Consider the following 60,948-nt stretch of genomic DNA (forward strand, 5'->3'; position numbering starts at 1 on the left):
TGGAAGCAGAAGAAAGCCGGGGTGCCAGATGAGCTTAATGGCTGGATGACAGCCTGGGGCACCCTTGCCACCTCTGGGCTCACCCGTCCTGGGTCCTGGCCACTGCAGTTGTGGGAAAGTGAAAAGTGAAAGTGTTAGTTCCTAAGTCGTGCCCGACTCTTTCCCACCCCATGGACTGTAGCCCACCAGGCTTCTCTGTCTGTGGGATTCTCCAGGCAGCAACTTTGGAGTGGGTTGCCATTCCCTTCTCCAGGGGATCTTCCCGACCCAGGGATCAAACCCGCGCTGCAGGCAGATTCTTTACTGTCTGAGCCACCAGGGAAGCAGTTTGTGGAATGTGACACCAATTCTCCTGCACGGCCTGAGACCTGGCACCAAGCTGGGTCCCTTGGACCTGCCTTTTTTGAGAAGGAACTTTCCCCTTGTCTTGGCATCTTCCTTCGGGCAGAAGACAATGCAGTTACCTCGCTTAAATGCAATCACAACCTTATCTGCTCCTCTGAGGTTTCACCCAGGTCTCCTTAATTGGATTTGGGATATTCACAGACAGACAGTCTCCTAGGTAATTTCTACAGAGGGCTAATATCCTCTCCTAAACTGAGTTTCTTCCTAATTGAATTCTCAGAAGGCGATGTTAACTTTAAGGTACTTGGCTGTCCGGCCCAAGTCCCGCCCACGTGCGGCAGTATCACAGGACACAGGCGGAAAGTTTATACCCAAACAGTCCCTACCTCTAAACGATGTACAAGCCTGTCGGGGAAAACAATGCAAACGCATGTGAATAATCCAGTGCTGAGTGTGTGGTTGTGTGGGTCCTACGAGGGAGCCACTTCAAAGGAGAGATAGCCCAGGGTGGCCTGGAGGAGGCTGGGAAGGCTTCGGGGAAGAAGCAGAAGCTGAGGCATCTTGGGAGTCTCTGTGGACAGCTGGCTTTCGTAAGAAAAGCAGGGGAGGTGGAACATTCCAGAGGCAAGAAATGGGTGGGAAGAATGGAAATCAGATGGTCTAGATGGAAAGGAGACAGATGTGGCCGGTTCAGATCCCAGCCCCCGAGACAAACGCCTTCCCGGCTCCCTCTCTCATTCCCATTGCTCTGGGTCCTCTTCCCCATCCTTGAGCTGGGCTTGCTGAGAGTGTCAGGGAGGCTGGGGGCGGGGGAGGGCCCTGGCTGAGGCCTATCTCCTCCCCCCCACCAACATACACAAACGCACGCGTGTCCAGACGCAGCAGAACTAACGGTCTGCCAGACAGGAAAGCCCTGTCAGAGGGCAGGGAACCTCCACCCCAGGCCCCGAGGGACAGCCCTGGGCCGTCCACCTGCTGCACAGCTCACCACCTGATTCAGCCCGGAAACCAGCCCCCGCCCCTCCCCCACCCCCTGGTGCTAGACACAACACGACCTCTTCGCCTCACCTACCAGCCCCTTGGGATTCTCAGAAGTGGTAACAGGGAGTTCCCGAGTCAGGGGCTTTCCATCTAGCTCCCACCTCCACCCCCATTTCCCTGAGTAAGCTACCAGCACAGGGAAGATGGAGGCCATTTCTGGAAAGAGGGAAGACTGGAGGAGAAAACCCCTCGGAGCCCCGCTCTGTTGGTTCAGCTTTATGTCCAGACATTGACACACCCAGAACAGAATGGTTTCTAAAGCAGGAACTCAGAGGAACTTCCCTAGTGGCCCAGTGGTTAAGAATCCCCCTTCCAATGCAGGAAATGCAGGTTTGATCCCTGGGTGAGGAACTAAGATCCCACATGCCTCAGGAGCAACTAAGCTCATGCTCCGAAAGAGAAGCCAGTGTGCCACAATGAAGAAGTCAGAAAAAAAAAAATTTTAAAAATGGGAGCTCAGGATGAGAAGGGATGCCACCTAATTTTCTGGTGTCCCCTCTGAAGGAGCTAGACCCTGAAACAAGACAACGGCTCCTCTGCTTCCCCAGACTGCCTGGTCCTTAGACAGAGTTGGCCCATGTGGAGCTGAGGACTCAGGACGAGGGCGAGGTCTCTGCCTGCAGGGCCCCCAAGGCTCCTGCCAACCCTGGCATGCCCGAGGCTGTCTGGGTCTGGGGCCAGCCTCGCAGAGTGGTGAGCTGGCAGGCCGGGCTGCATCCTGGGGAAGAGGGAATGGGCCCCAGGGAGCCAGTTGTCAGTCTGGGCTGTGAATAACGGAGGCCTCATCAGCACCCTGGAGCCTAGGGGCAGAAGCTCCCAGCATAGGGACTGACTAAGAGAGCAGGTCTGGGCAGGTGGGTGGGCAGGGATCAATCAGTGAGGCTGTCAGGCTACACACACACACACACACACACACACACATTCGTGCACACTTGAGCAAATCTCCCGCCCTCCTGTTTGGGGTCCTTCTGCCCAAATGACTCTCTGCTTCTCAAGGCTGTCACACTCCCCTACACCCCTCGGCTGGACTTCTCCTCACCTGCCCCAGGCCTTGGCTGTCTGCCTGGTTTCATGTGTCACTCAAGAGGCATTTGGCCCAAACTTCTTTGGAACCCCTTATCTTTAGAAATGCCCGTCTTTCTCTAGAACAGGGCCCTGAGTCCCTCCAGGGATAAGCCATATCTCCAGCTCCAGCACTTTTATATTCTCCCCGCGAGCAGAAAACACGACGAAAGCATCTCTCCAAGAATGCCAGCAGAGGACAATTATGAAAGTAGCCTTCATTCTTTACATTCGAAGCACCTTCTGGCTCCTCCAGCCCTGAACTAGCTTCCCATCTCCTCTCTCACTTCTCCACCCAGCTCAGAGTCGAACAGGAAGTGCAAGGTAGCAGAAAACCAGCTCAAACTGCTCATGGAGCAACTGGGTCAAAGTTCAGCACACCTGGCCTCCTCCCCAGCCCACCGCCAGAGGCTGCAGCTCCCTGTCACCAGGTGACCCAGCCTCCAGGCCTTGGGGAACACTGACCAGCTGTCAGGTAGACTCAATCGAGTGGAATAAAAGGAGTCTCTGCCTCCAACAACCACCCCAGGGCATCAGGTGCCTAACATTTCAGGTCCCTGGCTCATCAAGTTTAAAGGTCACAGTCTCAATTTCAAAGCATCCAAAGAGCTGGAAAAACAAAACAAAGTCCATTATTCCAGGATTCCAGTCCAAGATTCCAACAGTCAAGGTTGAGTCTGGATCTCAGGACTTTTCAGAAGCTCCTGGCTGGCCCTAAGGTGAAATAGGGAGTGAGAACTGCTGGATCAAGGCACAGAATGTCATAATTCGAAAGTGAGTGTGACTCAGAAGGGTTTAAAATGGTGAATCCTTAAGACCTGAGTGGGAATCAGTTCCTTGCTTGGTAGCAGATCTGAGGGGAAAAAGGGGATGAGACCAGGATCGGAAGAGTTCTAAAGGAAAGAGTCAAGGGTGATGAGTTGGGATTGACATATATACACTGTTGATACTGTGTATAAAAGAGATATACTGTGTATAAAAGAGATAAGAGACCCTACTGTATAGCACAGGGAATTCTACTCAGTGCTTTGTGGTGACCTAAATGGGAAGGAAATCCAAAAAAAAAAAGGGATATATGTATATGTGTGGCAGATTCACTTTGCTCTACAGCAGAAACTAACATAACTGTAAAGCAACTGGACTCCAATAAAATTTTGAATATAAATAACCACCCCCCCTTCCCTGGTGGCTCAGACGGTAAAGCGTCTGCCTACAACGCGGGAGGCCCGGGTTCAATCCCTGGGTTGGGAAGATCCCCTGGAGAAGGAAATGGCAATCCACTTCAGTATTCTTGCCTGGAAAATCCCATGGACAGAGGAGCCTGGTAGGCTACAGTTCATGGGGTCGCAAAGAGTCAGACATGACTGAGCGACTTCACTTTCACTTCACTAACCACCCCCCCCTCAAAAAAAAGTGTTAAGGGCAATGGGAAGGTGGCTGTGTGATGCACAGTGAGGGAAGAGCCTGGTCTCATTCTGGGTTGGGAGGTTTGGGGGACAGGCATGCAGAGGGAATGCTAGGGGGACATGTGAGGCACTGAAAAATAGGATGGCGGCTAGTTAAGAGTTGAAGGCTCTGGAGCCATCTCCTCTCTTTAGCTGAGTGACTTCAAGCAAGAAATTCAACTCATCTTTGTGTCAGTTTCTTCATCTGTAGGATGCAGACAGCGTCATTGCCCGACTCTGAGCTGTAGGAGAATGAACTAAGATCATGAGAGTCAGACAGAGCCTGGTGTGGGACTTCCCTGGTGGTCCGGGGGTTAAGACTGTGAGCTTCCAATGCAGAAGGCATAGGCTTGATCCCTGGTGGGGGAACTAAGAACCCACATGCTGCATGGTATGACCAAAACAAAAACCAGAGCCTGGCAGACAGCAACCACTCAGCATACCTTAGCCTGTAGTTTGGGGAAGAGAGCATCTCCTAAAACCCTAACAAAGAGGCACACAGACCCCGGTGCTTTAGAAAGGAATTAATTTGCAGATCAGAAGCTGCCTCAACACACTAACAAGGCAATCACAAACCCAGGCTGCTGGGCACGAGTCTTCAAAGGCTCTGTATCTATCCTTCATCCAGGCTTGCCCACATGGGACTCTGGGATGCTAGGGGCCCTGCAGTCCTGTTGGGTTGCTCCTTTCTGTCCTTTCCAGATGTAGGCTTCTTCTCCAGCTCTGGGATTTGCCACATTCTTGCTCTTTCTAAATGTCAGTCAGGTCCGGGTCCTGAAATAGGAAGGAACTTGCCCCTCTGGTATCATATACAGTTGACGTTTCAGGAAGGGGGACCACTTCGAGGGCCCAAGGGGGGCTCTTGTCTAACACTCGGAAATGAATTGTCCAAGGAGACACATGTGTTGACAAAGCAAGAAACTTCACTGGGAAGGGGCACGTGCGTGGAGAGCAGGACGGTCAGGGAACCCAGGAGAACTGGTCTGCCATGTGGCTCAGTCTTGGGTTTTATGGTGATGCGATTAGTTTCCAGGCTGTCTCTGGCCAACCATTCTGACTCAAGGTTCTTCCTGGTGGCGCATGTATCACCCAACCAAGATGGATTCCACTGAAGAGGATTCTGGGAGGTGAAGGACACATGGCATCTCCTTTTGACCTTTCCCGATCTCTTCCAGTTGGTAGTGGCTGGTTAATTCCATGTTCCTCACCAGGACCTCCTGTCGTAAAATAACTCACACAGATGGTTACTATGGTGTCTGGCCAGGGTGGGTGGTTTCAATCAGCGTACTTCCCCTAACAGTGGGGAACTCAGGGCTGGCCTCCACCCTGACCTGGCTGTGACCTCGTCCATCCCCAGTGAAGCTCCTGCAGGTTCCAGCTTCTGCAAATCCTGCCTTAGAATCTAGAATTGTCTTACTTGATTTCCAGCAGCCACCTGGCCATGCGGGGGCTGTGGCTGTCCCTATATAGGTGGGCTTCTTTACCAGATGCTCCTTTGGTTCTTCTGGGATCCTCCTGACCTTGGCAGGAGACCCTGTATCCCCACCCTGGGAGCTCATCTGCCTAAAGCCAGAAAAAGAAACGGACCATTTCTCCCAGTTGCTCCAAAGCAGGAGCCAGACCTCTGGCCTTCTACTCCAGTGCCCACACCTGGAAGACAATTCACACTGGGTTTTCCCCAGAGTTATTTACCTGATTTGGGCAGGAAAGCCCAGTCCCTTTCCTTGCCCCCTTGGCCCTGGAAGGTGACTCCGTCCCCTGTGCATTGTTTTCTTTCCGGTGGAATTTCTGCTCTTGAGGACTCAGTGTTTTGCGTCCCTCCTGCCGCCGCCATTCCTCACATCCTGGTTTCCTCCTGTCCAGACAGCTCTGGCTACCGGCCAGGACCTTGGCCATTCATGGAGAGGACAGCGGCCGAGGATGCAAAGGGTGGAGGCAGGAAGTGGGAAGCTCTTTGGTCAGAGCCTCAGGCCTCTTCTGTGGGGCCTGCGGTGTGTATCCCATGGGTGGTGCGTCCACTGTGGGTGGCGTCTCCCCCATGAGTGGTGCGTCCACTGTGGGTGGCGTCTCCCCCATGGGCAGTGTGTCTACGGTGGGTGGCCAGTCCATGGGAGGACAAGCCCTCCCCACTATAGTGGGCAGTGAAGCCCAAGGAGCAAGCCTGGAGTGTCCACACAGATGGGGACAGACCCTACAACCTTGGACTTCTCACTCCCAATTTAGTTCCTCCCTGGATTGAGTACAAGACTCCCCTGGCTCCAAGAAAGGCAGGGAGCCCAGACAGTCAGGCTAAGCTGAGGCTAATCTCCAGGGTGGTCTCAGGATAGGCCTGAGGGGTGAGGGTGCGGGGGATGGGGGGCAGGCAGTTGCCCAACTTGTGCCAACTCCTCTGCCCATGGCACTTCCTGTGGGGTTGTGCAAGGTGGGGAGGTGGGGAAGTTGTGTGTAAGGGGGATGCCTCACACCTCCCCTCTCCTGCCCTAGGCCCACAGGCCAGTTCCAGGAAAGAGCCCAGGTCTGATTCCTGAATGTTAAATGCAGCCCAGGTCAACCTGGCCTTCCAGCCACGAAGCAGAAGGGGCCCCAGAGCCTTTGTCAGGTCTGGGCCACCTCATATCTGCCACCTCAGCCCCCCTCACTCCAGAAGCCCAGCCCCTCCCCCCAGGCAGAGCTGCAATGTGAATAACAGTTACTCGCTAGCCTGCATCAGCCTTTACTCACAGGGCCCTGTTAATTCCTGACACAGATGGGAGTTGGGGGCATAGCAAGCATACCTCCCCACCCCCCACACAACCCCCCGACTGCAAGGGACTCAGGAGGAAGCCGTGTTACAATTCTGGGTCCTGGTAACAGGAGAGACAGCAAGCATTGCCAGCTCTGAGCATCTGCTTTAGATCGAATTTCTTAACTCAGTAAAGATGCCTTTTTGGAGCATCTGCGGGAAGCCTGGTCCTACCCTGCCAGCACCAGACACGGGCCTTCCTTGTCCCAGAGCCCCGGTCCCACCTGCTGAGTTTCAGGGCTTCTTCCCTAAAGACCTGATTAGCTAATCTCTTCTATCACAGAGGTCCTGATCTCTACCCCCAGGAAATCAAGGGGCTCAAGAGAAGATACACACACATTTTTTAAAGTTAGCTGAAGCCTACTGATTGCTTTCTTCCTAAGGATAGATACAGTTGCCCTTTTAATTCACACCATCTTTTGAAACTCTAATAAGATAGTTATGAAAGTGGATCATTTCCCTTTTTTGCAGAGGAGAAAAGTAAGATTCTGGAGAGTAAAAGAAGTTGCCCAGCCAGCCTAGATGGGAGGGGAGTTTGAGGGGGAGAATGGATACATGTGTGTGTACGGCTGAGTCCCTCTGCTGTCCAACTATCACAACATTGTTAATCGGCTATAGACCCAATACAGGGGCTTCCCGGGTGACAAAAGTGGTAAAGAACTCGCCTGCCGATGCAGGAGATGTAAGAGACGTGGCGTCGATCCCTGCGTCAGGAAAATCCCCTGGAGGAGGGCATGGCAACCCACTCCAGTATTCTTGCTGGAGAATCCCATGGACAGAGGAGCCTGAATGGCTACAGTCCATAGGGTCACAAAGAGTCAGACACAACTGAAGCGACTTAGCAAGCACACCCCAATACAAAATAAAAAGTTTAAAAGACCAAAAAAAAAAAAATAGAAGTTGCCCAGAGTCTCCTGCTTTTCCTCAGGCCACGTCTGCCTCTCTCTATAGAAAGCATCTTGTTCAGACCCATGTTATCTGTCTAGGGAGACCGAGGCATTCTGGAGGGAAAATGATTTGCTCACGACCACACAGACAGTTAGAGCCTGACTGTCTGGTCACAGTGACGACCACTGGAGAATCCTGAGAGCAAACACTTGTGGCTCATAAGAGTCTGATTGAATACAGTGGTCTCTGCAGGGCATGGGTTTCAAGGGCCCTGTGTTAGCTGTTCAGTCATGCCCGGCTCTTTGCAACCCCGTGGACTGCAGCCCACCAGGCTCCTCTATGGGATTTTCCAGGCAAGAATACTGTAGTGGGTAGTCATTTCCTTCTCCAGGAGATCCTCCAGTCTCAGGGATTGAGCCCAGGTCTCCTGCACCGCAGGCAGGTTCTTTACCCACTGAGCTACTAGGGAAGCTCAAGGGCCCTACAGATACCCAAATCCGCAGTTACGCTGCTGCTAAGTCACTTCAATCATGTCTGACTCTTTGTGACCCTATGGACTGTAGCCCCCCACCCAGGGATCAAATCCAGGTCTCCTGCATTGTGGGCAGATTCTTTACCATCTGAGCCACCAAGGAAGCCCAAGAACATTGGAGAAGGTGGCCTATTCCTTCTCCAGGGGATCTTCCTGACCCAGGAACCAGATCCAGTTCTCCTGCATTGTAGGCGGATTCTTCACCAGCTGAGCTACCCGGAAGACCTCAGTCTTGCTAGACCATCATATAAAATGGTGTAGCCTCTTGATGAGGGTGAAGGAGGAGAGTGAAAGAGCCAGCTTAAGACTAAATATTAAAAAAAAAAAAAAAAAAAACTAAGATCATGGCATCTGGCCCCAGTACTGCGTGGCAAACAGAAGGGGAAAAGATGGAAGATTTCCTTTTCTTAGGCTCCAAGATCACTGCAGGTGGTGACTGCAGCCATGAAATCAGAAGACAATTGCGTCTTGGCAGGAAAGCGATGGCAAACATAGACAGTGTGTTGAAAAACAGAGACATTACTCTGCCGACAAAGGTCCGTATAGTCAAGGCTGTGGTCTTCCTGGTGGTCACGTATGGTTGTGAGAGCTGGGCCATAGAGAAGGCAGAACGCCAAAGAGTTGATGCCTTCAAACTGGAGAAGACTCCTGAAAGTCCCTTGGATAGCAAGGATATCAAACCAATCTTAAGGAAAACAATCCTGAATATTTGCTGGAAGGACTGATGCTGAAGCTGAAGCTCCAGCACTGTGGTCATCTGATGCGAACAGACAACTCATTGGAAAAGTCCTTGATGCTGGGAAAGATTGAGGGCAGAAGGAGAAGAGGGCGTCAGAGGATGAGACGGCTGGACGGCATCACCGATACAATGAACATTAACTTGGGCAGATTCCGGGAGATGAAAGGGACAGGAAGGCCTGGCATGCAGCAGTCCACGGGACGCGACTGGGTGACTGAACGACAACAGCAACCTCCTGCTCTGCCCTTTGTACACGCAGGTAAGGCATCTGCAAATCTTGCATCTGGGGATTCAGTCACCTGTGATGTGATTGGTTGGTTGCATCCGGAAATGCAGAACCTACAGATAGGAGCCCTGATTGTGCTCAGCAGGAGGGGAAGGGGAATCGTCCAGTGACAGATCTCCTTGGGACTCCTTTCCCAATCAGGACAGGCTCTCTGAAGTCAAGAGGAGGCAGCAACCAAGATCCAGGAGAGAAAAAGCAGGACTCCTGAGGAAGATGTGAAGGACAGGAGCAGTGGCTACGAGGAGCTTGGGGCTCTGGAGAAGGGAGTGGGTTCAGGAAACAGGGGCTCACAAAGTGAGGGGTGGGCAGAGGCGGGAAGCGTTTCTAGGTGGCCTCCAGCCTGCAAGGGGGTAGAAAGTGTTGCTTAGGACTGTGATGCCTTGCAAGCTCTTTGAAGGCAGCTCTGAATATCACATCAAACATGTCCCAGAAGAGACCCAGAGAAGCTCCTGAATGAAGCTGAGCTGGTGGAGGGGAAGGCAGTTGTCCTCTGACCCCCACCCCCACCCCACCCCACCCCTGACCACGCTAAGGTCCTTCTGTTCCCCTTCCTCCACACTCTGTGCCACTCCCCGCCGGCCCTAGCCAAACGACCCAGAAGGGCATGGGAAGGGTTCTGGGCTCTAACTGATCCAAACAAGCCAACAGCCCCACTGCCTTCCTGCTCGCCAAGCCAGCTGAGGCCACGCCGGGTGACTCAGATAAAGAGACACGTAGAGAGGCCTGCTTTCATATGGTGAGGGAGTAAGAATGGTCAGCGAGTTGGGACGTCCCTGGCTCCCCAATAGCAAATTCCATCTGTGTAGCATCACTGGGCTGCTTCATTCCTGGGACCTCCGTCACCCACAGGTTCCCCACTGACCCAGGGTCACTGTCTCTCTGGGCATCTGCCTGGCTCAGTAAACTGGTTGTGTCCAGAGCCAGGATGCAGATTCCAGCAGGAGCATCTACTTCAAGAACCTTTTGGGGGAGGCTACAGAAAGAGCAGACCTAGAAGAGCACGAAAGCCCATGAAGAGAGTATGACGGAGAGAGGATGCCCCAGCAGAAAGGGTTGCTGCCCGGAGATGAAGACGGGTGGAGAGGGGATGGGAACACTGTCACCCCTTCCCGTCCTGGGCTCTGTGGCCTGCCCCCCTCTGACCCGCCCCAACCGTGCTGCCCTCTGCTTCTCCCTCACAACCAGCATCAGTCCCTCTTCCTCCAGGAAGCCCTCCCTTCACATTCAGAGCTACACCCTGATAGCCCGAGTCTTACCGCTTTGTATACAGATGGTCTGACAGATGGTTCTAATTTAATCATTGCATATATGTTAATCTGTCCCAGGACGTGGGTCTGTGCCTTTGGGGGAGAAGAATCCTGTGTTTCTCTGAATCAAATCATGGAGTGTTGATTGTCAATAACTGGGCATTTCGGGGAAGACTCACCTAGCAGGCAGGGTAAAATGAAACAGGATGTATCCAGAGAAAGTGCTAAGGAGAGGCTCAGCAATGCGGGGAATGCGGAATGAGTTCTGGTAAAGAGGAAAGAAGTGGATGTGAATTAGACCTCAGCGTACGTGGAGAAAGAAGTGGGAGGAGGTTGGGATCAGGCTAGGGTGGCCCCTGGTGGGGGTGGGGTCTCCCAGGCCTGAGCTACCTCATTCTGACTGCCACTGGTGAGCTCTGCTGGGACACCTACCACAGAAATCACCCACACCATCTGCCCCAGACTTCCTTCTGTGACTACACTGGGTCCCATTTACTCTCTCTGCTTCTTTCTCCCAAGAGAACACGTGCTTTCTTGCCCTGGGGGCCAGGAAGGGTCTCTGGGGCTCGCTGAACACATTGTAAGAGGCCCTTCCAAGAGACCACTGCCCCCCAGTGACCTTCCCCCAGACAAACGAGGATAAATGAGGCATGGCGATGGCCACAGCAAAGTGAAGGGCAAGCACAGAAACGCGAGGGAATTCCTGTAAAAGTGGTTCAGTTATCATGGGGTGTCAGAGAGGAATCAACAAGACACAGGGGATGTGGGTGGCAGAGAAGGGGCCAAAGAACCAAAACTAGAAGAGTAGGCCAAACTCAGCCTAGCTTTTACCAGCTGATAAAACAAGCCCGCCTCCTTCCTGGTATGCTGGAGTGTTTAAGACTTGGGTCACGTATCCGTTGGGTCCACATGTGACCCTGCAGCCCAGGGAGGAAAATCTTCCCAGGATCTAAAGACTGGGAAAGGGGGCTTCCCCTGACAGCCTAGTGGTTTAGAATCTGCCTGCCAATGCAGGGGACACAGGTTCGATCCCTGGTCCGAGAACTAAGGTCTCAGATGTTACAAGCCCGTGCACCACAGCTACTGAAGCCTGCGCTCTACAGCCCATGCTCCACAACAAGAAAAGCCTCCACAATGAGAAGCCTGCGCACCCCAACCAGAGAGTACCCCTACTTTGTCACAAGTAGAGCAAAAGAAGCCCGCGCAGCAGCGAAGACCCAGCACAGCCAAAAATAAATAAACACTTTTAAAAAATAATACAGCTTGCAAAATCAGTCAGTGGAGAGCATGTCAGGACTCACATGAAATCGGGGATCTGGCCTGAAATGGACAGAGGGGCTGGCAGCCTTTCTCTTGGGTAACCAGCCAGTCCACTTCCTAAGGCCTTCCATCCACTCTGCTTATCACTGAAAGAAGTCAAAATATGTAACCCAGGCGCTTGCCTAAGGCAAGAATTAACAGCTCAAGTTGTCTGGGTTTCTGTCATGCTTCTGCCCCAACTGGGAGCGGCTGCCTCTTAGTGAGAGACTGGAACATGCCAGACACAATATTTCATTTCATCTTCACAACAAGCCTGAAGGGTGGGAATCGGTGTCTGTCTAACGAAAAACTTCTGTCTACCTACCCACCTGCACATAAAAACCCTGATGCCTGCAAAGTTCAGTTCTGCCCAAAGACGCATAAATAGCTAAGTGTCAGAGCCCTGGCCAGGCCAGGTCAGTGGGTACTACTGCTCTCTCGTTTATGGGAGGTCGCTGTGTGGCCTCACACATATCACCCTGCAAATTCAAAGGACCGGACCAGATGGTTCTTAGAGCCCTCCTGCTCTGAGACTCTGCGACATAAGTGGAGAAGAAAAGCTTCCCATGGCGGAGGCATTCCTATTTTCCTGTTTCGGGAATGTAAGATGGATGGCGAGAAGTGGGGGCTGGAGAAGGCAGAAAGGAGAGGGGCTCCATGGAATCGGACTAGGGGGGCAAGTCAGGCTTGGCGCCACTGTGAGGGGGGACCCTGGATGGGCCTAGGCTGTCCCAGGGCCGTGATCTTCAACAAGAAGAGGCAGACACAGAGCCCTGGCCTCTGCTCACTCTTACGAAGCAGGGAGAGGAGGGCTGGCGAGAGCCCAGCCCAAACATAGGCTATTTTGGGCCCTGTGGTGTTTGGAGAGCAACCAGGCCAGAAATAGCGCTGTGAATTAGCAGGACCCCAGCCTCCTGCCACCCCCGGCTCTCCCAGTGAAATCACCAAGAATTGGGAGGCCGGCTCCAACATTCCAGAGAGCCTGTGTAACTGGCAGGAGGCCCCTCCTCTCCCCAAGGAAGGCCCGGAGCAGAGAGAGCCTTTGACTGTAAAAGGGATTCTGCACACGAGGACGAGGGCGAGGGAGAGAGGGACTGAGTCACAGAGAGCAGAGTGGGAGAGTGGGGAGAGATCTCGTGGGGCTGAGACTAGAGGAGACCACCGCGGGGTGGGGTGGGGGGTGATGAGGGTCCCCAGTGGATGGAGGAGTGAGCAGAAGAGGTAAGAGCAGGGGAGTCTCGGAGGCAGAGAAAGGGAAAGTGAAAAAGAGGCGGGTGGCTGGGACTCAGAGAGCAAATGGGGAAAGAGGAAGAGCAGAGAGCCAAGAGGGCAGCCAGAGGGCAGGAGATGAAGAGTTGGAGGGGAGACCCAAGGGAACAACGGAGCCAGGGCTGCAGGGGTGGGAGGGGCGGGGGCAGGCCTGGGGACAGTCAAACTCAACAGAAAGCGTTGAGTCTGGCCTTGTCACGAACCACCTGCAGTTGGAAACAGCTTTCCTAGTTAGCTACAACTGGAACTTCCCTGAGCAATCCACAGCCGTGTAACTCATCCTCTTATCTCTGATTCTCCGGGAATCAGAGATCCAGTTATTTCAACAGCAGGGACTTTTGACCTCTTACAAAAGAGCCAAGGCTTAAAAGAAGTGATGGGGTCACAGCTGTTAGCTTGGGGGGATCAGGGAAAGGATAGAAAGTGACATCCCCTGAGTCAGGCTAGGTTCTGAGGAGGATATTGCTGGGAGGTCTACTTTAGGGCCTGCTTCCCCGGTGGCTCAGTGGTAAAGAATTCGCCTGCAATACAAGAGTGTCAGGGGATGCAGGTTTGATCCCTGGGTCAGGAAGATCCCCCTGGAGGAGGGCATGGCAACCCACTCCTGTATTCTTGCCTGGAGAATCCCATGGACAGAGGAGCCTGGCAGGCTCTAGTCCATGGGGTCACAAAGAGTCAGACACGACTGAGCACTCACGCACGTACTGCTTTGGGACAGCGGGCCATCAGGCTGCCCCTGCAGTGGGGAAGGTCTCCCCAGGGCACACCGGGGTGTGGGTGGGGGGAGACGAGGCCATTTCACAGAGAGGAGCGGCAGGGGCCACAGTCAAGTCTGAGTTGAGATCATATGGTGGCCCCAGCTGCTCAGAAAGACGAAAGGACACCATCAGAAAACCCAGCATGGGACCCAGTTGCCCTAGACTTTGCCTCCGCTTCTAATCCACACCCAAACACTTAGATGGGTTCCCTAGTTTGGAAAACAACCCCTTAGTAAGTCAGCCCTTTCTGTTTTCAAAGTAAAAATGTGCTCCTTCTCTCCCCAGCAGGACACAGAGCTGATCCCAGGCGCTGCCCAGGGACAGAACGGCTTTTCTGGAATGACCTCAGAATCATTCAGGTCCAGGGATGGGGACAGAAGTGGTCACGTCCTTGGCAGGGCCCAGGTGATCCCAGAAAACAGCAGGGCCTTTGTGGCCGAGGCCGCAGTAGCCCATGGAGGGAGGGATGAGATTCAGCTGAATGACTGGAGAGGCCAGGCAGCGGGGCGCCTGGAGGGCAGGTCCCGCAGACTCTGGACCCGCTGCTCTTCCAACCTGGGGCTTGGCACTCCCAACCCAGACTCTCAGCTCCCTGTCCCTCTGTGGCCCCCAAGGGTGGAGGGCAAGTCACTGGGGCCTTTCTGGGAGTCGGAGATGGCTGGGGGACTGGACTTCTGCTTTCTCCATCCGAGGGACAGCAGGCGTAACTGCTCTTCCTCCTCGCGGCTAACCACTTTCTCAGGGACTCTGAACCAGACGAAGAAAGAAAGACATAAACAAGAAGCAGTGACCGATGAACAGTCTGCTGGGAACAGGTCAGTGACCCTAACTTTCCAGCTGAGGTTTCCCTTCTCTCCCTGTTACCCGCACCCCCACCTGGATCCCAGGAGCAACGGAGAAAACAAAGGCGGGGGCACAGTGAAAGCGGGAAAGCCCTCCAGCTGTGGTTGCCCTTGGTATCTGTTTACTGAAAAAATCCAACACAAACATCCCCGACACATCCACCCACTTCAGCTTCCTGTGATGCTGCTGTCGGCTGTCTCCATGGATACCACCAGTTGAATCCCACCACCCACACAAAGCATGACAGTGTGTGGACCCTCAAGTCAAGGGCACGAGGTCCCCAGGACCCTTTCAGCCCCACCCTGTCCATGACATTCAGCTACACAGCCAAGGGTGCCTGACCCCACCAGAGCCCTAAACGCAGCAGCCCAATCCTACTCACTAGCCTCCAGCCAATACCCATCATCTGTAGAATTCTTGGGTCACTTTTCCACCCCAAACTCCAGTGCCTTAGCAGCACACTCCACACACCCCGCCATGAATGAACGCTCTTAGTCTCATCTCTGCTCTTGCCACTCCAGCCCTCCCAACGTCTGCGTCTGGAGGAAAAGGTTAGGCAGTATTCCTCCGCAGCCGCAGCAGGCAATTCAGAGAAGTGAAACCTACACCCTGAGCTCCCGATCCCCTGCCAAGGCTTTACCCTTCTGCCCCGGTAAGCCACCACCCCACCCAGCACACCTCAAAACCCAGCCAGACAGAGCTGTTGACACAAAGAGAGCCCTGGGGGCACCGGGAGAGTCTGGACACGTGGGGAGTCAGCCGTGCCTCACCCGACGGCGGGCGGGCACTTGGCAGAAAAGAGAGAAAGACAGGAGGGAATCCTCATGTCCTAGACAGTCAAAACCCAGACAATCAACAAGGCACGCTGTGTGCCCTCTGGCTTCTGGGTTACGGCCAAAAGGAGGGTGGGGTGTTCTTCCCAGTTTAACCAGCGCAGCGGGCTGATGGACAAGGAATTTGCAGGATCTTGAGCTTCTTTGATAACTATGCACTGATCCGATTCTCCCAAGAACAAAGAGGAAGTGTAAACTCTCCCCACGCTGAGGTCTGGGGAACGTAAACCCTGGGTGCCAGGGGTCAAACTGGCTTAACGTCCTGAGACCGAGGGCAGCAAGATCAAGGGTGGCCCTGGGCCCAGGCCACCAGGGTTGGCTCAATTGTTCCAGAGCCCTCTCTCTCTCTCTCTCTCTCACGTACACACACGGATGCCTCAGCAAGTCCCACAGAGGGAGACGCTGAGAGGGCCAAAAAGTGGGCGGGGTCGAACCATGAGTTAATCGACTTCCGGCTCACATCTGGTATAAAGGGAAGCAGCAGCCTGCAGTGGAGCAGAGCTACTTCTGGTTGAAGGGCAAAGAGCACCGTCCAGAGAGAGCCACACCTCCTTTTCAGTGGAGGAAGGGCTACCACCGTCAACACCCGCAGCGGCAGCAGGAACAAACCGCCCATCCAAAGGCACTGCGAAATTCAGGTAAGAGCAAAGCGAACCCTCTCCATCTTTGTACCTCCGGCTAAGGCAGAGAGCTCCCGTCTGCAGAGTCCCTTCTGTCCGTGGTCCCCAGTGTTCCTCTTTCTTCCCTCGGCCCGGAGACCTGCAGCCCTGAGTTGACCCCCGTTACAGCGGTGATCACAGGGGAGCGGGGAAGATGGTCAGGACACCCCAACAATCCCACCACCCAGAAGCACGGGCCTCGCCTCTCTAGGACCCTCTCCATGGAAGACATTCCCCTCTTCCCAGCTCAAGAAAGGGGTTTTTCACGCCTGTTAACTTGAATAAAACAACAATTGTGAAAGCATTGTAAAAGAATTAGGAAGCATTGTGTAAATCACAGATGCTATTATAATTTAGCCTTTCAGCCTCCTGGAAGGGAAGGGAGATGCCACGGGGCTCCAGATTCCCACAGGTGAAAACACACTCAAGATTCCCCAGGGCTGAGACAGAGGGGGAAAGGCTCAGGATCTGAACCCACCGCGGTTTCTATCTTGCCCGCTTGTTCACGTTACATGCCAGCGACAAACATGGGAGCCTGGCCGTGGCTGGGCTGCCATCACCCCTACTTCCTCTCTGTCCTTTCAGAACTATCCACCTCATCCAATCTTTTCCCACTGGTTCCAGGATGCGGATGTCTCCGGTCTTTGCCTGCCTCGCCCTGGGCCTGGCCCTCATCTTTGGTGAAGGGTCTGCCTCCTACCAGCCCCAGTCTGCGGTGGCCAGCCTGGCCACAGACTTTGGAGTGAAGGTGTTTCAGCAGGTGGTGCGGGCCTCCAAGGACCGCAACGTGGTTTTCTCACCCTATGGGGTGGCCTCAGTCCTGGCCATGCTGCAGCTGACCACAGGAGGAGAAACCCGCCAGCAGATCCAAGAGGCAATGCAATTCAAGATTGAAGGTGAGAGATGACGGGGCAGAGAGGGAGGCGGGCACTCAGGGACTCTTCCCAGGACAGGGGTGTAGCTAACCAGAAGCAGAGGGAGGGCTGACCCCGGCTTAGTGAGCCAACCCCTGTCCTGCCAGCCCACAGGGATGGACCACTGCATCTCCTTCCCACCACATCTCATGTCACTTGGCTCTTGGCCAGTCACAAGGTACATGAGCCAGTGGATCTGGTGTAAAATGGCCCTGCCTCACTACTCCTGCACTTTGTGATCTTAACCCCTCTGAACCTCAGTTTTCTCATCTGCAAAAGGGGGACAGAGTATCTACCACATGGGGCTGTTGTAAGGATTAAATCCAAAATGATGCATGTGAAAGGCCTACCTAGCATAACTATTATTGTTATTAAAAGATGAAGGTTAGGGTTTATAACTTAAAAACAGATAAAAATATTCTAAGCCAAAGCAAGGGTTAGGACCCGCGATTTTTGAGGAAAAGAGGGAGATGCAGGAGAGGTTAAGATTTGGAATAAAATCTCCCTTCAGAGACCCTTGGGGGAGCAGAAGAGTTCGTCCATGTGGGCAGGTTTGGGGGAAGTCGGCCCTGCTGGGAGCCCTGGGTTCAAGAGGAGCTTAATGTGTCTTTCCCTCCCTGTTTTGGCCCAGAGAAGGGCATGGCCCCTGCCTTCCACCGACTGTACAAGGAGCTCATGGGCCCGTGGAACAAGGATGAGATCAGCACAGCCGATGCCATCTTCGTGCAGCGGGACCTAGAGCTGGTCCACGGTTTCATGCCCAACTTCTTCAGGCTGTTCCGTACCACGGTCAAGCAGGTTGACTTCTCTGAAGTGGAGAGAGCCAGGTTCATTGTCAACGACTGGGTGAAAAGACACACAAAAGGTGAGCAGGCAGAGAAAGGCGGGCGGTCCCAGGGCCTGCAGAGACGGGGGTTCAAGTCTCAAGCGTCCTGACCCCTCCCTTCCAGCACCTTCTGCTCTGTGGACAGAAGGTCAAGTGCCTTAAGAATCAAAGCATCTTGTTTTTTCCATAATTAGACTTGCCCTCTGAACCACCTCTAAAGGCATCCCTAAAAAGTACTGTGAGATGTTATAAGAACAGTAATAACCCATGGCAGGAGGCAAACACAGCCCTTCAAGATTACAGCTTAGGGAACAAAGTAAGGGGAGACTTACATTTCCAGGTCTGATCCTAGACAGGATCCAAGGACCAAGGCAGTGTGGTGAGCTGGAAGGCTTTCTGAGACACTTAGGAAGATGGAACGGGTTGACAGCAGCTAGACTGGTTCACTAAACCTTACCCAGTCCATCTTCTGATGGGATCCCTTCTGACACATGTCCATTTGAGGACTGGGAGCTCAAGGGAACCATCTAAAAAGATTAAAACAATATCCAGCCTCCTGATCACCTGGATTTCCCATAGGCATGATCAGCGACTTACTTGGTGAAGGGGCTGTGGACCAGCTGACACGCCTGGTCCTGGTAAATGCCCTCTACTTCAACGGCCAGTGGAAGATGCCCTTCCCAGAGTCAAACACCCACCACCGCCTCTTCCACAAGTCCGATGGCAGCACCATCTCTGTGCCCATGATGGCTCAGACCAACAAGTTCAACTACAGTAAGTGCAAGACTCTCCCTTCTCCAGGTCCCACAATGACTGAACCTCATCCCTGGGGTGGTCCACTCCAAGGGAGGAGAAACCCTAGAACACACCCCAGCTGCAACAAACACTCCCCAAGTAGGAGACACGGGGATTATCGGAGCAGCAGAAAGTAGCTGTATCTTGTGCAAGATGAAGCTGAAATCCAGAAATTACCTTAGGATCCCACTTGACCACTTGATACAGTCTCTCATCTTCATGTGGTTCTGGTGTGATAACCTGGGCTTCCCAGATCCCCCTGGGGAAGAGCTATGTGAAGGCTGAGATTCAGGAGGTGGGGATCGGAATGCATTAATAGCTGGAGACTGGGGAGAAGGGTGTGAAGGTAAAGAAGGCCAACCAGAGACAGAACGCCCAGAAGACACTGAACGGGCAGAAGAGAAGTCAGGTGGAAATAAAAACACTGAACAGGAGAGTGCTGGTGGTGGTGGTGGGTGCGTGGGGAGCCTCAAAAGCCAGGATGGAGAGCTGGCTTCCAGAGAGGATGGAGGGGCCGGAGGACTAGTGGGAAAGCCAGTGCTGGGCTAGAATCAACAGGAGCTGGAGTTATTGCCAATGCTCCGTCTTGATGTCTTTCCCAGCTGAGTTTACCACCCCCGACGGCCGTTACTACGACATCCTGGAATTGCCCTACCACGGGAACACTCTCAGCATGCTCATTGCTGCCCCCTATGAGAAAGAGGTGCCGCTCTCTGCCCTCACCAGCATTCTGGATGCTGAGCTCATCAGCCAGTGGAAAGGGAATATGACCAGACTGACCCGCCTCCTGGTTCTGCCCAAGTAAGCCATCCCTTGCTCTAGTCCCCTCTGCCTGCCCCCTCCCCCCTCCTCTGGCTCCCTGCTGTTGCCACACACGCACCCCCCACCCCACGTGGAGTTTCCCAAACCTCCTGACGTTTTCAGGGCAGCGAGCTGCTGCGTGGGTGTGGATGGGGCACACTCTGGCCTGGGTTTGATTAAGATTCCGCTCATCTTCCCTCTTGCGGTGGAGGACAGCGGGGGTGGGGGTAGGGGGCAGCTTTTCGAGACCATGCCACGTCCACCACCCCCTGAATACCCAGCAAAAGCTAGCCAGAGGAAGAGCCGGAGAGATGATGGGAGGTGGGGGGCTGGGGAATGCATTGGTCCTCACCCTTTTATGAACACCCCTCACTCCCACCTCCATCTCTTCAAGTCGACATCCACACAATGGAGACAAAAAGAATCACTTGTGCAGATGAAACAAGCCTGAACTCTAGCTTCTAGCTGGCTTGCCATGAAGCAGATTTTAAAAATTCTTCTGCAGAAGTGAAGAGGGTGCTGGAGGCTGAGGCTAGGTCCATCTCAGAATCGTGGGGAAGCCTCCCACTATGCCGACCCCACATTTCCAGATGCCATAATGCCAGGCTTAGGGAAAGAGGACAATTTAGTTGGTTAGCACGCCCTCTCTCTCTCTCAAAGAACGGAGGTAATTAGTCGTGCCCTGGTGGGAGGCAGAGCGAGTTCCCCAGAGCCTCGCTGCTGGAGTCCTCTTTGAGCTCAACTCTCAGAAACACAAGCTACAGACCAGATTTCTGTTCAGCTAGCCTTTGCAGGGGAATTTGCCCTTCCCCACTCCCACCCCGGTCAGACTGAACACAATTGTGCTGCAACCACTGCCTCATTTGAGGAAAGTAATTAGTCACAGGTTTGAGGGGGTGGGGAGCTTGCAGAAGAAATGTTCATTAGTATCAGAATCTTCCCAGCAAGAAGAGAGACCTTGCCAACAGACCTGAAAGAAAAACAAGCCTCCCACCTCTGCGTTCACATCAGTCCCCCTCCTGCTGGTCTCTGTGTGTGTAGGGGGCAGGGACACCCGGTAAGGCTAGAGGTGGCCTGAGCTGGAGCCGTGTCCTGCTGCTGTGTGCAGGTTCTCCCTGGAGACCGAAATCGACCTCAGGAGGCCGCTGGAGAACTTGGGAATGACCGACATGTTTAGGCCGAGCCAGGCGGACTTCTCCAGTTTTTCAGGTAAGAGGTTTCCCTTTCCTTTTCTTCCCCTGGTGGACAGTGGGGTCTCCCGAGGACAGAGGAGCTTCCCCCCTGACCCCCGAGGACCAAGGCTAACGCGCTCTGGGGTCCACCTCCATTTCAGATCAAGAGTTTCTGTACGTGTCGCAGGCGCTGCAGAAAGTGAAGATTGAGGTGAATGAGAGCGGCACGCTGGCGTCCTCCTCCACAGGTGAGTCAGGCTCAGGTGAGGCCTGGCGAGTCTCAGCCCCAGGCTTCCATGAGGGGCCATGATCGGGTACCCACACCCGGGGTGCACTGGAAAGACCCCACTGCTGCTGCTGTTAAGTCGCTTCAGTCGTGTCCAACCCTGTGCGACCCCATAGACGGCAGCCCACCAGGCTCCGCCGTCCCTGGGACTCTCCAGGCAAGACCACTGGAGTGGGTTGCCATTGCCTTTTCCAATGCATGAAAGTGAAAAGTGAAAGTGAAGTCGCTCAGTTGTTTCTGACTCTCAGCAACCCCATGGTCTGCAGCCTACCAGGCTCTTCCATCCATGGGATTTTCCAGGCAATTCCATGGGATTTTCCTGGTAGAACAGGGCTTCCTGTGTGGAGAGCATTACCATTACCTGATCCCACTAGAAAGTGGGCCTGCTTTCCCCAGGACCCCTTTCCCTCCCCACTGGCTCTGAAGTCCCCCTGAATGGGAGGTCCTGGCTTGCTCTCAGAGTGGCCAGTCGACTTAAAGGCGCTTGCCTCCGAAATGCTTGAAAGAGTTTAGATAAATCCACCTTTGAGTGAGTGGGCTTTCCTTGTGGTTCAGCTGGTAAAGAATCCGCCCGCAATGCAGGAGGCCTGGGTTTGATCCCTGGGTTGGGAAGATCCCCTGAAGAAGGAAAAGGCTACCCACTCCAGTATTCTGGCCCGGAGAATTCCATGGATTGTATAGTCCACGGGGTTGCAAAGAGTCAGACATGACTGAGCGACTTTCACTTTCACTACTCCAGTGAGTACCTGCTAGATCTCTACCCAACTGCCTTAGAGGACATCCTAACACTTCTGGCTTCACATTACGGGCTCAGTAGTCGTGGCACATGAGCTCAGTTGCTCCGCGGCTTGTGGAATGCTCCCGGACCAGGGAGCAAACCCATGTTCCCTGCATTGGCGAGCAGATTCTTATGCACTATGCCACCAGGGACGTCCCTGCTATGATTATTTGGCTTCCCAGGTGGCACTGTGGTAAAGAACCCGCCTGCCAATGCAGGAGACGCAAGTTCAATCCCTGGATTGGGAAGATCCCCTGGAGTAGAAAATGGCAACCCACTTCAGTCTTCTTGCCTGGAAAATCCCATGGAAACAGAAGCCTGCTGGGCTACAGCCCACGGGGTCACAAAGAGTCGGATATGACTGAGCACACACCACCAGGAAACAACGGAGCCTCCCAAACCACCCCCCAACCCCCAGCGCTGGTGTTACTGGCTCACTTGTGATCGATGCAGGCGCCAGCACCCACGCCTTCTGCTCTAAGATTCTGTCCTGTCTCTTCCAGCCCTTGTAGTCTCAGCCCGAATGGCCCCCGAGGAGATCATCATGGACAGACCCTTCCTCTTCGTGGTGCGGCACAACCCCACAGGTGAGCGGGGACCTGAGAGACCCCGCCACTCTCGGCGCCCCCTCCCCATTCTCCTGGACTCGGGTACCATCCAGGCAGGTGTAGACGCCCCCACTTCCCCCAAGAGGACTCCAGGCAGTGAATCACGGCTGTGTTCCCCTTCCACTTCTTGGAGGGGAGTGCTCTTTCTCCAGACAGGGTGCTCGTCTGTCCCTCAGTTCCAGCTTAGTCACTAGAGCAGCTGTGCCTCTGAACACTCACTCTTGTCCCCATTATCTCAGTTCATCCATAAACACCGAGCTGGGTGAGCTGTCCCCCGCCTCCCCCCACTTCTCATCTCCTGTGATGCTTCCGTCCTCAGGAACTGTCCTGTTCGTGGGCCAAGTGATGGAACCCTGACCATGGGGAAGGCAGCCCTCATCTGGGACAGAATGGAGATGTCCAAGAGGAAGAAAGTCCGGAGCAAAGAATTTTTATTAATTCATTTTTCTGGAAAAAGAGAAGATGTTTATTTATTTATTTTTCCATGGTAAATTCTTTTGAATCTGCCTCTTAGACCTAACTTTGGGCTCTCTCAGGAGGGGCAAAGAGGACCTTTGAGTTAAACCCTCCAATGGAGACCCTGGGAAAGACTGGGAGGCATAACACCCAGCCGGCCTCCCAACTGGACTGTAGGACTCCCAGGACTGCTGGCCCAGCTGCTTCTGCCCATCGTTCTGCCTGGTTGGGTTTTGGGTCCTGGATCCCACCGAGGCCCTGGTAGGATGGCACCACAAGGCCTACATGAAGGAGCTTTTGTGTGTTCACTAGAAATGTGTGTTCCGGTCACGTTGCTGTCACTCTTGCACTGTCTGCCACTGCTGAGAAGGCTGGCAGCAGGCCCGAGAAGGCCAAGGCGAGAAACACCCTTTCATGCCAAGGTCCATCTGTCCCCAGCTCCGAGGTTTGAGACCCACCCAGGGCTGGCTGCTCCCTCCCCAGGAAACAGTGTGTATATATTATTTTAGAGTGTAGATGACTTGTTTACTCAGAGAAGCAGGTTTCTGCTTCCCACAAACTTTATGTTGCAGAAACGCAAGGAGAGACAAGGTGTGTGCCTGGTTCTTTGGCTCCCATCTCCTGGTGGGGAGGGTGAGATGCCAGGGGTGTGCCTGAATATTTATCACATCCTTGTCCTTGTGTGCTTGGGAGAGAGAAAGGTCTACTGAGAAAACAGATTATTTAGCCTTGTTCACCGTGTTCCCTTTGGGGGGTCTGTGTCGCCGCATCTCAGGAGAGGCCTCTTGACTGTCCCTCCCCTCCACCAGGTGGCAAGCCTCCCGGGGCCCACACTGCCACCTGGCGGAGGCCCAGCGCCCCCGCGCCTCTCCTTTCCTCGATTTTCCACCCGATGGAGCCGCGTCCCTGGCAGGACCATCCAACTTCGGCTCACTTTTAGGGACCAAAAGGATGTGGTGGGTGAAGGGAGACGGAGTGGTTTCAAAATTTTCCAGTATATTTAGGAGCGGGAGTGCAAGGGGCTCCACGACCTAGCAGGACAGAACTTTCCCCAATTACAGGGTGACTCACAGCCGCACTGGTGACTCATTTCAATGTGTCATTTCCGGCTGCTGTGTGTGAGCGGTGGACGCGTGAGAGAGAGAGAGAGAGAGAATGAGAGAGACGGCGAGCTCGGGCTCAATTACCTCCGGCAGATAATCTTTCTGAAAGCCAGCTAGCTGAGGGGGTACAGAGAGAGGACCGATTTACTGAAGAATTGCACAGAGATGCCGAATGAATGTAACCTAATAGAACCCTAATCACCCCGCTGTGCCCTTCAGCGAAAACTCTCCCTTCTTTGTGTGTATGTTTTGTTTTGTTTTTCTTTTTTCTTGATGCACTGGACAGTGACAGCCACACTCAGTACCCCCACGTGTGGGGTCCATGGCTCTTGAAATTGCTTTTTCACTTTTGATATAGAAGCAAGTAAAAAAAATGTTTTTTAAAAATTAATAATAAATAAAAAGAATATTCCAAAATAGTCCTTGGCCGTGACTTTCCTTGTTTCACACAGCACAAAATCCAGACCCTATCAGTTTACAGACTTGATGAGCTGGGATCTTTATGAAACACACACCCGCAAGGGGCAAGGCACACCGACCTGTCCTGGGTGAATCTGCAGGGCTGGCCACCGGACCCTGCAAGAAGACCCCCGGGGGGACACATTGTGTAGGATGGGTTTCTCCCTTTGGGCCTCATCCTTGAAAAGAGGGATTTCCTCGGTGGTCCAGTGGTTAAGACTCTGTGCTTCCACTGCAGGGGGCGTGGGTTCCATCTCCGGCTGGGGAAGATCCCACATGCCGCCTGGCATGGCCAAAAAAAAAGGAAAGAGGGTTCCCCAGACACCTGCCACCCACCCAGACACCCCTTTTCACTGTCCCTGTCACTTCCCATTCTGTTCATTTCTTTCCCCACCGAATGTTCTCATCCTCCCCGTACCTACCCCACTCTCCATTTCTCAAAACACAAACCAAATCCATTTCCTCCAGCCTGGATGCCCAGTGGATCCAGTCAACATCGTCGCTCTCTACTTGGCAAGTACTCACCTTCCTTTTTCCTGGTGTGTAATGGTGCTTGCATGTACGCTCTTTAATTTGGGGTGTGTATGTTATCCTCCCCACCCCCACTGACATGTCAGGGTCTTTGAACGGAGGCTCTTTTGTTACATAGATTGTTAATGTCCTCCTTAAAATGTTATCCTGAACAGTCCTTTATTGTCTTCTTCCAGTATCTTGAAGGCTCTTGCCACGGGACCTTCTTCCCCCAATTATTTTCCATTTATATATTCCACAGGAATTTTTAAATGGAAAAAATACCAAGAACTAGCTCTCAAATCAGGTGCTCTCCAGCTCCAGAGCCCTAAAGATGGGACTGATAGGCCCAGCCCCCGGGAAACTTGGATCATGTCTTAATAGGAACCCATTCTTGTCCCGGGGCTGTTGGTCAAAATACTGTCTGGTAGTTAAGCAGTAGTGAGCTTTGCATCACTGGAAGTGTTCAAGGACAGCCAAGATGACCTGCTGGTGGGCATCATTCAGCAGTCAGGGTAGAGGAGGTGAGTTTTTTTTTTAATGATAAGGAATTCCTTCTCATACCAAGACATTTGAACAGTTTGAAAGGGTAGAAGTGGATTGTTGACTGACATTTTGTTTCCTGGCTTAAAAAATATGTCATGGCTGTTACCAAGAATGCAGAGATGGACATCTTTGTACCTTCATCCCCCTGGATGTGTGCTCCCATATCCATAAGATAACTTCCTAGCAATGGGATTAAGTGTCTCTTAAGAACCTCCCAATCCCACAAGTATGTGATTCTGGTCACACAAACATCTTCAAATGGTATACAAAACAATTTAAAGTGACCATTTTGCCTGGTATGAATCTTACCTTTTCTGAAGCTTAAAAAAGCCTTCACAACTCTCCTAACTAAGTGCACCGCCATGAATAAAGACAGACTTTAGGACTTCCCTGGTGGTCCAGTGGCTAAGACTCCGAGCTCCCAATGCGAGGGGCCTGGGTTCGATCCCTGGTCGGGGAACTAGATCCCACGTGCCACAGCTAAATTTGCCTGTTGAAACTAAAAAGATCCTGCATGCCGCAACCAAAACGTGGCACAGCCAAATTAAAAAAATAAAAAATAAAAAGATAGACTTCAGATCTTGAACTAAAAGAAGCTTCACATTATAATTTTCCCTAAAATTATGTTAGCCTGCCTTGGAGCAAACTTTGATTATAATGTTTTGGAGAGTAAATCCAGAAAGAGTCTTCATTCATCGCCTCCCTCCTCAATCATTCAGTATGTACTAAGGCTTTCTCATTACCCGTGCCATTCCTGTTTCCCTCCCAAGGGTCAGTCCAGGGGCATCCTTGGGTGCCTCCAACATGATGTACCAGGAGGTTCCGAGGAGATATGGTTGTCACATCTCCTTGTGGATTCCTCTCTTTACATTTCAGGCTTTCTTGTCTCCCATGAGGCTGTTGCAGTAAGAGGGGCCCCACAGTGCAATCGAGCCTGGAGGGGGAAGTCTTCTTTTCTCCTTAAAAAGCCAGTGGGAATCAGGGCAAGACCCAGAAGAAAGAGGACAAGGGTGAGCAGCTCCCCAAACCTACTCTCAGCTTTATTTTTTTTTAATTAAAATTTGTTAATAATAAGTTTATTATTTCTGGCTATGCTGGGGCCTCGTTGCTGAGCCTGGGCCTTCTCTAGTCGTGGTGAGCGGGGGCTACTCTCTACTTGCATAGCACAAGCTCTAGGCCCTCACTTAGTAGTTGTGGCACATGGGCATAGTTACTGCAAGGCATGCGGGATCTTCCCGGACCAGGGATCGAACCGGTGTCCCCTGTACTGCAAAGCAGATTCTTAACCACTGGGCCACCAGGGAAGCCCTTTTTATTTTGTCATTTATTTGGCTCCATTGGGTCTTAGTTGGGACTTCCCAGGTGGCGCTAGTGGTAAAAGAAACCATCTGCCAATGCGGGAGACATAAGAGACATGGTTTTGACCCCTGGGTCAGGAAGACTCCCCTGGAGGAGGGGATGACAACCCACTCCGCTATTCTTGCCTGGAGAATCCCATGGACAGAGGAGCCCGGCGGGTTATAGCCCATGGGGTCGCAAAGAGTCAGACACGACTGAAGCGACTTAGCACGTATGCACAGGTCTTAGTTGTGGCACACGGGCTCTAGAGTGGGCTGGCTCAGGAACCCCACGATATAGAGGATCTTAGTTCCCTGACCAAGGATCGAACACGTACCCCCTGCATTGAAAGGCAGATTCTTAACCAGTTGGACCGCCAGGGAAGTCCCTACTCTGTTTTGGATGAGAGATGCTCTCTTTTAACCTCAGTGGCTTCTCCATCTTTCCTTTCCTATTCTTACCGTACAATTGACAAGCCTGGAAGGGCCAAGATATGACTGCAGAACTAGTGGGGAGGAAAGGCCATAGAGGTTACTTGGCCTCTTCCGAGCTGGCTTAGACCACAGACACAAAGCCTAGACGTGGCGTCATTTAGTTAACAAGATACTTCTATAATGAGACCTGTGCCCAAAACTTCAGCTGGTGCCAAGGCATCCCTCCTACTTCCTGCCTCCTAGACAGATCCTGCTTTAGGCTCACAGCGGGTAGCTGCTCTCATGAAGGCAAAAGTCCAAGAATTCAGGGCACCAGCATCCAGATTTATCTTTTGTCCTCTTTATATCCTGAAAAGATGACCGATATCAGGTGCTAGGCTAGTTGTTGAGGAGTTACCCATCTGAAACAGATCTGCTTAGAAACCACAAGAGCCTCCTTTTTCTGCACAAGATGCTGCTTTCAAAAGCAGGACACATTGTAGCCTTAATTCTGCAGGATGTAGTTCAAACACTGTCCGTACACGCTGAGAAGGCTCAGAAGAAAAGAGTCCTTCAGAAAGGACCTCTTCACCACCGAGGGAGTTCGCTCCAGGAAGTGCCCCAGTTAACAGCCCCTTTTGTTCTTCTTGGATATTTTGAGGACAAAGACCGGGATGCAGCCTCAGAGTGCAAAGCCAGCCCTCCTTGGCTTCACCTGGGCCCCCTCCGTGGCTCTTCCAATCCACCCTTTCTTTATTTCTAGGGATGAAAACCCCACAAGACCTGCCCTGCCTCCATCGTAAAAATGCCGATTTCCTGTTCATCTCACCCAGTGGAAATTTTGTCTGCCCTCGTATAGGCAATGGCTATGGATTCTATAAATCCCTCAATAGTAAAATGACTCTATCAGAGGGAAACTCGTCAAGGAGACACCATCTGTTTTCCAAATCATTTTTTAAAGGCGGTTCCTCAAATGAGTTTCCTTGTGCTAACCGTAGCAGGCACTTCTGTAGAGACACAGAAGTTGAATCACTCGCCCCAGGCTACCAGGCATTACACTGTACCGCCCTCTCTGTGACATCGGTGAGCCCAGGTCACCCTGAACATACAGGAGGGCTCAAACGCAGCCAGGGTCAAGGGTGCTGCCCTCATGTGTCCATCACTAGGACATCCCGCCTGCACACCTGTGCCTTTCCAGCTTGAACACCAGCGTCCTGAATGCAGCCTTTTGTCCCCTGGCCACCAGAGGGCGCTTTGACTCCAGTGGAAAGTTTCTGAAGCAAAGCAACTGTGGCTTCCACCATCATCTTGCCAAGTTCGAACTCCAATAAATTTAACACGTTTTTCTTTAAACGTGTCTGTATACTGGGGGCTATGAAGCACTTTTTTTGTGTGCAAAGCACTTTTAAAACTGAGCGTAAAGTGATGTTTCTTATTATCAAGTACAGGCATACCTTGGAGAGACACACCTTTGGTTCCAGAATCTCGAAATAAAGTGAGTCACACAGATTTTTCTGGTTTCCCAGTGCATGTAAAAGTTATATTTATACTGTGCTGAAGCCTATTAGGTGTGCAATAACATTATGTCTAAAAAAATGCATGGACTTTACATAATAAAGGACATCTTGCTGTCTGTGACAACACGGATGGCAGGAAGTTGAGGGTATTCTGCTAAGTAAAGTAAGTCAGAGAAAGGCTAACACTGTATGGTTTCCTTGTTTGTGGGATCTAAAAAACAAAACCAAGAATAAATGAAAGGAAAGAAAACAAGACAGCACTCACAGATACAGAATAGATTATCTGTTTATGAGAGGGGAAGGAATTCGGAGGGGAACAAGATTTAAGGGGGTCAATTTTATGGTGGTGGGGCATTAACTAGACTTATTGTGGGGTCCTCTGCAGTGAGTGCCAATATCAAATTATTAGGTCGTACACTTGAAACTAATATAATGTTGCACACCAATTCTACCTCAAAATAAATAAGACACATGTATGGACTTTATTGCTAAGAAATACTAACTATCATAATTTTAATCTCTTTGCTGGTGGAAGGTCTTGCCTTGATGTTCATGGGTGCTAACTAGTCAGGGTGGTGGTTGCTAAAGGCTGTGACGGCTATGACAATTTCTTAAAATAGGACAACAATGATCAACTGCATTGACTCTCTCTTCCCTTCACGATTTCTCCATAGCATGCAGTGCCGTTTGATAGCACTTTACTTATAGCAGAACTTCTTTCAAAATGAGAGGCAATGCCCCCTAACCTTGCCATAACTTTATCAACTAAGTTTATGTAATGCTCTCACTACTTTCTCGTCACTTCAGCCTTCTTCACAGCAACAGCACCAGGAGTAAATTCTATCTCAAGAAACTATTTTCTTTGCTCACCTGGAATAAAAGACTCTTCATCCATTAGTTTTATCTCGAGATTACAGCAATTCAGTCACATCTTCAGGCTCCACTTCTAGTTCTCTTGCTTTTCCCACTGCATCTATAGTTACAACAGTAATGTCACAGGTCACTGATCGCAGGTCACCATAACAAAGATCATAGCAATTTCAGAGTTTTAAATTTTGCAAGAATTAGGAAAATGTGACACAGAGATGCGAAGTGAGCAAATATTGTTGGAAAAATAGTGTTAATAGGCTTGTTCAATTTGGGGTTGCTAAAAACCTTCAACTCGTTAAAAAAAAAAAAAAACTCAGTATCTGTGAAGCACAATAAAACAAAGCATAATAAAATAAGGTCTGCCTGCTTCTACAGAGAATAGACACCAAAAAGCTGAAATGCTGTGGGTGGACTGTGTGCTCAGTCACTCGTCATGTCTGATTCTTTGCAACCCCATGGACTGTAACCCACCAGGCTCCTCTGTCTGTGGAATTTTTCAGGCAAGAATACTGGAGCGAGTTGCCATTTCCTACTCCGGGGGATCTTCCCAATCCAGAGATGGAAGCTGAGTCTCCTGCATCTCCTGCATTGGCAGGTAGCTTCTTTCAACTGTGCCACCTGGGAAGTCACTGCAAAAATGGTTGAAAGGAACATTGTAGAAATAGTCACTGGGGTCCAGACTGGAGTGCCAAGGGTCATCAGGACTGGCTGCTTGGTTCAGACTTACAGGATGGATAAGAGGGATTTGGGTCTGTCGGGAGGCCATGGCAGGGCATTCCAGAAAACAATGCGAACAAAATCACGAAGAAAAATAAATAGTAGCAAGGCAGGTTCAAGTCACCGGAGAATGAAGTCCCAAGTCACCAGGGTGGTTTCCAGACTGCTGCCTCCCTCCTCTGATAACCTAGCCAGTGGATCCCCCTTTTTCATACACATTCTCTTAGTCTAACCAAGCAGTCTGATCTTTGTCCCTTGAACAGCCATGCTTTTTGTTACCCTTCATGTCCAAGGCTTAGAGTCTGCAAACTGAGAAAAAGGTAGCTGGGAAACCAAGATATGGGATGGTTTCAGGGGAAGGGAGAAGGAAGGTCCTCATTTTTGGCAAAGGAAGTTTGAGATGACAGTGGAACTTTCCAGTCGGGGAATCCAGTACGTTTATTCAGCCAATGGCGGCACCTGCTGTGTGCCAGGCCCTGTGCTCAGCACAGGAGAAACAGATAATGAAGCCCTGGTGGTCCAGCGGCTAAGACTCCATACTCCTAACGCACGGAGCGGAACCGAAGTTCCGCCTCAGGTTAAGGAACTAGATCTCACCTGGCCCAACTAAAAATACTGCCTGCCATAACAAAGACCCAGTGCAATCAAATCAGCTATTTTTACAAGAAAAACAAAATGAAGACAGCTTGTCCTCCAGCAGGAATAATAGATATTGGATAGGTACTACTATTTAGAAATTAGAATTTAGCATATTTGGGGTGAGAAGTAAGATTTCAATATCTAGGACTTCCCTAGTGGTCCGGTAGTTAAGAGGCCACCAGCTGCCAGTGCAGGTTAGATCCCTGATCTGGGAAGATCCCATGGGCTTCGAGACAACAGCCCGAGCACCAAAATTACTGAGCACGAGCTCTAGAGTCTCTGAGCCACAGCTACTGAAGCCATAACAAGAGAAGCCACTGCAATGTGCACCACAACTAGAGAAAGCTCCAGCACAGACAAAAATAAATGAATAAGCTAAAATTTAAAAAAATCTAGATGAGGTAACCATGCACACCAGTCATAACTGAAGTCAATCACCAAGCACCGTGAGAGGTGCTGTAAGGAAATAAAAGATGAGTAAGACACCATCCCACGAGGCGCTTCCAAACCAGCTGAACAGGTGGGGCCAACTCGCATGTGTGGCCAACGGACGGTACAACCTGATTACCAAGTTTACCAGTCAGAGTCCTGAGTTACTGGGGACTGAAACCAACCCTGGCTAAATGAAACACAAAAGGAAACTGGGGAGCTCAAGGAACTGTCAGGAGGGCCAGAGAACCAGCAGAAGGTCTCATGCTAGAGACAGTGGCCCACATCACAGATCATGGGATGCCTACAGGGTAGCCCTTGCTAGCACAGGACGCTGCCATTGGTGCCACTCCACCTGCGCCCTAGGCTTTGTCTTCTGACCCTCTGCCAGAATTCAGAGGTATTCAAGACCCTTCAGAATTCAAATTCAATACTTTGAATTCAGAATTCAAAATATTCAGGACCCTTACCTGTCCTCATTACCCCATCCCCACCTCATTCCCTCCTGGATCAAAGTCCAGGTTGGTGGATGGACTAGCCGAGTCCAGCAGACAGGCCCATGCTGTGGGCACAAAAAGCAGATTCAAATGCTACACTTCGAGGTTGTGCTACTTCCCCCTGGTATCATCATGTGAGGATTCCCAAACCCTAGGAAAGGGGTTTAGAGCCAGTGAAGTGAAAAAGAATGGCAAACATCTACCACACAAAGTATTCAGGACTCTTAGGAACAGCACACGATAAGGTCCTAATTGCTTAGTTAAAAAAAGAAGAAGTTAAAAAAAACCCGAGATGACTCCAAATGACATCATCAGAGAACAATGATTACTTACAGAATGAGCCAAAAATGGTTGCAGGGAGCATCATCATGAGAGGGAGAAAGACAGATCACAGACTCAGAAATGAAAGGCTTCAGGGGCCATCTGGGCCCCCCTTCTACCCACTGCAGGAACTGCTTCTACAACCAGACGAGGCAAGGCTCAGGGAGGTGTCAGCATGGGCATTGCCAGATAACAATACAAACACCAATCGTACCTATGAAGAAGAATCTCACCTCTTCTATTTTTCCATTTATACAAATGGCACCACTAATCCTTCAGACTCATCTTTGATTCTTCTTCCTCCTCTACTTAGATGAGTTCACAGCTTCAACTGATTGGCCCATTACAGGTATCTCTCAAATTTGTCCAACTCCATGGGCTTCCCTCATAGCTCAGTTGGTAAAAGAGACCCTGGTTCTCAATCCCTGGGTTGGGAAGATCTGCTGGAGAAGGGATAGGCTACCCACTCCAGTATTCTTGGGCTTCTCTTGTGGCTCAGCTGGTAAAGAATCCACCTGCAATGCGGGAGACCTGGGCTCAAACCCTAGGATGGGAAGATCCCCTGGACAAGGGAAAGTATTCTGGCCTGGAGAATTCCATGGACTATATAGGCCATGGGGTCCCAAAGAGTCAGACATGACTAAGTGACTTTCACTTTCACTTTTAATTTCATCTTTGTGTCTAGATTCCCAAAACTGCCTCCTAGACTGGTGGTCCCCAACCTTTTGGGCACCAGGAGCTGGTTTCATGGAAGATAATTTTTCCACAGATGGCTAGGGGTGATTTTGGGATGATTCATGCACATTATAATTACTGTGCACTTTATTTCAATTATTATTACATCAGCTCCACCTTAAGTCATCAGGCATTAGATCCTCGAGGTTGGGGACCCCTGTCCCAGATGATCTTGCAGCCTTCCATTTGTTCTTTCAAATTGTCCGCATATTACTATAAGATTAACCTTCTGAAAATGTTTTCCACCAAGTTATTCACCAGCTTGGACAATCATAATGACTCCCAACTTCCCACTGCATCAAATCCAAACTTACTTGCAGATACAAGTTTATTGGAGCCACTAACTCATAGATTATCTATGTATATCATTCACTAACAATGAAGAAATGTAGTCCACCATCTTCTAGCTAGTTTAAACCACTTAGGTCTATGATTCTACATGAGCAAAACCCATATTTCTAACAATTCTATCATGAATCTTATCTTCTCTGCAGCTAGGCACAGCATATTGAGATAAGGAATTCTAGAAAATGCCATCTTTTCAAGGAGTGTGGGTGCTTACATCTCTGGATCTTCCGCACTTCTTCGGGTTGTTGCCTAGATCTCTTCTTTGCCTCACTTCTCATTACTTCTTTATAAACAACCTTCTCCTCTCCCCCATGAGCACATTTTATTATTTTGCCTTCTGTCCTTCTTACACACTCTGATTCCTTCTTTTCACTCTGTAACAAAGTACCCTTTCTAACTCTAACAACTTACCTTATTGATATTATTTCTGACCTAAAAAAATAACACCAAGATAGTTCAGCCAACATCTATGCCATTGGCAAGCCTATGACATAGGCAGAGGAGAAAAGGACATGAAAAAAAAAGGATGAAGAAAAAGTACTAGAAGAAAGAAGTTGGGAAAAGCAAATAGTAGTAATTACTACTGATATTGCAATATCAACTGTTGACAATGTTTCAGATACTTTCTGCTATTGCTGCTGCTAAGTCACTTCAGTCGTGTCTGACTCTGTGTGACCCCATAGACATCAGCCCACCAGGCTCTCCTGCCCCTGGGATTCTCCAGGCAAGAACACTGGAGTGGGTTGCCATTTCCTTCTCCAATGCATGAAAGTGAAAAAGTGAAAGTGAAGTCGCTCACTTGTGCCCGTCTTAGTGACCCCATGGACTGCAGCCTACCAGGCTCCTCCATACATGGGATTTGCCAGGCAAGAGTACTGGAGTGGGGTGCCATTGCCTTCTCCCTCAGATACCTTCTATCCAGCCTCAAATCAGACCTGCAAGGTTGGTATTGCTATCTTCATTTTTTAAATGAGGAAATGGAGGTTTAAATGATCCACCTGAGACTGTACATCAGGTAAGGGTCAGAGACCAGATTGCATTGCAGGTGAATTAAGCCCACCCTCTTGCAACTAAAGCATATGACCTCCATAAAAAAGAGTAAGAAGAAAAGAACACAAAGGGAAGACAGGTAGGGCCTTACCAACAATTTCTTCAAGTGCTACTCAAAAATAATAGCATCATTAGTTACCAACAATTGTCTAGAAATATACCATTAAGCTTTTGGCATGACAAACTTTAAGATTTCCTCTTATCCATTTATATGCAAAGTCCTTTAGCTAGTCCTTTAGCACACATTCACACTTGCAAATCCTCTCAAAAAACATGTATTGCAATTTACCTCCGTCTCATCTTTACACTCGTGTCTGGGTTACACTGTCCCTTTTTAGCTTTGACCCATGCTAACTTTTCAAGATTTTCTTTATTTCTTCCTCTTTCTTTCCTCTTAATCATGTTTCTCCTCTTCCTTACATCACTTTTCTATCAGCTTCTCCTCTTCTCTTTTTATTTCTTGTCTGCCTCATTACCTACACCTTTCTCTTACTTTGAGTGTTGTTGCATCCAGCAGGTTCTCAGTAGGTATCTGTTTTGAGCTCCATACTTTTCTCATGCCTGCCCCACCACCACCCTTTGTCTTTGCCTTCCTCGTCTTTCCTCCTTCTCTACAGATAGTTTCCACCCTGCTCCCTCTCAATCGCCCACACCCCTCCCATTAAATCACCCTACTTCCTCACAAACTCCAGGGGTCATCTTATCCACCTCTCACCCCTTTTCCCGCCTTTTCCCCCCTAGGTTCTAAAGCGCGAGGACCTCATTGTCCTCCTCCTCCATCTTCCAACCAGCCCACAAGACAGCCTTGTTACCATGACGACAGGGCTACTCAAAGCTGAAGTCAAAGACCTGGTTGCCATGGCCACCGCTTCTCCGCCTCCGGCCCCGCCCGCGCGCCGCGCAGCGTCGGCGCCTGCGCAGTACGCAGCGCATAGGTCCCCGGCGCCCGGGCGGACGGGGCGGGGCTTCAAGCGAGAGGGAGGGAAGGAGGCGAAAGGGTAAGAAAGGGAGTGGAGTTGGCGCCTACGGTGGCCGAAGAGGGACGCGCAGGGCCGGAGGCTGCAGGATGGTAGGCTGTGTGAAGAGGGAGGGGAGGGGGGACCGAGGGGCGTGGGCTGCACCTGCAGGGGTCCTTGGGGGCTGCCCTCTGTGAGAGCCGCTCTATTCCTTCCTCCAGTTCTCAGAGGCCCTCACTTACTGGGCGTGTGGGCGAGCCGGCCTCGGAAGGAAGAGCAGCTGGAAATGGCTTTCGGGAGAAGCGGCGGGGAGTGGGCGCATTTGTAGGGCCAGAGGGAGGTGACTAGGGGGCGGCGGGACCGTCCGGAGCCAGGGGGAGCGCGCGGGTCGCGATCTCAGGGGTCCGAATCACTGCCGCAGAGAACTCGCGCGAGGAACGGGGGCTCTGGGGCCTGCTGGAGGACGGAGGCGGCGGGGGTCTCCGAGACCAGTCTCCGAGACCCTCCGTCCACGTGCAGCCCAGAGTGGAGCGGCGGCCGGCGGGGAGGGCGGTGCGTGGGAGGGGATCGTTCAGGGTGCGAGGAGTGGACGTCCTGCCTCGGTTTGTCGTCCTGCCCACCTGGAGGCGGGGATGAGGTGGGGGAAGCCAGGTGGGCTCGAGTTTTGCTCTCTGGGACCCAGGCTTTGGCTTCCCGGCTCAGGTGCTCTTGGCTCTCCGCCCCCCTGCCCCATCCTCTTTCCGGAACGCAGGCCTTCCTTCTTCCTGCTCCCTGGCCCACCCTCCCATCCTAGCCTCCCTTGCACCACTCTTTTGCCCTCCGGCCACGCTAGCAGCGCTTCCCCTTCCCCGCTAGCAAAAAATACAGTTCTTTTGAATTCTGATCTGTAGCCGTCTAGACTAGTAGTGTTCCTCACACCCAGGACTCCAGCCCCGGTGGCATACACGGAGAGAAGAGCTACAGGGGAAGGGAGATCACTCCAGGATGTGGCCTGAAGCCCCCGCCCCCTGGAAATGGGAAACTGGGCGTGCACGGGGTAGTGAGAGCTCTGCACTTCTCCCCGCTCCAACTCCTTGTGCTTGTTCCAGGAACATTCCCTAGGCGAGCCACCCAGAATGGCTGTGTCCAAACTGAAGAACTGAAACGGAAATTGATCACCTGATATCTGGGGAGGTGTGGGCATGTTAGGGAGGCACCCTAAAAGGAAGAAAAAAAGGAATACCTCTGGCTGTATGCCTGGATGGCTGAGTAGAGTGGAGGGTGGTGGAATCTAGGGGGTCCTGGTATCATGTTATGGACTTCCCTGGTAGCTCAGACGGCAAAGCATCTGTCTACAATGCGGGAAACTTGGGTTCGATCCCTGGGTCGGGAAGATTCCCTGGAGAAGGAAATGGCAACCCACTCCAGTACTCTTGCCTAGAAAATCCCATGGACTGAGGAGCCTGGTGTCCATGGGGTCGCAAAGAATCGGACACGACTGAACGACTTCACTTGGTATCATGTGCTAACATAAAGGATACCCCTGGGCATAGGAATGGAGGGCAGTGTGTTGGGGACATTGGCTAGGGTGTATGGCTAGGATGGGGCAGAGGGCTGAAGTAGCTTCTTGGAAAGAAAATACCTGATTTTAGGATGGTGGTGGGTAGAAAGAGCAGGAAAGAAAGCAAACATCTCTTTGCCATCAACTAAGGGGCTGCTCATCACTGTGCTAGCATTTTACCCACCTTTGGAAACCAGGTTTAGGAAACAGTAAGTCAGGGAATAATAATAATGTGTTCCAAGGTGTTATAGCGCTTACTTCATGCCAGGCGCTATTTCCTATGTCAGTTCCACCTAACAGCTCTGTAAGGTAGGTACTTTTATTATTTCCATCTGACACACGGGGGAACTGAAGCCCAGAGAAATGAAGTAATGCCCAGGGCAAATTTCTCAACTAGTAGAGCCAGGATTCGAATCCACACGACAGACTCAGAAGCGCTGATGCTCCCTCCAAGGAAGGCACTTGCTGATGGAAATACCCAGTTGACCAGAAGGGCTGATGTTTTGAAGAAAGTAGGATCTGTGAGGGAGAAGGCAATGCATCCCACTCCAGTACTCTTGCCTGGAAAATCCCATGGACGGAGAACCTGGTAGGCTGCAGTCCATGGGGTCGCTAAGAGCCGACACGACTGAGTGACTTCACTTTCACTTTTCACTTTCATGCATTGGAGAAGGAACCGACTCCAGTGTTCTTGCCTGGAGAATCCCAGGGACGGGGGAGCCTGGTGGGCTGCTGTCTATGGGGTCACACAGAGTCGGACACGACTGAAGTGACTTAGCAGTAGCAGCAGCAGGGTCTGTGAGGAGAAAAGAGTTGAATGGGAGGAGTTTGGGACTGTGTGGTTTTGGAGGAAACAAGCTCAGAGGATCAAAGCTCTAAACCTTGGCTCTGACTCCTCCTTCCTCTCCCTATCCCCCACCCCCAGATGCGATTCATGCTGCTGTTCAGCCGGCAGGGGAAGCTGCGGCTGCAAAAATGGTACCTGGCCACCTCAGACAAGGAGCGGAAGAAGATGGTTCGGGAGCTTATGCAGGTGGTTCTGGCTCGCAAGCCCAAGATGTGCAGCTTCCTGGAGTGGAGGGACCTCAAAGTTGTCTATAAGAGGTGACTCCTCACCTACTTTCAGACCTGCCTGGATCCTGCCTGACTGGGGTCTGGGATGGGTTCACCTGGCTGGGAAATAGGCAGTCCCTTAGTCTGGCAGAGGTTCCCTGGTGGCTCAGACAGTAAAGAATCTGCCTGCAGTGCAGGAGACCTGGGTTCTATCCCTAGGTTGGGAAGATCCCTGGGAGAAGGGAATACTTATCCGCTCCAGTATTCTTGCCTGGAGAATCCCATGGAAAGAGGAGCCTGGCAAGCTACAGTCCAGAGAGTCACTAACACTATCTAAGTAGGTCTGGGAGAGCCGAGAGCTAAGGACTTCTGGAAGGCAGTGATGAACTCCAGCCAGCCTTTACTTTCCAAATTCACCTTGAAGAGAGTCTTGTTCCCTCTTGGTTTTGCTCAAGCCTGGTGCCTACTTCACACACCTACCTCTGCCCCAAAGGCCCGATCTTACTGATTGCACACATCTCTTGCAGCCTCACTGAACACTCGTAGACCCTGGGCCACTTTCCCAATACACACACCCACAGACACACAAACCCTTTGTGGTTCCTTCTCTGAGCAGGTGAATTTGTTGGCTCAGGTTTTTGCTGAGTCAAACTGAATGGGTCAGAGGGAAAGAGCTTGTGTCTTTGCCTGTGTTTATGAGAGGCACTAAGAGACAGTGAGTTTCTATTTGCTTACCCGGGAGCCACCCCACCTGTGTCCAATAAGGACACAGATCAGGAATGGGGGAAATGGGAGGTTCGGGCACAGAATGCCTGGGTCCCAAAGCAGCCCCAGCAGCACTCCCAGCCATCCATCTCTCTTGTGTTCCCGTCCTCAGATACGCCAGCCTCTACTTCTGCTGTGCCATCGAGGGCCAAGACAATGAGCTCATCACGCTGGAGCTGATCCACCGATACGTGGAGCTCCTGGACAAATACTTTGGCAGCGTAAGTCTCTCCACCCACCCCAGTTTCCGCGCCCGGCAATCCCCTTTTTCTTCCAGACTCTGGGACCCTTCCAGTCTCTGTCCTGATTCAGGAAAGGGGAAGTTGGAACAGTGAGAACAGTAATTAATCTCCCTCTTTAAGCCTTAAGCCTATTAGCCATGCGTCTTAATCAGCCCTCCGCGGGAGAAGGGTAGGAACCAGAATCTGCCGCTTAATCATTCCATCTAGAGCTCAGCTCCAACTTCCCACACAAGGACAGAGGCCATGTTCAGATAGTATCAGTGGTTCCTGACCTTGACTTTGCTTTGGAGACTTCTGGAGAGTTTTTTTTTAAACAATAGCGATGCCTGGGAATCACCCCCAGAGATTCTGAATGAACTGATCTGGGCTACAGCCTGGGCACCGGCAGTGAGCTCATATCTTAGATGGGGAATAGTAATAACTCCGTAATTTGTGTTTCACTTAACAGTTTACAAAGAGCTTTCAGGTTCTCCTGTTTGTTCCTCATTCCATGAGTAGGTGTTGGTGTCTCCATTTTTGGAAGAGAAAATGGACTCAAGAGAAGTTAAATGGCATGTACAGTTAGCTGGTTTCCTTCTAGGCTTTCCTGGCTCGGTGATAAAGAATCCACCTGCCAATGCAAGAGGCGTGGGTTCAATCCCTGGGTTGGAAAGATCCCCCGGAGAAGGAAATGGCAACCCACTCCAGTATTCTTGCTCGGGAAATCACATGGACAGAAGAGCCTGGTGGGCTACAGGATATGGGGTCACAGAAGAGTCAGACACGAGTTAGCGACTAAAACAAGAGTTAGCTGGTTAGTGTCAGAGTGTGGCCTAGAATTGAAGTCATTTACTCTGTGATCCAGAGTCTCCTTCCCTGCCCTGTCACAGCGCCTGGGGGTGCGGGGAGTGGGGTGGGGATGGGCAGAGAAGCTGACCCAGCCTCTGGTAGGATTTGTGTCATAGATTTAGGGGAGAAGGCAACAGGAGTCAGGGTCAAGGGCGACTAATATCTCATGATCAACTTGAGCAACTAATATCTCATGATCAGAGGAAGAGGCAAGAGAAGGAGAAGGAAAAGCCGAACCCAGGACGAAAGCCTAGGGGTCGGGAGGACATAGAGCTGGGGCAAGAACCCAAGGTGGAGAGTGGTCATGAAGGCCACGGAGCCAAGGTGGGGAAAGAGCTGGGGAGGCTGGGGCGCAGGTGAAGGGGAGAATGCACCTTGACCCTCACGTCTGCCTCCTCTCCCACCCCCCAGGTTTGCGAGCTGGACATCATCTTCAATTTTGAGAAGGCCTACTTCATCTTGGATGAGTTTCTGATGGGGGGAGATGTCCAGGACACCTCCAAGAAGAGTGTGCTGAAGGCCATCGAGCAGGCGGACCTACTGCAGGAGGTACGGGTCCGGGACAGTGAGGAGGAGGAAGAGGACCGTGGCCGAGGGCACCCTCCCTACCCTGGAGCCCTCACCTGTGGACCCCAGCTGCCCTCTTCCCGCCGATACCGAAACGGCCCCCCTCCCTGTGGTGTCTGGCCCCCACGCTGCCAGGTTGGCCAGCTGGCCCTCAAGCCCTGACTGCTCAGGGTAGGAGGCAGTGGGGATGGCAGACAGCCCGCCTGGACCAAGTCTTCCCCCTCCTTCTCCTGAGACCCAGAGTGTCTCATCCCTGCCAGATTGCCTTTGTCCCACGCTTCTCTTGGCGTTTAGTGTTGCCCGGAGAATTGGAGAAGGGGCACTCAATAGGTCATTCTTTTTCTTCCCTGGTGTCTTCCCTTTTTTTAAAACACACACACATACTCAAAGCCTCTGCTGCTGAGAAGCAGAATTTTGCCCTGGGGATTTGGGGGTTGGGGTCGAGGGCACCTGGTTGTTGATTCTCTCTTCTGTCCAACACCCCCGCCCTCACCCCGTTACTGCCTGCCCCCTCTCTGCTGTGCCACTGCTGAGCCTTGGTGCAAGGAGATGAGTCACCGGAACCTGCAGTGATGAGCAAGCGGCCTGAGCTGGCTCTGAGGAGGGGGAGAGGGGAGGGGGGCTCATCCGTGCAGCAGGAGCAAGGGTAAAATCCAACTTGCTACCTCACTGGTCTAGCTCCCCCATCTCACACACACACACACACACACGCACACACACACACGTGCCCTGGCACTCGCACACCCACCCTGTTACTAGTGCTCTGCTCAGACCCTTATGACTCATCTCTCTGCAGTCTGGTCCACTTTCCTCAGGGACCCTTTGCCAACTTCTTAATGCCTCCCCCGACTCTGGAGAAAAAAAAAAAAGGTCCCACCCAACCATCTGCCACCTCCAGCCCTGGGAAAGCAGGTTTCACAGCTCCAAAGCCCCCATTTTACACCCTTCCCTTCAGCTAGTAAGGTCGAGCCCCCTGCTCACCAAGCTCCTGGCTTTGGGTTCTCTGGGTGGTGGTGGACTCGATCTGGTTGCCTCAGTTGGCTCTACAGGGTGGTCTCAGGAGGCTGGGGAGCTCCCCTAAAGGGTCCCCAGCCATTCCAGCCTTGGGCTTACTTGGGCTTCTCTCTCCCCTCTCCCCTGTGTCTCTGTGTCCGCGCCCCCCCAACCCTGGTCTGCCCCTGTGATTGCTGCCCTCCCCGCCCCCCTTACCCTTACCCCGTCTCTCCTGGTGTCTCCCCATCACCCTCTGTCTGTCTCTGCCTTAGGAGGATGAGTCGCCACGCAGTGTGCTGGAGGAGATGGGTCTGGCATAGCCCTCGCCCTGGGGCCGAGTGGAGATGTGGGGATCTGGTGGAGAGGTGGGGCATCGGTGGCCCTTTTCCTCTTGGTGGGACCCAGCTGCGCCTGCTCTGCTGCCTCACCTTTTTCTGCAGTGAGCTGTGGGCTCAGGACCCTCAAGCATTCCCTCCTTCCACCCCCTACCTCCTGTTTCCCCTTTCTCACTGAAGGTTTTAAGAAGCTAGGAGGCAGGAAAATGTGACCAAGTCGGGGGTGCTATTTGGCTTTCATTCCCTGCCTTTGAAGAACCAGTGTCACCCCAAACTTCCCCCACCCACCCTTATAACTGTAAATATATAAATATGTCAGGTTAAAGGGAAAAGGTTTTCAGGGCTCTTCTCTTCTCCCTGCCCCATAACCTACCTCCAGCCCTCCCCGCAGCCAGCTGGGGGCGGCCTCTCTGCCTGGGAGGGGGACTTCTGTGTCTCCAGAGGGAAGTCCTTTTCCCTCATCTGCCCCTCCCCTTCCTTCTTGGCTGCAGTGGGGCCTCTGTCCAGTGCCAGGGGAGGAACAGCATAGTTAATTTTTTTCTAACCTTGCTACTTTGAGGGAAGGGAGGGCTGGGGGGAGGGCAGGCTTTACAGAAGACTGGGCCCTGTCCCTCCTTCACTCTTCTTAAATTCTGGGTGAGGCAGGAGCTAAGGGGGTGGGGTGGGGGAAGTGTCTGATTCTTTTTCCTTCTCTCTGAAATAAAAGGAAAAGCATTTCTGGACTTTGGCTTGCTTAGGCTCTGTGAAGGAAGGCAGGGCTGCTGGAATCAGTGAGGACAGAAACAGAACCCTGCCCATTCCATTCCACTCTTCCCTGGAACTAGGATTGCCAGATTTAGGGCAAAAAAAAAAAAAAAAGACACCCAGTTCAATTTCTTATAATAATGAATAATGATTTTTTAGGATAAGTATGTCCTATGCAGGGCTTCCCTGTTGGCTCAGTGGTGAAGAATCCGCCTGCCAGTGCAGGCGACTCAGGTTCAATCCCTGAGTCACGAAGATCCCCTGGAGAAGGGAATGGCTACCCACTCCAGTATTCTTGCCTGGGAAATCCCATGGACAGAGGATCCTGGCAGGCTACAGTCCACAGGTTTGCAAAAGAATTGGACACGACTGAGCATGCATGTATATGCTTAGAAAAGGTTTGACAAGCAGCTAAAACCAGGATGTTTCTTTAGCTGCCAACACCTCCCCATAGGAGGTGTTGATCATATGAAGAAGGTAGGACCAGGGAATTTAGGGAGCAGTTAAGGAAGGTAGGTGGGTAAGGTGGAGCAGGGGTAGTGGGGAGCCACCCATACTGCCTAAGTGGCCCTGAGATGGTTCAAAGAGCTTAACTAGGTGGCTCAGAGCTGCAGTTCCTTATTCACTCTGCATCTCTCTGCCCAGGGCCTGGGGTCTTCTGACTAATGGTCAAGCTGGTAGTGGAACTTAGCGCTTTCTAAAGGATGTGAACCCATTCTACCGCCGCCCCTCAAGTATGGTTGAAAGAGGTTCTATCACTCAACCCTCGCTTTTGAGCAGGAGGTGGCTGGCGCTTCCCTCACCGCCCCTTGGGAAGGACCACACAGGCCCAAGGGGACGGGTGAATAACCGAGAACAAAGTCCTAATAAAATAGTCACTTTTATTTCTTAGCAAAACTATTTCCTCCGTGAGGGGTATTTACAACAGAGTAGGGAAAGAAGGGGTAAATTCACAGCGATCCAGAGAGGGCAGAGTGGCTCTTGGGAGGCCCAAAGGGCGGGAGACAAGACATTTCACATAGTTAACTGGAAATGCTTTTTCCGGTTTCAGATCGGGACATCCCGAGAGAGGGACTAGGTGGGGACTGGGTCCCGCATGGGGAGTCGGGGGGGTGGGGGGCAGGGACTCGCACAAACTACCCGTCCGCCCATGCTGGCCCCGAGATCCCCGCGAGTGAGTTTGAGGATCTCGGGCTTCCCACCAGCGAAGAAGTCTTGACGGGTCTGTGCGCAGCGCGGGGGCGGGGCGGCCCGCGGGCGGGGGGGGGGGCGGGGCTGAGTGGCGGCCGAGGGCGGGGCCGGGCGCATGCAAACACCAAGGGGTAAAGGAACGACACGGAGGGGGGCGCGGGGGGCGGGGCCGGGGCGTGTCACGGGCGCCGGAGCAGCACGTGCTCGATGTAATTCTCCAGCTCCTCCTGCTCCTGCAGCCGGCGCTCCTCGGCCTCCGCCTCCTCCTGCGCACGCCGCGCCTGGGCCTCCCGGTCGGGATAGTGGCGCGAAGGCGGCAGGGCGTGGTGGTAGTGGCGGCGGCGCGAGGCGGCTGGCGGCTGCAGCGTCCGCGGCCGGATGTAGTTGGGGAAAGGGTGGTAGGGCCCCGGGGAAAACACCTCGTCTTCCTCCCGATCCCACGGCGGAAGCACCTCGTTCCAGTCGGGCAGCTCTTCCCGGGCGGGGGCGGGGGGGGGGGGCGGGGGCTGCGGGGAGCGGGCGTGAGTGGGGGCCGGTGCGGCTCGGGGGGGCGGCACAGGCTCGGGAGGGGCGTTCTTCTTCCGCTTCCGCTTCTCTTCCACCTCCTCGATGATGCTGACCACGTCGTCCGCGGGCAGGTGGAGTTTGGTGGACAGCTCAATGAGGCTATCGATCGTCTGCGGGTCCATCTCTTCGTCGTCGTCCTCGTCCTCCGCCCCGCCCTCCTCTGCCCCCTCGGCCTCTTTGCGTCGGTGGCCGGGCGTCTCCTCCTGGGAGCGCTTGTCTTCGGCTCCGGCTTCGCCTTCCTCCTCCTCGGCGAACAGGAGCGCGTTCTGTCGCGCCCTCTCCGCCTCCTCCGCCTCCGCCTCCGCCTCCGCCGCCTCCTCATCTTCCTCCCCCACCCTCTCCTCCCCGCCGCGTCTCTCTTGCTCCGCCTCCTCCTGCTGCCTCGCGGTCTCTCGCCCGCCCCCCTCCTCCTCTTGCAGCCCCCGACCCCCCAGGCCGCGCTGCCGAGCCCCGCCCTGCAGCAAATACTGGAGCAGCAGGTCAGAGGCGAGGTCGGCCAGCCGCTCTTCCTGCGCCGCCGCCTGCCGGGTGGCCTCCGCCTGCCGCCTCCCGGCTTCTACCTGCGCCAGCCCTTGCTGTAGAAGGCGCTCCCCCGCCTCAGTGCCGCCCAGGAGGGAGGTCTCCGGCCGGCGCGCCTTGGGAAAGGGAGCAGCCAGGCCTTGGTACGCCTTGGACAAGGGTGCCAATGCCTCACCTAGGTGTGTTTTGGGGGAGGACCCTCCTTCTCCGAACTGGTGGGCTTCGGGAAGGGGTCCGCTCTCTGGCACACGCGCCTGGAATTGCGGGGGAGCAGGGGGCGGAAGGGGCGCGCGCTCCGGGACGCGCGCCTGGAACTCTCCCCAGGAAGCGCGCCACACACGCTCCGGCCCGGGGCTCTCCAGGTTGACTCGGGTCAGCGTGTGCGTGCGGGTTTCCGTCTCTGCTGCTGCCGTCTCTTGCTGGCGTTTGGCGCTACTCGGACTGAAATCTCTCAGTTCCTGAAGCAGGGAAGCTAGCGCCTCGAGCTCCTCCGAGGGATCGGGCGCCTCGGCACCATTCTCCTGAGTCTGAGGACGAGGAGGGGCCGCGGGCGCCTGGGTCTCTGGCACTGGGAGACTGTGGGTCTGGCTGCGCACGGTCTCGGTCAGCAGAGATTCTGCTGTTTCTTCCTCTGGCCGCTGCTGGGAGCCGCCGGGCGCCGGGGGCGAGGCCGGGCGGTCGAGTGCCTGCAGCAGCACCGCGGCCAGCGCCCGGGGATCCACGCCCTGGAAAAGCTCTCCCTCGTCCTGCGGCTCTGAATTTCGAGCGGCTCGGACCTCTAGGGCGCTAACATCCTTCGACCCGAGCACTGCGTCCCCAGCTACCGGCTCTTTATGCTCAGAGCTGGGAGGAGGTGGCTGAGCCTCAGGGTGCCCGGGGGGCGCTGCTCCCAACCCCTTGATCAGTAGAAGCAGGCAGAAGAGGACAGTAGCCGGCAACCTGAGCGATTTCATGACCGAAGGACTGCCGGAGACTGTGGGGAAAAAAAATAGAAGGGACCAAAGAAAGAGAGGGTTTCTGTAAGAATTTTTCCGCTCTCTGATTTTATATCCCCTTCCCCCATATTTAATCAGGAAATCCGGGGCTTCCCTTGTCTCCCTGACCTTACCCAGAAAAGGGACGTTTAGGAGCAAAGGAGGACGATGTTGTGCCGATCTCTGGAATCGTGTAAATGGGGAAACGCCTGCAACCCTTGCTCCCCCAGTGCCTCCTCGCCCCCTTCCCTGAGCCATCTCACTGCCAGCGCCCACATACTAAGCAGCAAGGATGCAGGGGGAAAAAAAAATCTGCTCCCTCCCCGCAGGACTCCCCGGATGGTGCGTGGGCGACTTCAGCAGCAAGAGAAAAGCGGCGACTCCCCCATTTACAGGGACCCTTCCCGGGGGCTCCCCGCTGTGTTTTCAACACTCCCATCTGTGGGGAGAGAGAACCCTCCCTTCACGCCCACGACTGCCGAGGGTTTGAGGGACGGACAGCAGAGTATTTACCAGCTGGTGCCACGACGCGGGAGGTGGAGAAGAGGGTCGGGGCGGGGTGGGGACAGGGGAAGATCGGGATGCGTCCGCCTCGGCTCCGAGCGGTGGCTAGGATACGAGCGATGGTCGAGGTCTGGCGTCCAGTGCGCTGGGCTCAGCTGGGTCCGCGCGGCTCCGGGAGACTCGCTCGCTCAAGCTTCAGCACGCTGGACAGCGCCCGCGCCGCCACCGCCTTATAAAGAGGAGCGCGCGGGGTCACGTGGGAATAGCCCCGCCCCATTGACGTCAATGTTCATTCATGGGGAAGCGGGCGGGCGCCTAGAGGCGGGAGGACGCCCAACGATTGGAGGATGCGTGCCTCTCCCGGCCCGCGCCTGCGCGCTGCGGGCCTCGGTTGGAGGGGCGTGCGCTAGCCTAGCACCGGGGAAATGAATGAATGAAGGAATGAATGAATGAAATGCTGAGGCGGGCGGGGCAGGGGGCTATGAATGAATGAAGGAGGGACAAGGAGAAAAGGATGAATGAATGAATGGAAGAATGAATGGAAGGGTGAATGCAGAGCCGCTGCAAGGCAGGAGGGTGGGTTACAGAGCAACCTGCAGCGGCGGGAACCCGGCGAGTGGAATAGGGTGGGGGCACTCTCAGCGTCTGACTGGGCCCCAGTAGGAGATCCATACTGGGAAGGGGGAAGATAAGACTCCAGAACTGAGGAGGGAGCCAGACTCCCCGTCTCCTGACTGCAGGGTCCATGGGAAACACGCCCAAGGACGGCGTGAACCTGAAGAGGAGGGATGGTTCTGCGCGCCTGCGGGCGCTGTCCGCGGACCTGCGGTGCGGGGTGCGTGCCCTGGGCTGGGGCACATGGGTGAATCTTGCGGTTTGAATGATCTGGACGCAAAGTATCCGAGTTGGAACAGACAGGGGAAAGACTGAGGATATGTGTGCCTCTGTGTCGTGTCTGTCCGTGGTCGGTGCGTGTCTGGAGAAAAAGGTGTGTCTGCCCTTCTGTCCAGTTGACTCTGTAGCGTGTGTTGGCGCCCCCGCTGTGCCCTTTTTCAGACCACCTCTCCTCACCACCTTCTTGCTTCTTCCCCTCCCGCTGCTACCCCCCAAAGGACGTTTGGAGGACGAGAGCAGACCTGGTGGGGAGGGGGTTGTGCAGGTGGGGGGGTGGTGACTCAGTTCAATCTCTCTTCGTTGCTTAAAGGGAAGATTTGAACGCGATGCGGGTGGGGGGTGGAGGGTGGGAGTGCAACGTCAGAGATCACCTCTCTCTGCCACCAGACCCCTTGTCCGAATCTCCTGTCAGAGGGGTTGGGGTTGGGGTTGGGGGCTTGGATAGTTAGAGGTTGCGGCGGGCGGGGGACGGTGGGGGGCGATGACGCACAGATTGCGCAAAGAGAATCCATCAGCGAGCCGGGTCCAGTGAAGGGAGACCAGCCGTAGGCGGGGGTGCGGAGCGGGGACGGAAATGAGGAGGGGGCAGGGAAAGGGGAGGAGGCGAGGGGAGCAGCCACTGCAGGAATGAAGGGGAGGGAGGGGAGCTGGAGGGGGCTGCGGTGCAGGCAGAGAGCTGTGCGGGGGTGTGGGCAGGGAGAGCGGGGAGTGGAATGACACATGCCAGACACACAAGAACTGCGGACACAGGGCTGCCCATGGGCACATACAGGGCACCCTCGCCCTAAGACTCTGGAAACCAGGATTGGGGCTGGCTGCCAGGAGCTCAGAGACTCTTTCAGAGCCAGTCCTCACCCCCTTCCTCATCTTCCTAGTATTGACCCTCATCCTCTCCTCTCTCTCTCTCTCTCTCTCACACACACACACACGCACACTCACGTGCTTTCCCTCTATAGCCAGCAGTGGCTTCTCGGGTCCATCACTGGCTCCACTTTCCCAGAAGAAAGCCCATCAGCTCTGCGGGGAAAAAGGTGGGGAGGAGTAGAGATAGAGGAAAGAGAAGAGATGGGGGCAGGAGAGGGAGGCAGGGAGGCAGGCATCTGGAACAGGTAGAAGGATCAGGCTAAAGAAAAAAAAAAAAAGAAAGGAGAACCAAGGTGACTGTGAAGATGCCAAAGAAAGGAGGGAGAGGAGGGGGCAGCAGACCTGAGACTGGGCTTCATCCCCCTCCCCCCAAACTATCTCGGGCCTCCCCCTACCCCTGTGGGTTCCCCTTATTCCTCTTCCTCTTCATCCCACCTCCCCTTTATCCTCCCTGCCTGGTTACTGAGAGCAGTGGAATGGGGAGGGGGGGGTCACGTTACCTTCTTGAGGAGGATGAATCAGAGAGAGATGGCTCAGACATCTGGTGGGGGGAGGGGAAGCCATCCAAGAGAGAAGGAAAGAGGGAGGGAGGCAAGGGGGACAGAGTGAGAGGCTGATGGGGCTAAGAGACCAAGTATGAGATGAAGGAGACAGGCATCTAGAGAAACTGTGTTCTCGCGGGCTTGTGTATGTGCATGTACATATGTATGCATTGTGTTTGTGTGTATAGAGATTAATGAAACAGGGGTGGAAAGAAAGGGAATGGGGAGGCCAATTATGCGTTTAATCAGATAGAGAATGGATAGGCATGGGAGCGTTCCAATTTAAATACATAAATTTTCTCTTTCAATCTGTGGGGCTGTGTTTTTGCCTGTTTCCAGGTGTCTGTGTGTGACTATTAGTGTTTGTGGGTCCTGATTCCTCTGAGTGCCTGTATACCTGTGCCGTTGGGAGTCTGAGTGCATCCACTCTGGGCATCTGCTGGTGTCTGAAAAGCATCAACTGGCTTGGTGCGTCAACAATGTGTGTGTACCCCTGTGTCTGTGCATTTCTCTGGATCCTTCCGTGCTTATTGATATATGTTGTTCTGTGACTTCCACATGCCTTTGATCTGTCCTACCACTCCCCCACATTTACCTTCATCTCTAAATTTCTGTGCAGGAAAGTCTCAGTATCTTAGCCACTCTTCTGCAGCCCCCAAGTTCAAGCTTCCCCCCCCCCTGTCTTTTGCGTGTTCCCTCCTTCCCTCATTCTTCTCTAACCTTTTCTTCCTCCACTCAGCCCAGAAGTCCAGGGGAGCTTCAGTCATTATGGCATGGGGGAGGGGACAATGAGGGAGAAGCCAAGGGCAACAGTGTTGGTGATTCCACCATCTAGAATATGTCTGCATGGGCTCTGAATCTCTGGGTCTGATTGTGCCTCTCTCCATCCCAGTTCCCTGCCTGGGGTCAGTTCATTCACACGCACCCCACCTCGCAAAGATGTGCTGTGCCTTTCACATCCTACTGCCTCTAGGGGCTTCTGGAAAAGAGCTGGACTAGGGACAGGTTCCTGGAATTGGAGAGAGGAGGGAGATGGCAGGAAAGAAGGAGCAATGAGAGAGACAGAGCTGGAAAAGGCAAAGCTGAGACGGGGAGTAGGAGGAGATGCCTGTTTGCTCTGAGATACTTGTACAAATCCATCTCTGTGTCTTTGTTTCTGAATCTCTCATACTCTCCAGGTGGGTGCTAAGAGAAGATGGGGTCCAACCAAGTAGAGATCCAAGCTGAAGGTTTGGAAAACCAAGGAAGAGGGACAGAGCACTGGGTCTTTTCCCTGAGAAGGTTTGGGAAAGAAGAGGGTAGGGGGTTGGGTCCCCCTCCCCACAGTGCAGCTCACTCCCCTCTCTTCTTCCCTTCCCCCCAACCGGTGACTCACCTCTGCAGCCTTTAATGCGTCATCGATGGGGGGGGGGGGACCGGCAGGGAGGGGCACTTTATGAGGGAGGCTGGGGTCTTCACTTTGAATTGAAAGAAGGTGCTTTAGAACCCCCTGGAAATGACCCCATTAGAATGCATCATTGCCTATCCCCTGCCCACCCCAGTTCAGGAGGGTTTGGAGTCCTGGGAAGGGGACTGAAAGAGGGCTAGGGGCTACTGGTGGGTCTGGGAAAGATGAATAATAGGAAGGGGGTCCTCACCCTGATTTTTAATCCCAGGGTCCTATTACCTCATACCCCCACCCACTCCTGGGTGGGGGAGGGGAGACCCAGCAAGCCGGAGGAGGGCAAAGCCGCAGAGATGAGTCACCAAGACAGGAAAAGAGAGAGAGGAAAAGAGACAGAGATGAGGAGAGACACAAAGAGAGACAGCTACTGGAAAGACTGAGAAAGGAAGACACACACACACACCATCACACCATCACATCATCACACCATGAAGATGGTATCCACAAACTAACAAGAGAAAGGAGACTGTGTGTTTCCATAATCCTGAGCCAGACTTCTCCAACATCCACTTGCCACACACACCACTATCATTCACAGTTACACTGATATCCTGAGACACACCCTCTTACACAAACACAATGTCACACCTAGTCTAGCAGAGTCACCCAGACACATGTTGAAGATGTAACCAAGACAGTGGAATGGAGGTTCAGGTTGAGAGCCCTCGATGTCTTTTACACGGGATGATGGGAGGGGGTAAAAGCGCTAAAGGGATATAACTTCAAAAATCCAAGGCTCACAGGCTATGCCTTGCACACGCAACAATACAGAGTCCCCCACCTCCCCATGCCCACATACATGGTAACCTATCAAGAATCCTCCTTATCAAGAAGCCACTTGAAGTGCCTGGTTGTTGGGTACGCCAGGCGCGTAGCCCCGAATACATCCCACCCAGACACCCCCTGACTCGTACACACATGTACAGAAACACAGACACACAAAGACGCCCATGGACACACTCACACGGACGGAAACCACCTTGCGCTGCCTCGCCCGCGTCCGCGCAGGTCCTGGCGCCCCCGCGTGGTACTTTTCGGGATCGCAGTCCCCGCCGCTCCGGAGCTCGGCTCCCGCGGGGCGGCGCCCAGGCTCCCTCCACCTCTTGCCCCTCCGGTGCGGTGCCCACCCAGGAACGGGGAGAAGGGGAGCACTGGCCACGAGAGAGCCGACAGCTGGGAGTTAGACCCCTGAGTTGTGGGGACGAGGCAGGCTGGTTCCGGATGCCACGGGGAACTTGCGAGAAGAGCAAGAATTTGAAACAGCAGTGGACCACCCCTCCACCGCCCCACGCCGGCCAACACGCACACACCCGCCCCCGGTCCAGGGGAAAGCGAGGCCCGGGGCCGGTCCAGGCGCCGCGCCGCTGCCCGCCTCGGTTCTGAGCAATCACTTCTTTCTGCCGCTTGGTTGGGGTGGGGGTGGGGGCGCGCCACGGCCAGCAGCCCTCCCCAGCTCCCCTCCAGGAAGTCATTAGCCCCGTTGCCACAGGGCTTAGAGATCCTCTCTAATACAGGCTGCTGGGGAAGTGGGGGAGGACAATGCATCTCAGCCCTCCTCACTGACAAGAAGTGAAACAGACACAGAAGGTGGGCTAAGGGGCCCGTTTTATTGCAACACAGCCATGGTTGAAGTGGCAAGGAGGCTCGGCAGCTCGACCAGGCACAGGAAGCCGAAACGGGGGAAAGTGGGGAACAGAGGCTGTCCCCTTGGTCCACCCCCGTGCACCCCCTGTCGCCCTCCTCTGTCCACGCCTTTGATTCCATCCCCCCGACTCCCCCACCCCGCCGTGCCGGCTCTCAATGACTCCCTTTGGACAATGACTGTCCATTGTCCAACAGGAAGCTCCAGCTACAGTGAGGTTCTGACATGTGCTCTGGTCTGGGGACACCTGGTTTCTAGTCCCTGCCAGGCTCCCAGCTATTGTGAGCCACTTGGAAGTCACTCGGGTCTTTCGGAGCCTCCGTGTCCTCCCTCTGCGGGAGACGTCAGAATCCCGTGTTGGAGACAGCGCTGTGCAAGTGCAGCTGTTACTACTTGCATTTAAATAGAAGACTGTCAAAGTCCACAGAAAGCGTAAAGAGGATGGGAGGGGTGTCCAGAAATATCTGGAGGTGGGGGTTTCAGTTGTGCTAAAAGGCAGCCCCGCTAGAAGGACGAGATAGCCTCGCACCAGGCTCTGGGACCTGCCCTCCGCTATACCAGACCTCCCCACCCGGAACTCTCTGATTCACAGGCCTGGTTCAGGCTCCCGGTTGGTGGCATAGGGAAGGGAGCCAGCAAAATCCTGCAAAGCTGGGGGAAACCCCAGTCAGGGGAGGCAGCCTCAAAAAGGTGCATCGCCAGAGCATAAGCAGGGGCCAGATGGAGGTGGAGCATTATAAATTTATTTCCTTTACAGAGTCTTTCTCCATATTACACACAGAGGGTGAGGAAGGGTTCATGGGGAACGGCAATGAGAAATGGAGAACTAAGAGAGGTCCAGGCACAGGAGGCTAAGACTAGGCGAGGCAGGAGCGCGAGGCAAGCTCTGAGGGCCTGAGAAAGATGGGGAGGAAGAAAACAGTATGAATTGAGCTGTCGGCTGGGCGCGGGGGCGTCGCGCGTACTTCTGACAGCTTCCTTCCACGAGGGGGCAGAAGGGAGAAGCCGGAAAGGGCAAAGTACATTCCTAGGCCGGGGCACCGACTGGGAAAGGCTCTGAAGCTGTGAAGGAACTCATTCTTTGGCCGGGAAAGGGGATGGGTGGACAATAGCAGTAAGTGGCTCCCCCAAACTCGGCGGTTCAGATCAGGGTGTGGGCAACTGCGTTTGGGGGCGCTAGAGTCCAGATGGCAGAGAGGTAAGGGGGATAGGGAAGGGAGGAGCAGACCGCGGCTAAGTGTAGGCGTCAGAGCAAGGAAGAATTGATGCTTTGAACTGTGGTGTCGGAGAAGACTCTTGAGAGTCCCTTGGACTGCAAGGAGATCCAACCAGTCCATTCTAAAGGAGATCAGTCCTGGGTGTTCATTGGAAGGACTGATGCTGAAGCTGAAGCTCCAATACTTTGGCCACCTGATGCACAGGGGCGACTCATTGGAAAAGACCCTGATTCTGGGAAGATTGAAGGTAGGAGGAGAAGGGGACGACAGAGGACGTGATGGTTGGATGGCAAAACCGACTCAATGGATGGACATGAATATGAGCAAGCTTGGGGAGATGGTGATGGACAGGGAAGCCTGGCGAGCTGCAGTCCATGGGGTCGCAAAGAGTCAGACATGACAGCGACTGAACAACAGACTGAGGACCAAGAGCAGGGGTAAGGGGCGGGACTTGAAGCAGTAGGGCCAGGGCTTGGTGGGGGCGGGGATCCGCGGAAGGAGGTGGGTCTAAAGTGCATCTTCTCTCCTCTCCAACTCGACTGGAGAGGCCTTAGTTGTCGGCCTCCAGCAAGTACTGTTCAGTATAGCCCTTGACCAGTGCAAGCCCCCAGTCAGCCTGGTGGAAGTCAGCCACCAGTTGTGACCACAACTGGGGCGCAGGGAAGAGTTGGCACACGACGTTGAGACTGAAATGGGCTCTGGAGCTGCAGATGCTACAGAAGCTGGCTCTGCCTCTGCGCACCGTCGCTGCTGAAGGCATCGATGCGGAGGTAGCGCCACGTGCTGTCGCCGCGGTGCGGGATGTGGAAAGGGCGCATGCACAGCGTGAGCACCGCGCGGTTGCGCGCGGCTGTCCATGCGCCACTTCAGGCCTTTGGCCGCCAGGAGGCGCAGGTTACTCTCACTCGGCCAGTAGGGCGGCCACTCCTGGGATGGTTTCTCCTGTCACGCTGCAAGGAGGGCGACAGCAGAAGGCGTGCCAGGTCGCTGCCAGCCTTCCACACGGCCTCCCCAGGCAGCTGCGAGAAGACGCCGGAGGCCTAGCAGCGCCTACGAGTTGAATTGGACCAAAAGGATGCCCTGCGTGGGGCACGAGCAAGCACGGCTCTGGGCGGTGGGAGAGCTGAGAGCCTGGCGCCTCTTGGCATCTTCACTTCCACAGTCACACGCATGGGCTCCCATCTGCGTCCCTGGGGAGGGCCGACGGTGCGAAACTGGGTGGAGTAAGGTATGTGAGAGCATGGAGGAACCAGGGGCAAGGCCTCCGAATACCTGGATCCCAGAGAAGAGCGGGGATCGACGTGGAGTAGTCAGGGAACTGGGGATGTGGGCGTCAACAGTGGAAGCAGGGGAAGCTGATCGCGGTAGGCCCCTGATCACGGTAGGATGGGGGAGGCGGACGTAAAGGACAAAGGCTCAGATTAGGATGTTTTGGTTCCTGGACTGAGGCGGGATCCATGTAGGGGAGGCAGGGTCACGAAGCCTGGACGCCTGGTCTCCAGCCTTCCAGAGTAAGGATCCAGGGCTTAAAGATTGGAAGTGGAAGCTGTTTGATTTTCCCTGGACAACAAGGTCTGGGTAAGGACTGGGATTCCCAGGGCAGGGCTCATGGGCGCCTCCACCGGGCAGAGCGGGCAGTGAAAGAAAGGCGGTGACTGACTGCAGGAAAGGGGGGACAAAGCCCGGAGGCCCCTTGAGGAGAGGCCCAGCCCTCCGAGCTCCTTTGTTCTGCTTGGTAATTAGGCGGAATTTCTTCAGCTCCTGGGGCCCTAGCTGATCGTCCCTGGTGAGTTGTGCCACTTTGATCCCCCAGGTGCTGTCTCTTACCAGCTGCGAACAGAAGGGCTCTAGCAGCCGGGCCACCCTCTTGCAGCGCTCCGGGGACGCCACTGCGCAGTCCCTCCGCCAGCGGCGTCTCCCCAGCGTCGATCCGGTGTACCGACTCCCTCTCGATCTGCGACCGAGGCCATTGTGTGTGTGGGGGTTTGCTCTCCGACGGGGCTCTCCGTTCAAAGGACTCGCCTCTTCTCACACACTGAGCACTCCGTTGTCATTCCCCCGGGGCGCCAGGCCAGACCCGTGACCTGCCCAAGGAGCTCTCCTCAGCACCCGGGTCTCGGATTCGAAAGCCTGCAGAAAGATCATTCCCGGGCGTCTCTTCCACCGCTTGAGATGCTCCAGACCCAGGGCGCGTCAGGTCCCTGCCCGTTCGCCACGCCCCCTCGCATTGGCTCCACCCCAGGCGCTTGCCACGCCCCACTGCCTCTTAGCCCCGCCCCCAGCCATCTCTGAGCCCACCCTGTATCCAAGCAGGCTCTGTTGCTGGGAGAGTTAAGTCTACTCAGGGGTCTGGACCCCATTCTAGCTGCTCCCATCCCCAGACTCCTCCTTCTTGACTGCTCCCCTCTTTCTGTGTTCTTACCCCCAGAAACTCCTCAAAAGAATCCTAAAATACTGAAGCTGTCATCCTTCTCTTGGGTTCCTCCGCCATTTCAAGCTCTACACACCCCTCACCCACCCTCACTGACCAGGCCCCTGGAGTCACACGCCCTACTCTTTGGTTCCAAAAGCCGATTCTATTTCCTCAGCAACCGGACCAGGGCTGAGGAGAGGCTCCATTCGTCCTCTCCCAAAGACCCATGCACCCAAATCCCTTTTCACCTGCCTCCCGAACCCTCGGCTCTCACCTGTTCCTCTGTTGCACTTGGCCGGCACTGCTCTGTGGTCGGGATCCTAGAGCCAGCTGTGGAAGCGGCTGGGAAGGTAGTCAAGGTCACGGTCGATGCTCTCCCCGCCGCCCCACCCCCAACACACACACACACCCAAGACGGCCAACACCTCTTCAAATTCCCTTTCTGTGGCCACTATGAAGTCCAAAGGGCCGGCCTCGGCCTCAGGCCCCGATCCAGAACTGGGCTTGGACCCAGGGACTTGCCCTTGGCCTCAGGTCCTGACTCGGTCCCAAGCCCTGGGAGCTTGAACTCAGTCTCAAGCCCTGATCTGGGATTGAACTCGACCCTGGCCTCCTGGGATCTCTGAGCATACCTCTGCATCTGGCTCCATGTCTTTTTTGGGCTTAGAAACCTCTGAGGTGGCTCCATCACTGCTGGCTTCCAGCTTCATGATCCTGAAGAAAAGAGAAAACCCAGCGCGGGGGTCAGAGCACCCCATTTCCACAGCAGGCCCCCTCCACGCAATCCACACAAGCCCTTCCTACTTAAAAACCCCTTCTCTTCTCACAGACCCTGGGAATAGAGGGCTGGCAGCTCCCCTCCCACCACCAGCTACTAGAACTCCCAATCTTGTGCTGTTCCACCCTCTGGGATGCTCTTCACACACTCATTACCCCTTGAATTCCTTCATCCCTGATCACCCTGGTCACCCCCAGAACTGAGATTAAGAACAGAAGGCCCCTGGGGGGATAATAGAGGGACCCCACCCCCTTCAAGGGCTGCACCAACTCTCTGCAGAACGACAGGTGAAGAAATTCCCATCACCTCCACTCCCCCCAGGAGGGTTCCCAGAGCCCTCTTTCCCAGCTGTCAGAAAGAGGGGAAGGAGAGGGTTCAACTGCCCGGACTCCTACTACTGCTCATCCCAGAACAAAGAGTGGGGGTGTAGACATCAGATCTCTCCATATCGCTGCCCCAGTGCCCTCCACCCCACATATTCAAACATAAACTAAGGAGTGGACAGATGGACAGTTCTATTAGAAAATGTCAAGCCGTTCCTCTCAGGGTAATCAAAACCGCCCTTTCCTTTTTGAGTCTGTTCCCTCCTTTTCCAGAGGGAAACTTGGCTTCATTCCAGGGCTAGGTGATTATTTTGAAAAAAGCTCTGTTGGAGCTTCAGCAAACATATATCCGCCAAGATTACCTACGCCCTCTCCCCACTGACTTCACCTGTAGAGATGCAGTCCCTTCCCTTCTCTCTCTCTTCTTTTTTGGAAATTTCTTCCTGTAATCCTTGCTTCATGTCCCACTCAGGCTGCCCCTGCTCTTCCCATTCCTCCAAGTCTCCTTTTTGGGTCAGTACCCTGTGTATCTGCTACCCCTTTGGCATCCAGTTCTTTTCCCCTGCTGCTCAGAGACAGGGCCAAAGAGAAAGCTCCCTGACCAAGCCCAGATGACTCCTCATTTCTAGACCTCTCTTCTCCAGATCAACAAAATAAACCAATCAAATCCCCTCCTCTCTCTTTCAGCCAGGTAGAATTGTTCCCTTGTGTAACCTACATAAGCCTCAGTAACCAACATCCCAGGGGACACACATGCCAGCTATTTTGTGGGCGGCAATATTAATTTGAGGTTGAGAGAATGAATACAAGGATGATAAGGAAAATGCTGCCCCCTTTCCTGGAACCTGGCCCAGGGGGTGCTTGAACTACATCTCCCATAGTGCCCTGGAGCACAGGGCTGCCTCAGCCTTATAGAACATGACATGGGTTTGAGAGATGGGACCAGCAAGGGCAGCAAGGGGTGGCTTAAGGATGATTTCCTGGTGGCTCAGCTGGTAAAGAATCCGCCTGCAATTCAGGAGACCTGGGTTCGATCCTTGGGTTGGGAAGGTCTCCTGCAGAAGGGAACGGCTACCCACTCCAGGTATTCTGGCCTGGAGAATTCCCTGGACTGTATAGTCCATGGGGTCACAAAGAATTGGATAGGACTGAGCGACTTTCACTTTCAGTTTAGTTTCCATATCGCAAACATGGCTTATGTAAACACAATGTCCTTCCTATACCAGCAAGTTTCAAACAAGGGCTCCATCTCCTTTTTTTTTTTTTTTTTCAGTCTAATGTTGATTCTCAAGGCTCTGCCACATAAGCTGGGGTGAGGTCAGGTAGTTCAGGCCAGTATCATAAGAGGGGGAGGGGAAGCACAGGCTCAGAGGATCTTAGGCTCTTAGGGCCATCAGGGACCATCTGGCTCCATCCTTTCATGGAGATAAAATCAATCAAGGCCCAAGATGGTTAAGATCTTGCCTAAGGTGACTCAGCTTGGGCAAAGCCAGGCAAAAAGTTCCATTTTCCTGACTCTGAGGCCAGTGGGGAGATCTCTGACCCCAGCCTGAAGAATAAGAATAGGAATGACTGGGTCCTTGGCAGGAGTCAAAGGTTCCAAGTGCTAAGGGCTAAGCTGACTCAGAACCAGAGATGAACTTGCGAGAGGAACCCCCACTGCCATCTCTCCACTGTCAGCAATTTCTATGCCAAAAATGAGCTCAATCAGACTCCTCGTGCCAGGCTCTAGGAATGACGGTCCCAGAGATAAGTAGGTTAGCTTGAGGCTCCCATTTGGATTTCCAGACAACCTCACTAGCAGTTCCTGAATCCCTGGAAGATACAAGCTGGCAGTTCAGGGATAACTCCAACAATTCTCCACTGCTGCCCAAAGCGGGCAGAATGTGAGCAACCTGAAGACTGCCACACATGCAACTAGATGTTGGTTTCCCTCTCTCTTTCAAGATGGGGAGACTAGTTCCAAAGAGTGTGTCTACATCTCAGATATGGATAGGTATAAGGGGAGGGGATTCCCAGAGCCACAGGAAAGAAGAGGGAGCTTGCCAATTCACCCTGTGTCTTTTCTTCCCCGGCACTCTCTACTCCTATTCCCTTTGCAGGAGATGGAAAGGTTCCAAGGTCTGTAAGCCCTGGGGGAGGTGGGTGCTGGGATCAAAGTACGTTAGGGGTTCCAGGCCAAGCCAAAACAACCAGCTGGCCCCCACAACTCTTGTTACACACTCTGATCCATTCCCACCCTCCAACCTGGCTCCTTGAGTTATAACTTCCATTAGGTGTGGAGGCAGAGGCGGAGGCAGCCCTATGCCCCAGGGCACTATGGGAGATGTAGTCCAAGCACCCCCTATGGGCCAGGTTCCAGGAAAGGGGGAAGCATTTTCCTTATCATCCTTGTATCCATTCTCTCAGTCTCATAAATATGACTGATCCACTCTGGTGAGAGGGTAAGTGTAGTCATCCCTGGGCATGCCGGGAGCCCAACTCTCCCCTCCTCCCTCACCCCACACACCTGAAATATTAATGCCCCTGAGGTCGCAGCTTCTCTGAGCTGGAAGACAAACGGAGAGAGGAAAGGCAGGGACAAAGAGACGGCGGCTATACGAAGCACCCAAAGAGAGAGACAATGATCAGAATTGAGGCAGAAAGGAGACAAAGGCCATCAAGAGAGGATCTGGAGGGCATGGATAATAACAGACATGACACCTGGTGATTCAGAGCCCAGTAGATGCCAAAAAACCCCACAAAACTTCCTAGCTTGCACCCCGTCCCCAAGGAGGCCAGAAATAGAAAGCAGAGTGACACACCCACCCCCTTCTCCCAGCGGGTGTGTGGTGGGGAAAGGGGTCAAGGAGGGAGAGGAGAAAACCAGGGAAGAGGCTCAAAGAGAACGGACTTGACAGAAGAGGCAGGGGAGACAAGGTGAAGTGGGGCAGAGGCAGGGGATGAGGAAGACCGTGGAGCTGGGGAGACGGGGGTGCCCGGGGGCCCCAGAGGGCCAGAATCATGGAGAGGGGGTGCTGGAGGGTCGTCCCGGTCTGTTGGGGAAGCAGGAGGCAGGGAGATCCCAAAGGAAGCTGTCTACTTGGCAAGGGTCTCCCCGGACACTGCCAGACTCTGGGGAACGGTGGGAGCCAAATGATGATGGGGTGAAGGAGGGAAGGCGCCTCTCAACATCTGAACAAAGTCGGGTCTCAAGTTACTATCATCCCCGGGACTTGCAGGGGTTGGGCAGTAGGGGGCGCGGCGGCTTGCTTCTCCTGGGGGCGGGGCGTGGCCTTCCGCTGTCCCCATCCCGCGGGGAGGAGCACTCCAGCCTCCCGCCCCCAGGCCCCGCTGCATCCCCCTACCTCTCCCGAGCCAGGGCCAGGGCCGGGATGCTGAGAAGCCGATCGAGGCCGACAGCGCAGAGAGGGGTCACCTCGGAGCTCCGAGGGTCAAATTCCGATGAGGCGCGGGGACCCGGCCGCGCCGTCCGGTCCCGACTCGGAGTTCTGATAGAAGGCGGGGTCAGCACCGCCGCTCAGACCCGCTCGCGGGCTCGGGCTCCTAGTGCTTCGGGATTCGGGAGGTGCGCGTGGCTCCCGCCGCTACGCTCCGGCTCGGCTCCGGCGGCGGCGCTCGGAGGGGCGGAGACCCCAGCGATGCGAAGGAAACCTGGCGCGGATCTGGAGCGGACTGTGCTGTGGCCGGGGGCTGGCTGGGACGCGGGGCAGGAGATGGGGTGGCGGGGCGCGGGGGAAAGCGGAGCTGCCGTGGGCGGTGAGGTGGGCGCAGCTGGGTGGCCTCTAGCGTTGCAGATGAGACCCCTCCCCTTGTCCCCGGTGGGGAGCGGGACTGAGGGTGGGGAGGTGTCTTGAGTTTTGGTGGAATGGAGTGACAGAGTTATCGCATCGTGCCCGCAGCGTCTTTTAAGTTCGGTCCCGGGAGTTCGCCCCGTCGCTCAGTTCCCCTTCTCCAGGGCCCCTAGCAAAGTCAGCCAGGCTCTCCGATCTCCGGCCGCCAGATTAGTAAGAGCAGCTGGAAAGGGGACACGGAGCCGAACACCCTGCCCCGGTCGGAGAAACTGATAGGGGAAACGGGAAACCCAAGACGGTTGGGAAGGGAGGAGACCCCAAGAGGCAGAAGCGGGACGCTGAAAGGAGCAGAGCGAGGCCTACTCTGGGCCAGATGACTCCCGCGCCCCGGGGTCGCTGAGCAGACTCGCTCAGCTCCGCTCAGCCGCGGGCATCTCACCCGCCGTCAGGCCGCAAGGCCCCCGCGGGGCAGCACGAGTGCACGGGGCCATACACCTGTGAACTTCCAGGGACACCTGTGGGCATCCGAGTACACGAACACAGACCTCTGTGCACACGCCGGGCTCCTGTGCTGACCCCGGTGGGTGGAAGGAAGGGCCCAGCGCGCCGACCGGAACTGGAGGGACTGCAGGGCCGCCTCTGACTCTAACAAGCTAGTGGCCCAGACTCTTAACTCCTGGTGGGGGCTCCCCACCCCCATGAAGTGAGGTGAAACACCTGCAGTTATACCTGCAAGGAGCCGGGAAAGTGATGGATGTGAATGTCCTTTAAAACCCGCAAAGTGCTACTGAGGCTGGGACACCCTCCCTGTCCCCCTCTCACCTCCTGCCCAGCTCCCATGCTCCCTCTTCCCACCAAAGCTGACCTCTCACCTACCTCTTTCTAGTTTTATGCTTTCCAAGGTGTTTGCTCCACAACCTGATAATCGGATCCCATTGGCTGAGCTAATGTGACACGATGGAGGATTTGAAGTTCCCGGACTCCCGCAAGCAAAGCCACCCCAAGAGTTAAAGGGATCAGAGCCATCTCTTCAGTTCAAAGCCAAGCAGGCCAATAGGTAAGTTCCCCCATTTCTGATTTTTGAAACTGCTAATACACTATGC

General features: G+C 53.8%; 4 protein-coding genes and 1 long non-coding RNA gene across 8 annotated transcripts; 2 read left to right on the top strand and 3 right to left on the bottom strand.

Moving 5' to 3' along the window:
* The first annotated feature begins 15,847 nt into the window (after nt 1-15,847).
* On the top strand, nt 15,848-22,721 carry SERPINE1 (serpin family E member 1). Its single transcript, XM_005892800.2, has 9 exons — nt 15,848-16,007; nt 16,653-16,924; nt 17,574-17,807; nt 18,348-18,542; nt 19,166-19,364; nt 20,473-20,573; nt 20,698-20,784; nt 22,104-22,187; nt 22,528-22,721. The coding sequence occupies exons 2-9, from the start codon at nt 16,654-16,656 to the stop codon at nt 22,563-22,565; spliced, it is 1,209 nt and encodes a 402-aa protein (XP_005892862.1). The 5' UTR covers nt 15,848-16,007; nt 16,653; the 3' UTR covers nt 22,566-22,721.
* Nucleotides 22,722-28,572: 5,851 nt separating this feature from the next.
* On the bottom strand, nt 28,573-35,612 carry LOC138985559 (uncharacterized). Of its 2 annotated transcripts, none has more exons than XR_011462607.1 (3): nt 35,355-35,612; nt 29,421-29,523; nt 28,573-28,761 (listed from the first exon to the last, which is right to left on the bottom strand). It is a non-coding gene; the product is annotated as an uncharacterized lncRNA (long non-coding RNA). The 2 variants fall into 2 exon arrangements; XR_011462606.1 differs by lacking the exon at nt 35,355-35,612 and adding an exon at nt 29,892-30,085.
* Nucleotides 35,078-42,157, top strand: AP1S1 (adaptor related protein complex 1 subunit sigma 1). Of its 2 annotated transcripts, none has more exons than XM_005892802.3 (5): nt 35,078-35,225; nt 37,578-37,756; nt 38,583-38,691; nt 39,952-40,089; nt 41,373-42,157. In XM_005892802.3, exons 1-5 carry the CDS (start codon nt 35,223-35,225, stop codon nt 41,418-41,420), a joined length of 477 nt encoding a protein of 158 aa, XP_005892864.1. In that variant the 5' UTR covers nt 35,078-35,222; the 3' UTR covers nt 41,421-42,157. The 2 variants fall into 2 exon arrangements, with proteins under 2 accessions (XP_005892864.1, XP_070218454.1); XM_070362353.1 differs by lacking the exon at nt 35,078-35,225 and adding an exon at nt 35,838-37,241.
* A 1,296-nt stretch (nt 42,158-43,453) lies between these two features.
* Nucleotides 43,454-51,052, bottom strand: VGF (VGF nerve growth factor inducible). 2 transcript variants are annotated; one of them, XM_070362352.1, is made up of 3 exons: nt 50,658-51,052; nt 45,944-46,163; nt 43,454-45,429 (listed from the first exon to the last, which is right to left on the bottom strand). In XM_070362352.1, exon 3 carries the CDS (start codon nt 45,407-45,409, stop codon nt 43,550-43,552), a length of 1,860 nt encoding a protein of 619 aa, XP_070218453.1. In that variant the 5' UTR covers nt 45,410-45,429; nt 45,944-46,163; nt 50,658-51,052; the 3' UTR covers nt 43,454-43,549. The 2 variants fall into 2 exon arrangements, with proteins under 2 accessions (XP_070218453.1, XP_070218452.1); XM_070362351.1 differs by having other exon boundaries at nt 50,643-51,052.
* A 422-nt stretch (nt 51,053-51,474) lies between these two features.
* Nucleotides 51,475-60,724, bottom strand: NAT16 (N-acetyltransferase 16 (putative)). Its single transcript, XM_070362565.1, is given in 11 exon segments — nt 51,475-53,229; nt 53,231-53,370; nt 53,372-53,481; nt 53,484-53,578; nt 53,580-53,617; nt 54,257-54,427; nt 54,429-54,572; nt 55,225-55,280; nt 55,360-55,467; nt 55,555-55,664; nt 59,399-60,724. Coding segments are annotated over 10 exon segments (1,110 nt in total). The 5' UTR covers nt 55,661-55,664; nt 59,399-60,724; the 3' UTR covers nt 51,475-53,087.
* Between the last annotated feature and the right edge of the window lie 224 nt (nt 60,725-60,948).

The sequence above is a fragment of the Bos mutus genome, chromosome 25, assembly GCF_027580195.1.
Source record: "Bos mutus isolate GX-2022 chromosome 25, NWIPB_WYAK_1.1, whole genome shotgun sequence".
NCBI classification, from domain to species: Eukaryota; Metazoa; Chordata; class Mammalia; order Artiodactyla; family Bovidae; genus Bos; species Bos mutus.

Coding starts and splice junctions, on each gene's coding strand:
- AP1S1 (XM_005892802.3), top strand. Junction 38,692..39,951: donor TGGACAAATACTTTGGCAGC/GTAAGTCTCTCC, acceptor CCCACCCCCCAG/GTTTGCGAGCTGGACATCAT. Junction 40,090..41,372: donor AGGCGGACCTACTGCAGGAG/GTACGGGTCCGG, acceptor TCTCTGCCTTAG/GAGGATGAGTCGCCACGCAG.
- SERPINE1 (XM_005892800.2), top strand. CDS start 16,654: ATGCGGATGTCTCCGGTCTTTGCCTGCCTCGCCCTGGGCCTGGCCCTC. Junction 18,543..19,165: donor GACCAACAAGTTCAACTACA/GTAAGTGCAAGA, acceptor TGTCTTTCCCAG/CTGAGTTTACCACCCCCGAC. Junction 20,785..22,103: donor GCTGGCGTCCTCCTCCACAG/GTGAGTCAGGCT, acceptor TGTCTCTTCCAG/CCCTTGTAGTCTCAGCCCGA.
- VGF (XM_070362352.1), bottom strand. CDS start 45,409: ATGAAATCGCTCAGGTTGCCGGCTACTGTCCTCTTCTGCCTGCTTCTA.